Raw genomic sequence first — 72,089 nt, 5'->3', positions numbered from 1 at the left:
GAACCGGCCAAACCCGGATAAAAATCTCCGAATGGAAATGTCCGACTGATCAATACAGACGCTAGTTGGCAGCCAGTTGATCCGCCATTGTTAGGTTCTTGTCAACGTGACAGGAAATGACGCGGTGGGCGATACACAGACTAAAACTTATCCCCACCCACCCCCCCACCCCTCAGGATTCGCTAGCGTGCTGCTTAAATTAGAAGCCTTAATTGTTCCGAGTAAGCTCAGAGACAAATTGGATTTGCTAGACTCCCGTCTTATAATACCCTGCTCGCGATACATCCGCTTCTATCTCTGAATGTGTGTTTGGTGTTTTTGATTGGTGTTGTGTATTATCATAAGGGTTTTTTTTGTTTTAATTTAGTGGTGTTTTATACTATTGCTGGGTGTTTTGAATTCTTGATGGTTGTTTTGTATTATTGATTGGTGTTTAGTATTATTGATTAGTGTTTTGTATTATTGATGTATGTTTTGTAGTATTGATTAGTGTATTGTATTATTGATGAGTTATTTGGTATTATTGATGAGTTATTTCGTATTATTTGATGGGTAATTTTTTTTTGTATTTCTAAACGTCAGAGTGTGAATAGATATATGGTTGGTTCTTAGTTTCAAAGTTTAAAATTAAATCCTTCAAACAAGCTCACATTTGTTCAAATATATAGAGGAAAATTCTAATAATCTGATGATATTTAGACGTCGCTAACATAATCAAAAGCTTATTGATTTAGATGAAAATGCTTTAAACATAGTAATACATCTACATTTATTATGAGAAATTCAGTCATTATCACTATATTCTGTGATGGGTAAAATAAGATAGTCTAGGGATACTCAAACAAATCTACAAGACTATCTGGTACAGCTCAGTATAGCCCAGTATGGTCAGGTAAAGTTTAAAGTAACCAAATCGTGTACAACCCAGAAAAGTTATGCGTACACACGTCGGAAGTAACTGTGTACTGTACATATTAGTGAGATTACTTTCCCCGCAGTCTGAAATAACTCTTGTGGGTACACAATCTAATGTTACCTCCCAGCTTGAAGATCTCTCATTAACTATAACTACATTTGGGAATTTCCGTTCTTGGAGATTTTCGTAGAGATAGATAAACTAAAAATATTGATTTTTGTAGAGCTTGATTTTTTTTTTCGTTTTTCACAGACGTGCCACAAGCATTTGTTTCTTTAACTTTAGCAAAGTATTTAACTTTAGCCAAACGGAAATGGGTGGTGAATGTACACACAAGCATATGACGTAGATGTACACACACATATAGGATGTGAATTTCCACACAAATATAGGATGCAAACGTACACACGCAAATATAGGATGCAAACGTACACACGCAAAGATCTGGGATGTGAATGTACACACGCAAAGATCTGGAATGTGAATGTACACACGCAAATATCTGGGATGTGAATGTACACACAATAAATAGACGTGTGTGTGTGTGTGTACAAACAAAAGGACATGGACAACGAATATAGGCTACACTTCTGTGAATGAAATGTTTATAGTTTTGAATGTAAGAAACTTGTAGAAACGACAACACTCAATTTGTTATAATGTGTATTATGTACATACTAGATTTACACATTTGAAACAGAAGTATAAAGAACAAATCTATTTTTTTATTTCCTACAAATCTTTTCTCTATAGTATTAGTATGTGCATATACCGTTTTTGTACTATGTGCATATTTTAATGTACACATTCTGTGTAACATTACACACATGTACTTATGACAGTGTACACCCACTACTGTACACACATGCAGTGGCGTAGCCAGGATCGTCTCATGGGGGGGGTTCCAATTTTTTTCCAGCATTTTATATATATATATATATATATATATATATATATATATATATATATATATATATATATATATATATATATATATATATATATATATATATAGACGCAATAACAGTACTAGAACACAGCAAACAGATAAAAGTACTTATAACATTACTTACCTATAATCGTAGTTCAAGTCTTCTTGGACTCTTGGCTAATTCATCAAGAACCTCATCCGCTAAAATTTCAATTTGTCGGTGAATATTTAATAATGCCAATCCATTTAGTCTATCCTCGCAAGTAGTATTTCGCAAGTACGTTTTTAGCCGTCTGAGAGTGGAAAAAGAGCGTTCGCTAACGGCAGTTGTTACAGGCAATGTTACAAATATTTGCAGTAGTTTGTGTACTGTTGGAAATATTTTTACGTCACACATTAAAAAAGCTTGATGAGCGTTTTGCGGTACATTTCCACTTGTAATAATGTGGCGCCACCACAGTTTCAGTTCTCCAATGCTTTCATCGATGACACTGCTGTTAATCAAACGTTCATATTTTTGCATAAGTGTTATGGCATTCTTTTCCTGTTCTTTGGTAAAACCCGAGTCATTGGGTAAAAGACACATAAAACCTCTCAAAACAGATTTATGTTTTAGCAATCTGTCTCCTATTTGACATATAACCGAATCAAGGAAAGGAATAAATACAGCTATTCTGTAATACTCTTCAGGCGTATTTGCCATAACATTGCAGCGTTGAATTTGTTTTCCAGCTCGACGTGGAATAAGTATATCTATGTCGAAGTCCTCACAAATGTCTTTGACTTCATTAAATACGGTAGTAAATTCTGATTCAGCATCCTTCCGCATATTCACTAGTAGGCTACTTGAATCTTCTGTAAATTTTAGAGCCGCAGATAGATCAAAGTTTTCTGTTTGGAGTATTCTGCTGACAGGAAGTGTTATTGCAAAGATTTTTGAGATAACTCTAAGAGAAACTTGAAACTCAAGACTCCTAATTGCTCCTAAAAGTTGAACCGCTGTTGAAGAAGTTGTTGTATCGTGCCAGGATGACATAATTTCCAGTGCATCAACAGTTGCTTTTTGAAGCTGTATAAAAACGTTGACAGACTCATGACGCTCAATCCATCTGGTTGCGCACAATCGTTTAAGTCGAGATGCTGATGCTTTAGGTGTTAATTTCTCTATTGAATTTGCAAGCAAAGATTGTCGTTTTGGTGTGTTAAAAAAGTTGTATGTACTATTAAGAATTCCCATACAGTTTCTCACAGCTGGTAGTTCGCAGGCATCAGAAAGTGCTAGGTTTAGACTGTGAGATGCGCAATGCACGTAAATAGCCAAATCAAATTTCTCAGCAACATATTGTTGCGCCCCATGAAGTCGACCACTCATTGCAGCGGCTCCATCATATCCTTGACCTATCATAAAATTACCGTCTATGTGTAAATTTGCTAGAGTGTCCATTAAAACATTTGCAAGTCCTTTGCCTGTTAGATCAGTTACACCTACAAACTGTAGGAAATCCTCCCTTATTTTCTTTATGTCGTTATCATAGTAGCGAACACACAACGAAAATTGCTCCATACCAGCTATATCACTAGTTTCATCGGCTAAGACAGAAAACAATTTAACAGAAGTAATTTTCGCAACAATCTTTTGAACAATTAATTTATTGCACACATTTATCACTTCATTCTGAATGGTGGGACTTAAGTATCTTGCATTTTTTGAAGAATTTTCTAGATGATGTTTAAGTGTTTCGTCTCCACCCATGGCTTTGTATCTTAAAAGAGCTCGAAAATTTCCATCATTTTCGTCAGGATCCTCCAACTGAAAATTTCCGAAATCCCTGTGCCCCCTAAGTGCAAGACCTTGTCGGCCGCAAAAAATTATAGTTTCTATTATGGGCGCTAACTTTAAACGATTTTCTAGAATTTGTTGACTTACTGATGAGTTCAAGGCGATGTTAATAGGTTCTATTTTTTTCTCCATAACCGATTTACGATTTTGGGAAAGTAAAATTGCTCTTTTATGATATTCACATTGCTGGTGCTCATTAAACTTGTCTGTTGCCTTTTTCCAGTTTGAAAATGGAATTTTTGATAACTTACCTAAAGGCTGACTACCTACACCACCATAATTCAAACTAAACAAAACACAATATTTGCAAAATGCGCCATCAAGTAATTTGGAATAAGTCAACCAGTTCCACCTAAGTAGCCACGAATATTGAAACTTTAAATTTCTTTGTCCGCTTGCTGGAAATTTAAAAAGTTCTTCGGGACGCCAGATGTTTTCTAATAAATACAACCGTGTATCATCTGTAATAACTCCTTTGATAAAATTGCCGATATCATTTGCATAAGAAACAGTCAAAGGTGCTGAATTTATGGAAATTTCTTGATGTAATGTAGTTTGAGAGTCAATAGTACCATCTTCATTTTTATCATTTTCAGTTTTATTTTTCTTTGTAAAGAAATCAGTTAATAAAGTAGTTTTAAATTTCCTTTTTCCATCCGACATCATTAAAATGAATTTAAATTGCTTTAATTATCAAAAAGATACACATTAAAACACGACTATGCGAATAAGAAAATAAATAATTATTGGTCTTTCTTTTCTGACTGTCTAAAAATGAATACTGTAGGTTCCTGGCTCTACATCTATATTTAACCACCTACGCAGTTTTTATATCTACCAACACTAAGTTTTGTGTCAACAATTGTGGGTCCAGCCCACGCTTTCCTGCCAGATGTGCATCCGGTAGTAATTGAGACGTACCCATATTCAAACCCACCCTCACCCCCCCCTGTCACACCCTTTAACTGATAACCTTGTGTCCTCTGCCATCTTTATCATTTTCAGTTTACTTATCTTTTTAAAAATTAAATAGTTTTCAGTTTCCCTGTTTCATCCGCCATTAGTGAAATGAATTTCAAATGTTTTGAAGTAGTAAAAACATACACATTATAGAACCTCAATGCGAATAATAATCAATTCCTTCGTTGTTGTTTTTTTTTAAATTTCTAGGCGCTTTCCGGTTGCACTACAATCATATTAGACAACAAAGGCCTACCCACGTAGCCCACCCCTCCCCATTCGACACTCCTTAACTGATCTAACCTTGGCCAACTTTCCCTTGGCCTACTGCGTTCCAGATTATTATACTTAACTTTAGCACGATAATAAAATTCATAACTAAATTGTACAGGCAATTCTCATCACAATGATATACATTGTTGTTCTAGAGGCTGCCAGGTTAAGTGTTTAGTGTTTAAGCCCTAAATAATATCGACACAAGTCAATAGCTGTAGCTTAACGTAAAAAGGTAGTCATATTGGGGGTACATGGGGGGGGGGGTTATAACCCCCCCTAACCCCCCCCTGCCTACGCCACTGCACACATGCATAATAGGCGTAAAGAACAAGTACATATTACTATATGATAATAGTTATAAGTGTCCCCAAATACGTAATCAAGGTTTAACTCTCCTTTACTCCCCCAAACTTACAAAACCAAACAAACATTCACAAACACACACACATAGACATACACGTAATCAAACACGCAAACGAATATTCCCAAATACACACACAGAGATACACAAACAAACACACAGATTCACATTCCCAAACACACACAGACACACACAAACATAGACACCCAAATAAACCTTACCAAACACATACAGTCAGCCACAGGTACACACACCCAAGCACATACCCAAAACGAACACCCCCAAACACACCCCCACACACACATAAGCACACAGACAAGCACACTCAAACATATACTCAAAACAAACCCAAACACACACACAGACACACACATATACACACAAACAGACCCCCACCCCAAACCCCCACCCACAAAAGAACATCAAAGTTTAACACCGGCCTTGACCCTCCCCTCATCCTCAAACATTGTGAAAGCTTCCCTCTTTGTTTTACCCATCGATTCCGTTATTTGCTCGTGTGTCCTGTCGTGTAAACAAAGGCCTCACTAACTACCGAATTCCCACGCCAAACACGAAAACACAAGGAGACATTTTTCTTTAATGAGAGCGGCCAAATCTGGACATTGAGAAAAAAATCTGTATGTTTTCTAGAGATGGTTTCTATTAAAGTTTTGTACTTTTTAATCAGGGGGAGGGGTAGGGGAGTGGGTATTTTATCAACAACTCTTATAGTAGAGTCACAATTCCCGTAGTGGCGTCACAATTTCTGGAGTAGAGTCACAATTTCTGTTATGGAGTCTCAATTCCACAGTTGGTGTTTCTTTTAGGTCATATTCAGCATTGATGTCTCACCTTCGTATAGTGGCCACTGTTCCACCCCTAACTGATGACACCTGTCTCATCACTCACTTCGGTGACTCGTGTTTCGCCTATCACTATGGTGACCCTTGTCTCACCTCTCACTATGATGAACCTTGTCTCACCTCAAACAATGGTGACTCTTGTCTCACCTCTCACTATGGTGAACCTTGTCTCACCTCAAACAATGGTTAACCTTGTCTCACCTCAAACAATGGTTAACCTTGTCTCACCTCTCACTATGGTGAACCTTGTCTCACCTATCACTATGGTGAACCTTGTCTCACCTCTTACCATGGTGACCCTTGTCTCACCTCTTACCATGGTGACCCTTGTCTCACCTCTTACCATGGTGACCCTTGTCTCACCTCTTACCATGGTGACCCTTGTCTCACCTCTTACCAAAGTGACCCTTGTCTCACCTCTCACTATGGTGACCCGTGTCTCACCTCTCACTATGGTGACCCTTGTCTCACCTCTCACTATGGTGACCCGTGTCTCACCTCTTACCATGGTGAACCTTGTCTCACCTATCACTATGGTGAACCTTGTCTCACCTCTTACCATGGTGACCCTTGTCTCACCTCTTACCATGGTGACCCTTGTCTCACCTCTTACCAAAGTGACCCTTGTCTCACCTCTCACTATGGTGACCCGTGTCTCACCTCTCACTATGGTGACCCTTGTCTCACCTCTCACTATGGTGACCCGTGTCTCACCTCTTACCATGGTGAACCTTGTCTCACCTATCACTATGGTGAACCTTGTCTCACCTATCACCATGGTGACCCTTGTCTCACCTCTCACCATGGTGACCCTCTCACTGTAGTGCCTCTATTCTCTCTCACTTGGGTGCCCTTACCCTTAACTGTTCTGCACTTAGTTCTATCACGTCCCACTCTCTATTATGAATTTCAACCACTCTCAAAAATAAAGTAAAAATAGATTTTACAAATAAGAATTATTGATTTATTAAAAGGAAGATTTACATTCCTTGCTTTACCCTATTACTCCATTTGTGCGTTCTTTAACAAGTATGTACTGAGTATGACGTGTACAAAAGCACCACACCCACATATAAAGCTGTGACGTTACTATACACGTGGTACCCACTGCGGTAACTGAGGGCATCACTAGACCCACACACCCACTTAGGAACCTGTGATGTTACTATACACGTGGTACCCACTGCGGTAACTGAGGGTATCACTAGACCCACACACCCACATATAAAGCTGTGACGTTACTATACACATGGTACCCACTGCGGTAACTGAGGGTGTCACCGTGCCCACCCAGTCCACTTCAAACAGCTTTTAATTTTTAATTTTTCGGGTTGGTGTCTCCCTTTCTCCTGATACCTTCATGTTTTAACTGGATAAAAACCAACAATTTAACGTTAAATTAACGATTTTCGTGTGTAACTCCTCCCCCCCCCCCCCATGGTGTAACCCGGTACGGACCACACTCCCGCCCTCTAATTGTGACTAGTTGTTTCTTCCAGGCATCACCCCCCCCCCCCCCGCGTCTTTCACCCCCTCCCGGAAATTTTTGTTGGAAAAACACTGACTGTGACGCAACTGCATATAATTAAATCCACGCATATCGCCACACATACTCCCACACATCTCCACACACAGCCCCACCACCACCACTTACACCACCACCACTTACACATATCCCACACACTTTACGCTAGTGTACGCCCACCACAGCGCATTGTTTCTGTTACAAGGAGGGGTATTTGCATACACAAATAAATCAGATACAGAACATCAACAGCACGCTTTGATTGGATGCCAAAACAAATTGTACTTTAAAAAAATATTTAAAACACCAACTGTTCATCTGCTTCTAAGATAATATTATTCTTTTTTAATCTTTTACCTACGTTAGCGCAGGTAATGTGAAATAAAAAGGTCAAAGCCGATGTTTATTTTCTAAACATCGTATAACGGTGTTTTAAAATGTTGGCATAACAGAAGATTTTAAACTGGGAATTGTGTAACTCGTTGTTTAGGTTATCTCCCTTCTATGTCACGGTAACTCTCAACATGTCATTATCTGATCTGTATTCTTGTGTCATAGTCTGCAGTAGAGGTGTGTACATACCTTTTGATTGTACAAGTTGAGGTGTGTACAAATATTTTAATGATACAAGTAGAGAAATGTACATCTTTTGTGATGGTATTACAAGTGATGTGGGCACATATATGTGATGGTATCACAAGTGATGTGGGCATACGGTTGTGATGGTATCACAAGTGATGTGTACATATTGTGTGATGGTATCACAAGTGATGTGTACATATTGTGTGATGGTATCACAAGTGATGTGTACATATTTTGTGATGGTATCACAAGTTATGTTTGTGATAATACCTCATAAATATCTACACTTTTTGTTTGCTGGTACAATGTGTTTTGATTATGTTTGACTTGGGCTGATCATCGCTCTAGCACAACATATTCGATATGAAAAGCAGAAGCATAACTATCTTTAAAACAACATACAGACAAGTCAGTAAATCTAAAAACAATTTTGTTCAAAATTTCATGTGCCCCAGCTGTGACATTTAGAAAGTGGTGTGGGATAAGGTGCCCAACATCACCAAACTACATACGGCTACACTTCAACAAAACAAGATGGCTGAAATTCCACATGCCTGAGTTAATGGCCAATGTCCATCAGCTTAGGAGATTTCTAGCTTAGTGTTCCGTGCTACAAGTTTGAGGGATGTTTAACATTTCGACTCTGGCAAAACTGGAGGTTGCTAATTTATCGACTAATTAAGATTGTTTTAAGTTTTCAAGCGTAGCAGCATGCGCAAGACATTACTGAAGCGAAACCTTTTTGTAGAGGCATATATCCTTGTCATACATCCATTGACATACACCCTTGTCATACGTCCAGTGACAAACACCCTTGACATACATCCAGTGACAAACACCCCTGACATACATCCAGTGACATACACCCCTGACATTGAACCAGTTTGTAGCGGCATGCACCCTATCACGCACTGGAAAATCACTTTAGTCGAGCAAGCTATAGAATAGGTTTTGGGGCTAAAGAAATTGATTTTTATTTCGATAGCTTTACAGCATACATTACTTACAGTTACATCCAGCTTACCAGCCCACAGGGTGTGAGCAGCAAACAATATTTACATCTAATTTACATCATGATTGCGACAAAATCTGTTACAAAAAGTTGGTCAGATATGACTCTTAAGTTTTTTTTTCAATATTCTTATTCAGCAGACAAACGCACAACGATGAAATAATTTAAACTCAAGTGCTATATTTTAATTTGTATTGTGCTTGTTGTAATGTCATTTACACTTGGTATACTGTGTGAGTTCTTGTTATGATGATTTTTTTTTCGGTATTTGTCGTAAGTTATATACAGTAGTATTATTAATAACTATGTCTGAATTCTGTTCGTAAAACATGTTGTTGTTATTCTTGTAGTATTGTGTTGATGCCATTTAGTTTTGTATAACCATAAGCGCATTGTCTTTAGAATTATTTTGGTTTAATGAAAGAATATGTAACGTTTTTTGTTTTCGTGTTTAAAACTTCAAAATGAAACATCTGCATATAAGTTCCAAGCAATTAGAAAACTGTCAATCCCTCGATGAATTCCACCAATTTTAGATTTACGTTTATGTCGATACTGTATTCCACACTCCATCCCTCACCCCCCCCCCCCCCCCCGCCAGACGTGGTATGCCAGAGACACATTATGCCTAGACTGACCAGAGCCGACCCGGGCCGGAAATGTGATGTCCAGCACTTGTCATGCATGAGTTGTAGATTGGAGGCTTCCTCTGGCATTCAGCGGACGGACATTGGCAATTTTCAGCTGGGTTTTAGAGTGGTCTCCCGTGTTGGGGGGGGGGGGGGGGGGGCAGGTGCTACAGTCGGTGGATGGAGGTCTATTAAGGGAGGGGGAGGGGAACAGGGGTGTGTCTGAAGAAGTGCAAGCTTCAGATGTGTTTTCTGAATTTTGAAGGGTTGCAATGGGGTGACTATTATGTTAGGGAGCCGTCGGTTTTGTAGATTGGGAAATAGGAGAGAAAAGAGTGAGTCTGTTATGTGGTGGAGGTGAAGCAAGGGATGTGTCTGTGATTTAGTGTGTGGTGAGTCCGTTATGTGTGGGAGCCACATGTGTCTGTGATTTAGTGTGTGGTGAGTCCGTTATGTGAGGGAGCCACATGTGTCTGTAATTTAGTGTGTGGTGAGTCCGTTATGTGGGGGAGCCACATGTGTCTGTAATTTAGTGTGTGGTGAGTCCGTTATGTGGGGGAGCCACATGTGTCTGTGATTTAGTGTGTGGTGAGTCCGTTATGTGGGGGAGCCACATGTGTCTGTGATTTAGTGTGTGGTGAGTCCGTTATGTGGGGGAGCCACGTGTGTTAAAATGTGGGAAAAGCGAGATGTGTGTCTGAGAGGTGGGGGGAGGGTCAGGGGTGTGTCTGTTGAAATGCTTAGAAAGTGTTACATAACGATGTTTTTAAGTCTAGCACCTAGAAAAATACTCAAGGCTGCAAATATATCTAAGTCTAGTACATAGAACAAATATGCAAGACTGCACATATATCTAAGTCGAGCACCTATAACAAATATGCAAGACTGCACATATATCTGTTTAGCACATAGAATAAATATGCAAGACTACACATATATCTAAGTCGAGCACCTAAAACAAATATCCAAGACAGCACATATATCTAACACATAGAACAAATACGCAAGAATGCACATATATCTCTAGCACCTAAAAACAAATGTCCAAGATTGCACTTTTAACTCAATCAGTTTCCACTGGAAGAACCGCAATTAGAATCTCGTCAGATGAAAATCTTTGGCCTGTGGGGCCCGGGGTGGGGCTGGGGTGGGGTGCATAATTTCCTCGTTTAAATGTCTTTCCACTCAAGCACCCGCGGATCGATAACACTTATTGATTTCTTAATTAAAACGGTAGATGTGACGACGATGATGATGCTAAGCTGCAACGCATTTTTTACCCGCGCAGATCAGAGCTTGGGGTGGGGCGGGGGGGGGGGGGGGAATTTGCAGATTGCATAATTTAGAAAGGGGGGCGATTTTGTCTGAGAACTTTATTGTAAAGAGATTAGGGTAGATGTTGTGTTGATTAGATAGACAATGTGTGGGGGGTGGGGGGGGGCACGATGGAATGGGTGTAAAGTGGGGTTTAAGCAGAGTGGTGTGCGTGGGTTAGAGTGGAGTGGCAGTGGTGTGGAGTGGAGTGTAGGAGGGGTGTGTATGTAGTGGGGGTGGCAAATTGGCAAGTCAGTATTCAAGTGATACTGAAGTCGGCCTTGGGGGGGGGGGGGGGGGGGAAGGGGTGTAGAAGTTAGTAATGACTGGGTTTAGTGATGTTAGCGATGGTGATGGCGTGCTTGTGTTGGTCTTTGTGGCTGGGTGTTTGGGCGGAGTGTTGCTAGGAAAATGGTGGGGATAAATTTTAAGTTCATTGTTGATACTGAACACCTTGGTAACTAGAAATATCGTAAAGTTCGAGTTGTAGTTCATTTAGTAAAACAAGAGATTGTGAGAGAGAGAGAGAGAGAGATTGGGAGAGAGATTGGGAGAGAGATTGGGAGAGAGAGATTGGGAGAGAGAGAGAGTAGAGAAATTGGGAGAGAGATTGGGAGAGAGAGTAGAGAGATTGGGAGAGAGATTGGGAGAGAGAGTAGAGAGATTGGGAGAGAGATTGGGAGAGAGAGATTGGGAGAGAGAGATTGGGAGAGAGATTGGGAGAGAGATTGTGAGAGAGATTGGGAGAGAGATAGATTGTGAGAGAGATTGTGAAAGAGTACGATAGATTGGGAGAGAGATTGGGAGAGAGATATAGTGAGAGAGAGATTGTGAGAGAGAGATTGGGAGAGAGAGATAGGAAGAGAGAGATTGGGAGAGAGAGATAGTGAGAGAGAGATTGTGAGAGAGATAGTGAGAGAGATTGGGAGAGAGAGATTGGGAGAGAGATTGGGAGAGAGAGAGATTGGGAGAGGGATTGTGAGACAGATAGTGAGAGAGATTGGGAGAGAGAGATTGGGAGAGAGATTGGGAGAGAGAGATAGGGAGAGAGATTGGGAGAGAGAGATTGGGAGAGAGAGAGATTGGGAGAGAAAGATTGGGAGAGAGATTGGGAGAGAGAGGTTGGGGAGAGAGACTGGGAGAGTGAGAGAGATCATAATAAATGAATTACATCAAAACATTTTATAAAACGGAAACAGGCCTTTTTGACTAATGATTGATCGACGTGTCAGGCTGACCCTTTCAACTTGACCCTTGTTTACGTTTAATTACGTTTAATTATGGTGAATTGATTAGCAATTTTTTGAATACCAATGAGGTTTTAATTTTCACTAGTCATGCTAATTAAATTCATTTTAAACAATGAGATTAGGCATTAGGTAAGGGACGCAACCGGGGTTCCAGCGCCGTAGGTCGACATTGTAGGAGAGAAAGAGAGATAGGGTTAAGTAAAGATCAGTGTTTCTTCCAGACTTTTTTCTCCGGGAGGGCACTTAAAATTTCCGAGGGGGGGGGGGGGGGCGGTAAACTTTTTTTCGGGGGGGGGGGGGCGGACACTGTTAAAAGTATATATTTTCTATATAAATTATATAAATTTCATTTCGTTCGGGGGGGGGGGGGGGGGGTAGAATTTTTTCGCCCCCCCCCCCGGAGAGATGCCTGGAAGAAACTGGTAAAGATTGTTAGAGAGATAGGGCTAAATAAAGATTGTTAGAGAGATAGGGCTAAGAGAGTGCTAAATAAAGATTGTTAGAAAGATAGGGCTAAGTTAAGATTGTTAGAGAGATAGGGCTAAGTAAAGATTGCTAGAGAGATAGGGCTAAGTAAAGATTGTTAGAGAGATAGGGCTAAGTAAAGATTGTTAGAGATATAGGGCTAAGTTAAGATTGTTAGAGAGATAGGGCTAAGTAAAGATTGCTAGAGAGATAGGGCTAAGTAAAGATTGTTAGAGAGATAGGGCTAAGTAAAGATTGTTAGACAGATAGGGCTAAGTAAAGGTTGTCAGAGAGATAGGGCTAAGATAGGGCTAAGTGAAGATTGTTAGAGAGATAGGGCTAAGTAAAGATTGTTAGAGAGATAGGGCTAAGTAAAGATTGTCAGAGAGATAGGGCTAAGTAAAGATTGTTAGAGAGATAGGGCTAAGTAAAAGTTGTCAGAGAGATAGGGCTAAGTAAAGATTGTTAGAGATAGGGCTAAGTAAAACATTGTCAGAGATAGGGCTAAGTAAAGATTGTTAGAGAGATAGAGCTAAGTAAAGATTGTTAGAAGATAGGGCTAAGTAAAGGTTGTCAGAGAGATAGGGCTAAGATAGGGCTAAGTAAAAAATTGTCAGAGATAGGGCTAAGTAAAGATTGTTAGAGAGATAGAGCTAAGTAAAGGTTGTCAGAGAGATAGGGCTAAGATAGGGCTAAGTAAAGATTGTTAGAGAGATAGGGCTAAGTAAAGATTGTTAGAGAGATAGGGCTAAGTAAAGATTGCCAGAGAGATAGGGCTAAGTAAAGATTGTTAGAGAGATAGGGCTAAGTAAAGATTGTCAGGAATAGGGCTAAGTAAAGTCTGTCAGAGATAGGGCTAAGTAAAGATTGTTAGAGAGATAGGGCTAAATAAAGATTGTCAGAGAGATAGGGCTAAGTAAAGATTGTCAGAGATAGGGCTAAGTAAAGATTGTCAGAGATAGGGCTAAGTAAAGATTGTCAGAGATAGGGCTAAGTAAAGATTGCTAGAGAGATAGGGCTAAGTAAAGATTGTCAGAGAGATAGGGCTAAGTAAAGATTGTTAGAGAGATAGGGCTAAGTAAAGATTGTCAGAGAGATAGGGCTAAGTAAAGATTGTTAGAGAGATAGGGCTAAGTAAAGATTGTTAGAGAGATAGAGCTAAGTAAAGATTGTCAGAGAGATAAGGCTAAGATAGGGCTAAGTAAAGATTGTTAGAGATATAGGGCTAAGTAAAGATTGTCAGTGAGATAGGGCTAAGATAGGGCTAAGTAAAGATTATTAGAGAGATAGGGCTAAGATAGGGCTAAGTAAAGATTGTTAAAGAGACAGGGCTAAGATAGGGCTAAGTAAAGATTGTCAGGAATAGGGCTAAGTAAAGATTGTCAGAGAGATAGAGCTAAGAGAGGGCTAAGTAAAGATTGTTAGAGAGATAGGGCTAAGTAAAGGCTGTCAGAGAGATAGGGCTAAGTAAAGATTGTCAGAGAGATAGGGCTAAGTAAAGATTGTCAGAGAGAGGGCTAAGTAAAGATTGTCAGAGAGATAGGGCTAAGTAAAGATTGTCAGAGAGAGAGGGCTAAGTAAAGATTGTCAGAGAGATAGGGCTAAGTAAAGATTGTCAGAGAGAGGGCTAAGTAAAGATTGTTAGAGAGATAGGGCTTAGTAAAGATTGTTAGAGAGATAGGGCTAAGTAAAGATTGTCAGAGAGAGGGCTAAGTAAAGATTGTTAGAGAGATAGGGCTTAGTAAAGATTGTTAGAGAGATAGGGCTAAGTAAAGATTGTCAGAGATAGGGCTAAGTAAAGATTGTTAGAGAGATAGGGCTAAGTAAAGATTGTCAGAGAGATAGGGCTTAGTAAAGATTGTTAGAGAGATAGGGCAAAGTAAAGATTGTTAGAGAGATAGGGCTTAGTAAAGATTGTTAGAGAGATAGGGCAAAGTAAAGATTGTTAGAGAGATAGGGCTAAGTAAAGATTGTCAGAGAGATAGGGCTAAGATAGGGCTAAGTAAAGATTGTTAGAGAGATAAGGCTAAGTAAAGATTGTCAGAGATAGGGCTAAGTAAAGATTGTCAGAGATAGGGCTAAGTAAAGATTGTTAGAGAGATAGGGCTAAAGATTGCCAGAGACACATTGATACAACAGTTAGCAATCATTTGTCTCCTCTCCGGAAATCCAGTCTAACATGGATAGTGTGAGAACCCCTTCAACCAGTTCCGGCCAGTTTCAGAGACCCCGCCCAACAAGAGGGAGAAGAGTTTGTTATTCATTTGACAGGCCAGACATCCCCGACCCTCCCACTCCCCTCCCCCAACAACCGGGTTACCATGGCGACCTATCTTTATGGTAAACCTGCCGCATTAGAATAAATGCATTTGCCGCTGGTGTCGCAATACTAAGGGGCTAGCTTGGAGAGTGGACGGTCTACCAACAACGGGCAGAAAAAAAACAGTGGGGTTATTTTCTACTTCAACCTCAAGCTGCCATAATCTTACGATACCAACAAATTATTACAATCATCTCCCTTTACTAGCAGTTACTTCCCCTGATTTCCTGCGCAATTCTTATACTGACACTTGTTTCTACCCCCCCCCCCCCCCCCCGCCCACACACACACACACACAAACAGGCTAACACATCGACTAGCAATCAATCTGATTCATCGAAGATGAGATCAGCATAGATGTTTCTACCCCAGCTATTTGAGTGGGCTGACATGTTTTAAAGAGAAATGAAATATTGGTTATCCGCCCCAGTATAGCTTGGCTAATCCAACTATTGTAATCAAAGCGAATGTCTACATTAGCACCGGGTTAATGCCTCCAATGTGTACACACACGAATAAACGTATTAATATGTTAACAATCTGTCGCCTCTATGTTGGGAAGTTCCCTTTAAACGGCAGCTTCACACTTCTATTTTCATACATGGGATAGATTTCTAAAATAAATTTTCAAAATAAAAATAAAAAATTATATATATATATATATATATATATATATATATATATATATATATATATATATATATATATATATATATATATATATATATATATATATATATATATATATATATATATATATATATATAAATGAGGGAAGTGACCTAGATGTACTTGAGTAAATTATTTTAAATAGTTTCCCTTTATTTCAAACCCCGCTAGCATCTTCCCATAATTCCCATAATTCCACTTGTTTTTATTGAACGGACGACGCCCCGGCGCCCCGGCTTTATCCATTTGCCCCCCCCCCCCCCCCCCTCACCCCCATGCATACATCACATCCCTCTAGCCCCGTCTCAAAGAAAAACCAAGTTGGCGCGAGACTTGACGCTACGCCCCGACCAAATCAATACCCAGGGACCAGCCGGTGTACACTTGCTACTCACCACCCAGGCCTCACTCTCAGTCACCGCCGCCCTTCCAGCCAGTCGTGGATTGTAACTTCGCGCGTACGTGCGCGCGTGTGTGTGTGTTTTTTATTTCTCCATTTCCTCTGTCGTGAGTTTTGGGGAATGATACGGGTGAGTAACTCCTGTTTGAAGTCACGTGTGATATGGAATATCACGTGATGTCATGTCGACAGCTGTCGGTCGGACGGTCCGCTTTGTTTACTCCACACATTGTTTGACGCATGACTCCACACATTGTTTGACGCATGACTCCACATACTAACGCATGACTTCACTCACTACTTAGCAGTTTAAATATTCATCTGCTGCGCATGTTTTAAAATGTAACTGAAGTAGTTTTTTTTTAATACTATAAAAAGAAATAACGTATAATAGTTATAGTAACTGTTCCACAATTTTCTTTGACAACTAATATTCCATAAACATTTTTATTTGTATCGGTGAGTTTAAAAAATACATGCAAGAGAATGCGCTCTGGAGTTATCATAACGTGAAGCCCCCTCACTGTCGTCGCCATTATAACTAACAAGGGAAAGTACTCTGATAATTAGTGCAATGTAAACAAATTAGGTGTAGAAATATTTTTTTATTCGTAATTTTGTCTCCTTTCTAGCTCCGAACAGGCCTAACATCATTTTGCTGTCTAAATTACATCCTCCCCCCCCTTTCCCCTCCCCCACCCTATTTCTTTAACAATAACAAGTTCACTGTGAAACTATATATTTTGATAGTTGCTGATTAGTCAGTTATACACACCCTGTAATTGCTAGTTCTATCACAATTACATTTCATATCGAACTTTAAACTTAAATTAATGCTATAATAAAAATTAAAAAAAAAACTTAAATAAATGTAAAAAAAAAAATTAATAGATTACCCCAGGATAGAAACCATAACCCAAAGCTACAACCAAATATTGTTACGTTTGCATCAGCTACACTGATATAGGGTACGGCTAATCGAAAGACACTAGTGAGTTGCTTGTCTACTACTGGCCAGTGTATGGGCACTGGCCTTTAAAACAACTCCAGATATCGGTACTTCGATGTTCGCCCCGAAACATCAAATACGTTTTTACAAGTATCGCAACCCTAAGGCCAACCCAAATCAGTTCCTGAACCAACACCCACCGCCCATCATGACAACCTCTAGTATGAAACGGTATACTAATCATGAGGGCCCCATCCTACACCCCCCCCCCCCAACCCTAATGTCTCAAAGATCGATGTAGATAAGTGACTGTGAGAACAGTGAACACCCCATGTTGTTTTGTTCGGTGGTCAAACTAATGGCCGGAACAATAGCCTCCACTAATGACACAACTATTTGTTGCGTCTATTGACACGGCTATTTGTTCGACCCACACACGTAGATAGACAAAGCACGCTCTCGTGTACATTTATTTTAACAGAAAACGTGGCAATAGAGTCCTTTCATATGACGTCACGTCCGTTCGTGATACCTACGCCGCCGCCACAGTGGTGTACATCAGACGTAAACACAATCAGCTGTTCGCCAGCGCTGGACGTGTTTACCAGCGCTGGACGTGTTCGCCGTATGTAAAGAATCGCGCCCGCGGAAAAGGAAAAATATGTTAAAAAACTTGAACTCTTAGGAATTGAAGATCCTTATACTGTTATTGACAGTTTCGTAGATAATATAAATATGTGGCCAAAATTTCTAAATAAAAATACTATTAGTAATACTGTTTGCGTTTAGAGTTTAAGTAGACGAATCTGATCAAATGCAGTTCTCGATTATTTGTTTCAGGTAAGGACAGTAAAATAGTAAACTTCATTTTAATTATAAAAGATAGGCCTAACTATTAATAAAAGACAAAGTCAAAAGTAATAATAAGAAGAATAAGATCTAATAGTAGGCCTAATAATAGTGTTTTAATATCTAGATCTAGATCTAGAATCTAGCTCTAAACATGGCGTAAACAAAATTCGGACCACAGATCTAGATTCTGGATTTAGTGTGACTGACTCCGCTGGGTAGACATAGAATCTAGAATCTACTTCTTTACCTTAAATTTAATTACAAAATTTAGATCTACATTCGATTCAAAATACACCCATAATAAATCAAAAGTAGTCATAATAGGCCTAATAAAGCATTTAATTGTCTCTAAGATCTAAAATCTCGCTCTATAATCTAATCATTTTTTTAGCAAACGAAATTTTCTGAAATTGAAATAGATTGTATGACTAGACTTAGATCTAGAATCTGCTACTTAAATTAAATTGTAAAAACTTTATACAAGCATTTAGTTGATATTACTGTAGTAGAAGGCTTTAATAAATTACTAAGGCCTATCTACTTTGTTGTCTTTTTAAAGCAATATGTATCTGATACTGGACTGAGTTTAATTAAATTCAAATAGATCTATAGTAATTGTTCTACTAAGTTTTTGTAGCCTAGTAGTACAATCTAGATCATACCAGCCAACAACAAATAACCACATTATTATTATTTTGGTTAATGATTAGGCTATTTTTTTTTTAAGTCCACTGTTTATAAAAGAAACAAATCAAGCTACAAACATTATAAGTGAGATGGTTTAGAATAATAACAATGGACCCAGTCTACAATTGATATAATTGCAGGTCTACATAGGGCCTACAGTCTAGTAGTTTACAGTAGGCACCTAGTGTGTAGCTAGTATACTAGTGTGTAGCTTTCCCCTGATAAGCCATGTGTGCTATAAATGACATAACATGACATCGATGTGAGAAATGTTGAGGGGAGAGCGGTGGGACTTTCCCCTTTGTTCTCCCTGCTGGGCCCTGAGGCTCAAAATTATATAAGAAATACTATCTCTGTGGGGCTGGGTATCACGGAGGTGAGACATTTTCAGGGGAGGGCAGGGCAGACTCCTCTTTGGTTTTATTGTGGGCTAGATACAGGTGGGGGCAGCCATCGTGAGGGTTGAACATCAGTATTAATGTGTCTGATCACTTCCCTGCTGGATTATAAGAAGGTCTTAAATTGTATAACATGCTACCCAGATTGGTTATTACCCATGGATTATATTAGTCGTTGAAGTGTGGGTTTTGTAGAAGTTAAGTGGTCTCACGTTTGCTACAGTAGATAACCTATAATATATTACTGCATTTGATCAGATTCGTCTACTTAAACTCTAAACGCAAACGGTATTTCTAACTGTATTTTTATTTAGAAATTTCGGCCACATATTTATATTATCCACGAAACTGTCAATAACAGTATAAGGATCTTCAATTCCTAAGAGTTCAAGTTTTTTAACATATTTTTCCTTTTCCGCGGGCGCGATTCTTTACATACGGTGAACACGTCCAGCGCTGGCGAACAGCTGATTGTGTTTACGTCTGATGTACACCACTGTGGCGGCGGGCGTAGGTATCACGTGATTTAGGTCACGTGTTTGCAAGGACTCTATAGTATCGGATGTCTTTCATGCGATATTAAACACGCAGCAGTTTTTTTCTTGTGCGCTAGTTGATCGAATAGGGAAGATAACTTTCATTGTTTTTGTTTTTCATATTGCTATGTTTGTTTGCTCAAAGCTATGTCCCCGTTTTCTGACTCTCAACGTGACAAGTGAAGTAGAGTCCACTTGTTTCTTGTGACCAAGGCATATAAAAGGGATATTGTGATTAGCACTATGCCCAGCCGTCGTTACTTTCCGTAACTTAGGTACCCATTAGAGCAGAGGGGTAGCGACCCTTCCCGACGCCCGGGGACAAACTTTCAATTTGGCGCCCCCCTCGGGAGCAAACTTTCGATTTGCACCCCCCCCCCAATGAAACTTTCGATTTGCACCCCCCCCCCTAAAACTGTTTATAATGCTAAAATGCAGCTAAAATGACATTTTAATTTGTTTTTACAACCCATGTTGGCGCCCCCTAAGGTCGGCGCCCGGGGACATATGCACCCCCCTGCCCCCTTCTCCCCCCCCCCCCCTTCGCTACACCTCTGCATTAGAGCTAGGTGGACTCAGGGACTTGAACACGTATTTGAAATCGAGGCTTTCGGTTTGCAGCTGTCTGAAGTATTTGTTATTGTTATTTTATAAGTGTAGAATCCTTTTAAAAACTTCAATACACAAACATGACTATTGAAAAACAATAAGAATAACAACTATATGCCCTCCGCCTAGTAATTTAAAAAAAAATCAATGAGTGGACTAATTCAATCGTAGATTATCAGTTTGTTGGAAAGGTTAATATCTCCTGAAATGTTTTTTTTTAATCTTAATTATACATGTTATTTTAAAACATGTATTTTGGTTTAGTAAGCATTACTGCCGTGTATATTATTATGTCATCATTATTTATAGGTATACGTACTATAAAAATCCTTAGCCCGTGCTGTGTTGGGTATTTGCTACTAGTACTGTAAAAAGGTATTTTTGTGCAGCTTGCCATTGAATGAATAATCGTGTGTCGCCATTTTCACAGTGTGTCGCCATTTTCACAGTGTGTCGCCATTTTCACAGTGTGTCGCCATTTTCACAGTGTGTCGCCATAATGAATCGTCTCTTTATTCGTGTGTCGCCAATTATGTGTCCATCCCGTATTCACTTATAATAACATGGTGTGTCGTCATGTGTCCTCTGCTCTTGTGTCACCATTTACAGGTGTGTCACCTAAGTGTGTCACCATTTACCTAAGTGTGTCACCATTTACCTAAGTGTGTCAGCAGCCTCAGATATCCATTCTTCTGTTATCACTACATTGCTGTCGCCCCATTTACCGCTGTCAATAATCTGTCCGTCCCATCCTCCTCTCCTGCTCTCACACGCCTCTCTCTCTCCCTCCCTCTCTCTCTCTCTCTCTCTCTCTCACTGGCTCGTTCTTTCATATTCTTGATCCTAATTATTCCGTTGTATTCTTTTGTTACTATCAATTCCTCTAACATCTTCCTTACCACCCCACGAAATGATACTCCCCCACCCCACCCTACGCCCCCCCCCTCCCCTCCCACCCCCAGTAGTCCCTAGGTCAAACATCTTCTAGCAAGCAGTGTATCGACCGTGAGTGAGTAGCGCTAGCGGCAGATGTGATATTTTTTTTTCTCCCTGACGAAGCCAAGCTATCGAACCTTTCCCGTCTGCCGTTCCACGCGCCCCGCCAGCACGTGTGTGTACCGCGTGTGTACACGGTGTGTACTAGAAACAGTGTCCGTTCACCCTGAGTTGTGTTCATCCCACCCATTCTGTGCGGGATTTTCTATCGGATAAATAACTCGCGTGACGATGGACTTTGTTGACAAGTGACGTCATTGGTATAAAAATAGCATAAAATGGTAGGTTGTGGAGTTTCCTGTTGTTGTGTTTACGTTTGATGATAGATCTAGATACTCAGTCTTACTGTTTGAAAAATACACGCCTATCTGTCTGCCTTTCTTGAAAGAATTTTTACGTTAAATTATTTAATTCATTTTTTTTTTCGTTAATCGAATTTAATCTGGATTTCATCACGGCTTGGTGATGTCAGCGTCGATTGCCGTGCTAATTAATTAGCTTAATTAATCGTCAATTCACTGTCTAGATTTGATACCATTTTTAACTTTACATCTAATTTCTTTGTAAAAGATTTGTAACTAAAATAATCTGCCAGTTTGTTAACGATTTGTTACTAAAAAATGTGCTAATAACTGGACAAATGAACCCAGCGGTTAGTTGTGCTACATGAAACAGGTGTGAACATTAGACAATTACATGACACATTTGGGTAGGTGTGGGCAGGGCCGGCGCTACCTATACGGCGAGCTAGGCGGTCGCCTAGGGCACTGTCCGTAGGGGGGCGCCAAAATGGGTTTGAAAGACAAATTGAAAGTTTGAGGGGGGGGGGGGGTGCAAATCGAAAGTTTGAGGGGGGTGCAAATCGAAAGTTTGAGGGGTGGATGCAAATCGAAAGTTTGAAGGGGGGGGGGCGCTTTTAAGGAATTTTGCCTAGGGCGCTAAATAACCTGGCGCCGGCACTGGGTGTAGGGGTATCATTTTATTTTAGTATGTTACGTTTCTTTATTCCTTTTATCTACTACCATTAATACGTGCAACTAGAAAAGGAGGCTACTATGTCAGGTAGGAAGACCCATAAGTAGGCTTCAGGCAGCGTTCGATTAATACATTACATTGTAGAAAAGTGTTTTTCTCCTGTTCTTGTATGCTGTCTTTCTTTTTTTTTTCCTTTTTCTTCCTTTATTAGTGTTGCGAACACGTACGTATTTAAATAGTAAAAGTAACAAATAAATCGCTGTACTTATCTGAAAATAGACACATGCAACTCAAGTATGTGTAGGGTCGGGGTTAGGGGAAAGGGGGGGGGGGGTAGTGTTTTAAAGCAAATATTTTCAGTGGCAGCATTGGTACTGTCGAATTCACAAATTATGAATTACTGAAAAGTAGAAAATAAAACAACTAAATAGCGGCGTATGATACGCTGCGGGTCGGCTCGTTGATTAAAATACTCCATGTCGACAAAGTTCAGACAAGATTTTGGAAAAATATCGATGTTTTAAGAAAAATTCAACTGCAGTTTTGAGGGGGGTTGTTGGCGGAGATGTGATGTTATTTTAGGGGGGAGGGTCTGGCTTTTTGTGACGATGTGTGACGGAGGGCAGGAGGGGGAGGTAAAAATCGTCAAAAAAGCGTGACGTCATTTATGGATGACCCCTTAAGCTTAACTCCGTCCCTGCTAACAGCTTTGTGGTATCTATTTTTTTTTTTAAATTTTGTTGATATAGAACAAATAAATTTCAACAAAACATTTTTTTTTAAATGTTTAAACGAGTAGATGAGATAAGTAGAATCCATCGATTGGATCACACCACGCCTCGCCTCAGATGAGAACTTTGTCAGGGGCGCCATAAATATCTGGATGTTAGACGGGACTTTTTTTTCATGCGGAAGAAAATCGGTTCGCTCGGTAAACAAACACTAGACTGTCACGTGATTTACTCACGACTTGCTCCACGGCTGGAGAAGAGACGAGCTGGTAGATACAACAAATAAAATATCCTTGAAATACTCTCATGACGATGAGACATTTATGAGATGAAAATAAAAACCAGATACACGGTGAATTCTTTTAAGTTTAAAACGACGTAAATTTTACTCAACAATATACACACCCTAAGTCTACCCTCCCCCACCCCCAACTAGGTATTAGGTCGTTTCAAAAGATATACCCCCCCCCTTACCCCAATTATTGTGACGACCTGTTACATAAAGATTTAGAATATTGGATTCTGAGAAGGCCATTCTCTCTATCTCTCTCTCTTGTTCCCTGATATATATATATATATATATATATATATATATATATATATATATATATATATATATATATATATATATATATATACGTAGAAAAGTTGTATTCTGATTAGTTTTGCTCACTCACCCACCGCCTCCTCGCAACATATCCGACACATGTGTGTTCCATCCATTCTCCACATATTTGTTCTACTCACATTCTTTTTCTACTCACGTTTGTTCTACCACTTAATCTACACACGTTGTTTCCAATTCTACCTGATCTCACCTGGATTAATCGACTCTGGCGTGAGTACATCCTCACCTTAATTTGACATATGTCACCTAAACCCAGATCCGTGCGGGTTGAAAGCTAACCCACCCCAGCTCCCATACTCACCCAACCCTCACCCCAACCCCCACATCCACCCCAGTCCCTTCATTCGCCAAATCTAAAACAAAAATTACCGTTATGTGACTTTTACTTGGGAATTTTTTTCTATCACGCGTGCTTCTCGTGTTTGTAAAAGTGTGAGTCAGATGACAGGACGCCAGTGTGGGAGTCAGATGACATTACGCCAGTGTGTGAGTCAGATGACGCCAGTGTGGGAGTCAGATGACGCCAGTGTGTGAGTCAGATGACGCCAGTGTGGGAGTCAGATGACATTACGCCAGTGTGTGAGTCAGATGACGCCAGTGTGTGAGTCAGATGACAGGACGCCAGTGTGTGAGTCAGATGACAGGACGCCAGTGTGTGAGTCAGATGATAGGACGCCAGTGTGTGAGTCAGATGACGCCAGTGTGTGAGTTAGATGACATTACGCCAGTGTGTGAGTCAGATGACGCCAGTGTGTGAGTCAGATGACAGGACGCCAGTGTGTGAGTCAGATGATAGGACGCCAGTGTGTGAGTCAGATGACGCCAGTGTGTGAGTTAGATGACATTACGCCAGTGTGTGAGTCAGATGACGCCAGTGTGTGAGTCAGATGACAGGACGCCAGTGTGTGAGTCAGATGATAGGACGCCAGTGTGTGAGTCAGATGGCGCCAGTGTGGGAGTCAGATGACATTACGCCAGTGTGTGAGTCAGATGACGCCAGTGTGTGAGTCAGATGACAGGACGCCAGTGTGTGAGTCAGATGATAGGACGCCAGTGTGTGAGTCAGATGACATTACGCCAGTGTGTGAGTCAGATGACGCCAGTGTGGGAGTCAGATGACATTACGCCAGTGTGTGAGTCAGATGACGCCAGTGTGTGAGTCAGATGACATTACGCCAGTGTGTGAGTCAGATGACGCCAGTGTGTGAGTCAGATGACATTACGCCAGTGTGTGAGTCAGATGATAGGACGCCAGTGTGTGAGTCAGATGACAGGACGCCATTGTGTGAGTTTGATGACAGGCCAGTGTGTGAGTCAGATGACGCCAGTGTGGGAGTCAGATGACGCCAGTGTGGGAGTCAGATGACGCCAGTGTGGGAGTCAGATGACAGGACGCCAGTGTGTGAGTCAGATGACGCCAGTGTGGGAGTCAGATGACGCCAGTGTGTGTGTCAGATGACAGGCCAGTGTGTGAGTTAGATGACAGGACGCCAGTGTGTGAGTTAGATGACAGGACGCCAGTGTGTGAGTCAGATGACAGGACGCCAGTGTGTGAGTCAGATGACAGGAGTGTGTGAGTCAGATGACAGGACGCCAGTGTGTGAGTCAGATGACGCCAGTGTGTGAGTCAGATGACAGGACGCCAATGTGAGAGTCAGATGACAGGACACCAGTGTGTGAGTCAGATGACAGGACACCAGTGTGTGAGTCAGATGACAGGACGCCAATGTGAGAGTCAGATGACAGGACGCCAGTGTGTGAGTTAGATGACAGGAGTGTGTGAGTTAGATGACAGGACGCCAATGTGAGAGTCAGATGACAGGACGCCAGTGTGTGAGTTAGATGACAGGAGTGTGTGAGTCAGATGACAGGACGCCAATGTGAGTCAGATGACAGGACGCCAGTGTTTTAGTCAGATGACAGGACGCCAGTGTGTGAGTTAGATGACAGGACGCCAGTGTGTGAGTTAGATGACAGGACGCCAATATGTGAGTCAGATGACAGGACGCCAGTGTGTGAGTCAAATGATAGGACGCCAGTGTGTGAGTCAGATGACAGGACGCCAGTGTGTGAGTCAGATGACAGGACGCCAGTGTGTGAGTTAGATGACAGGACGCCAGTGTGTGAGTTAGATGACAGGACGCCAAAGTGTGAGTCAGATGACAGGACGCCAGTGTTTTAGTCAGATGACAGGACGCCAGTGTGTGAGTTAGATGACAGGACGCCAGTGTGTGAGTTAGATGACAGGACGCCAAAGTGTGAGTCAGATGACGCCAGTGTGTGAGTCAGATGACAGGACGCCAGTGTGTGAGTCAGATGACAGGACGCCAGTGTGTGAGTTAGATGACAGGACGCCAGTGTGTGAGTTAGATGACAGGACGCCAAAGTGTGAGTCAGATGACGCCAGTGTGTGAGTCAGATGACAGGACGCCAGTGTGTGAGTCAGATGACAGGACGCCAGTGTGTGAGTCAGATGACAGGACGCCAGTGTGTGAGTTAGATGACAGGACGCCAAAGTGTGAGTCAGATGACGCCAGTGTGTGAGTCAGATGACAGGACGCCAGTGTGTGAGTCAGATGACAGGACGCCAGTGTGTGAGTCAGATGACAGGACGCCATGACAGGTGAACATCAACACTTTTGTTGTTTTTATTCCGCGTGGTTTTTGTTTTTGTTAACATTGAGAGTTCTGAGCTAATGACGCGATGTTCACAGAATCAATGCGACTGGGGAATCCGGGCTAGGGATTAGAAATTGTTTAGACTGGATGCAGGTTAAATAAATCTTCGCTGTGGATTGTTCTGTGTGGGGGTTGTGCGGTGTAGGTTGTTCTGTGTGAGGTTGTTCTGTAGGGGGGGGGGGGGGTTGTGTGATGAGGGTTGTTCTATGTGGGTCGTTCTGCTGTACTTTGCTAGCTATGTTCTCTAGGCTTAGATGAGTAATTGTATATTGTGTAAACATTGTTATATGATTTACTTTAAGTCTTGGTGTGTTGTGAGTATAAAGTTTATAAATTGATGTGCAATATGTATATTGATGCACAGTGTGTACATTGACGTGGTGTGTGTGTGTGTATTAATCTGTTGTCATTTATTTTGTACGCTTTACTAAATAATGTCAAGAAAATCAAAGCTTGAAATCGATAACTTGATACATTCAGTCTCCTACTCATAAACACACACTATCGCAAACACGCACACTCGCACACACATATACACACACTGACGATCACTCTCTCACACACATTTACTCACAAACAATATGTATATTTGAGTTCATCGATATCAATTGTACGGATGGCCCTGCTATCAATTTTACGGATGGCCCTGCTATCAATTGTACGGATGGTCCTGCTATCAATTTTACGGATGGCCCTACTATCAATTGTACGGATGGTCCTTCTAATGTATAGTGTCCGGTCTATTAGACATGGCCAGTCTACTGTACTGTAGTAAGACATGGCTAGCCTACTGTACTAGTACATTTTCAGCTAGTCCAGTAATTGGCCTAGAACGAGTTCGCATTACCATTCAAACCAAAATCCTAATAAGCTTTAATAAATTACTTCACTACCTTAATTATTTTTTGACATTTGCCGAGCTTAACGTAAAAATAACGTAACTTAATCGATGAATCGATTAGTTAAGGCAACGAAACATCTATTATGTCGAAGGTGCTGAAAATAATCTCTAGCCTAGTATGTCGTGTTAAACTCTCACATATATCTATCACTTTGTTGGGCTACGTTTTTCTGCGCAGTTTCGGTTATTTGCGCAATCTCTTAGATCTAATGTCAATTTGCCAATCAGTTTGCGAAAATCTGACGTGTCGCCAAGTCTAAGTAAGAATGTAAAGGCAGACTTAGAGTAGCGAGTTACACGTTGTCATATTAACTTTCAACATGCGGGTATGCTTTAATAAAGAATGTCAACAAAACCACTATAACCACTATATATACTAGATATCGGTTATCCGTTGGAAAACGGTGTGTCTCTGATAAATATTAATATTAAATATAGACTTTTATTTTAGAAACTTCGAAATAATAACACTCAAAATAATTAAAATGAAAAATTAAATTAGCTATTATAAAAAATTGTATTCACTGGTGTATTAAAGGTGTTATACTTTTGATTTAGCACTGCAATTAACTACCGTCATTAATTAATATTTTATGCATCTATTCATTTGATTTTATAAATGTTCAGTACATAGCAAAGAGTACAAACAAGTGATAAATATTGCAAATGTAATGATCGCCTATACATATATATATATATATATATATATATATATATATATATATATATATATATATATATATATATATATATATATATACATATATATATATATATATATATATATATATATATATATATAATAGGGGTAACATAACATCAAGAGTATGTGTGTTTGGTGTCACCTAATCCCGTAGCTTAGCGGATGTTCAGCGTATTGTATGTGTTATGTGTAACGAGTGTGATGTGTGTTATGTGTGTAGCTCGTAGTCTGTGTTTCTCCTAGATCAGCAACTCGCCATAATGGCAGGCTGAGATGAGCCTGACATAATGCTCCAAGATTCTTCCATTAGTCATGTTCGTATTTGATGACTATATCACGGAGATGTGCTGGCTCCCAATTTCATGTGGAACGTGCCAGATTCTTCCAGTGGTAAACAGAATAATACCATCAGATCGTGGTATGTGCCACTTTGGCTGTGGATAGATCCTTTCTTTTGATTTCTGGCCTAAATCTTCTTCTAATTTAAAGCCCTTGTATAATTACACATACACACGTATATTATATACATATACATATACAATGCATATATATATATATATATATATATATATTATATTATATTATATATATATATATATATATATATATATATATATATATATATATATATATATATATATATATGTATGTATATATATATATATATATATATATATATATATATATATATATATTGTCTTTAAAAACCTAACCCATTCAACAAAGTTCTTATCACAAATACTTCACCGTATAACAGAGTATCAGTGACAGCCACATATCCTATTCCCATCCATCATCGCTGTTCCACTACCGGTACGATCAAATGGCTATCCGGTTTCATCATTCTCTCTGTCGAAACCCTAATTGGCCGAGTTATTCCCTCTTAGGCTAGCTGTCTCCTACCCTGTAGCGATTCACGATTCTAGCCGGCTATGTGTAGAGATGCCACTCTCTTATTACCTGAGATCGAGGAAGTGGAGTCTTTCATTGATGGCATGAAGCTCCTCTAGCCGTGTAGAGAGAACATCCAGCCCTAGGCTTGTTGTGTCATTGATCTGAATAACTTTATTCAGTCGTTAAAAAATGTATTTGTTCCAATCCTTGCTTCATTGGTTCAGATTTGAGGGTTGGATTCGACCCTGTTGTGACGACCCTGTATTCTCCGTTTGGTAAAAACCCCATACCATCCGTCTGATGAAGACCCCACACAATCCGTCTGATGAAGACCCCATATGATCCGTCTTATGAAGACCCCATACAAATTGTTTCATGATGACCCCATATAATCCGTCATATAAAGACCCCACACAATCCGTCTTATGAAGACCCCATACAATCCAGCATATGAAGACCCCATACCCTCCGTCTTATGAAGACCCCATACCATCCATCTGGTGCAGACCCCATACCATCCGTCATATGAAGACCCCATACCATCCGTCTTATGAAGACCCCGTACCATCCATCTGGTGCAGACCCCATACCATCCGTCTTATGAAGACCCCATACCATCCGTCTTATGAAGACCCCATACCATCCGTCTTATGAAGACCCCATACCATCCGTCTTATGAAGACCCCACACCATTCATCTGGTGCAGACCCCATATAATCCGTCTTATATAAGACCCCCATACCATCCGCCTTATGAAGACCCCTTATCATCCTTCTGATCGACCCCCTAAGATCTTTCGTGTAAAGACCCCATATTTTTGGTCACGTGGAAGCAGTGAGCGAGGATAGCCTCTCTAGCGGCCTCTCCCCTAGTACCGTGAGCTGGGAGAGTCTCCCTATCATACCAGACGCCATCAGCTGTAAGACAGAGGGAAACATTTCAGAGTTACCTGGTTTATTACCTGCCACGAACCGGCTCTCAACCAGGTAAACGCCGGCAGTTATGTAAGCGGTATGTTAGGATAACGTTCACATTAATTAGTGCGACTATGGGATTCGTTGTGTGGTATTTACACAGTTGTCGTCCCCTTGGGATAAAGGATGTTTATATCACGTGGGGGTAGGGGAAGTTAGGGGGCGATGCCAGATCGTTGGGTAATTGGAGTGGGTGTTTGGGTATCGGTGGCTTAGGTACAATACTCTCTTGTAGAGTGAGGGTTTAGATACAATATTCAGATTTTTTGTGAGTGTTAAGGTACGCTACTTACCTGTGGTGTGGGGGTTTAGGTACACTACTTACCTGAGCAGTGGGGGGTTTAGGTAAACTACTTACCTGTGGTGTTTGGGTTTAGGTACGCTACTTACCTGTGATGTGGGGGTTTAGCTACAGTGTTCACCTGTGGTGTGTGTTTCGGGGGTGGGGGGGGGGGTAGGTATAATATTTACATGTGGTGTGAGGGTTTAGGTATAATATTCACCTGTGGAGTGACGGTTTAGATACAATATTCACACGTGTTTAAAATGGGGGGGGGGGGGTGTTAGGAGGGAAACTCTACTGTGTGCTTTAAATGCGACATTTACTGCGGTGCTTTCAGTGACTACCACAATAACAATTTATCTACGTCGTTTGGCAACTGTTAAAAAAAATTGCAGCACGCAATATTAGGCAGTTTCCTGTAAATTTGAGAATAAACATTTGCATTAAAAAAAAATTAGCCCAGCCAATTATACCGCAGCTATACAGGCCCATTATAGTGCCAGGTACTGTTTAGAGCTGAGTTTGCTCTAGCTACACCCTAGTCAATAGAACCCCGTATTTATACCTCGTGTACCGGTATTTCTGCACACGCCGTGTGCTAAGAATCGATCACGTCCATCGATATTTGATTAGCCCAATCAGTCTCACCACGGCCTTTAGCTAGAGTTGTCTGGCATGGTTTAGCGGGAGTTGATTGGCTACTAATTAGTACACGGTTGGTCATCTGACAGGCCACTCAATGACATCTGGTTGGCCACTCAATAACATCTGGCAGGCCACTCAATGACATCTGGTTGGCCACTCAATGACATCTGGTTGGCCACTCAATGACATCTGGTTGGCCACTCAATGACATCTGGTTGGCCACTCAATGACATCTGGTTGGCCACTCAATGACATCTGGTTGGCCACTCAATGACATCTGGTTGGCCACTCAATGACATCTGGTTGGCCACTCAATGACATCTGGTTGGCCACTCAATGACATCTGGTTGGCCACTCAATGACATCTGGTTGGCCACTCAATGACATCTGGTTGGCCACTCAATGACATCTGGTTGGCCACTTAATGACATCTGGTTGGCCACTTAATGACATCTGGTTGGCCACTTAATGACATCTGGTTGGCCACTTAATGACATCTGGTTGGCCACTTAATGAGATCTGGTTGGCCACTTAATGACATCTGGTTGGCCACTTAATGACATCTGGTTGGCCACTTAATGACATCTGGTTGGCCACTTAATGACATCTGGTTGGCCACTTAATGACATCTGGTTGGCCACTTAATGACATCTGGTTGGCCACTTAATGACATCTGGCAGGCCACTTAATGACATCTGGTTGGCCACTTAATGACATCTGGTTGGCCACTTAATGACATCTGGTTGGCCATTTAATGACATCTGGTTGGCCACTCAATGACATCTGGTTGGCCACTTAATGACATCTGGTTGGCCACTTAATGTCATGTGATTGGTCACTGTCATCTGGTTGGCCACTTAATGACATCTGGTTGGCCACTCAATGACATCTGGTTGGCCACTCAATGACATCTGGCTGGCCACTCGATGACATGTGATTGGTCAGTGTCATATAGTTGACCAGTCAATATCATATAGAAGACCACATACTCTCATCCGATTGGTCACTCACTATCACGTGACCGGTCACTCGGCACCATACTTCACCAAATCCTGTCCACTAGTGTTGACCCTATCACGTGATATACCGAAAATAAACACAACACACCAACAACACAGTATAATCAGTAACACATTTAAAAACTCTCTACACCACTGTTAACTTACTGATTGATACGCTGGATATGTTGAAATAATTGTCTGCATAATGCTGGATCAATAGATTCTAATCGTGAGCTTACTCTACGGGTTCAATTCTTTCATGTTAGGCTAATTTTTGTGCAGTTCGTCTAAATTCTAAGGGTTGATCTATACTGTCACTGATTCTTTTAGATATGAGTTATGTGTAATGTGACAATGATTCACGACATGTCAATACATCAGGTTCATATCACGTTCGCATTAGGTTATGTGAATACATCAGGTTCACATCATGTTATATGAGTGCATTACGTTATATAAAATCTGTCACTTTAAGTGAATGCATCACTGTATGTCAATACATCATGTTATGTGAATACATTTCGTTTACGAAAAAATCATGTTATGTGAATACATCACGTTATGTGAATACATATCGTTATGTGAATACATCACATTATGTGAATACATCACACTTATATGAATACATCTCGTTCACATCACGTGATGTGAATACCCACCTAAGGTTTAAGAATTCCACTGGGACTATTGAGGTAATCAACTTCATCACTCAAATTAGCGTCACCGAGTGGCCAGGGAAAATTGGCCAGTCATTTATGGCCATGGGTGCAGTCAGTGAACGATCAGGGGCGTGGCATAACAATGGGGGTTTTAAAATCAAGCACAGGTCACACGGGGCGCTACCGCGGTGGTGTCATGGATAGGGGCGCCACTACACCACGACCTTATTGGCTAGAAGATGGGGCAGAATTCTAGCATCTTCTATTGATCTGATCCCAACTCTTTAAACTGCCCATCTTTTCCTTTCTTCTGTTACTTGTCGGTCTTTCTTAGGTCAGGTCCAGTGATATCAAAGGTACTGCACTTTTTTTACCCGCCATTTTTGCAGCTGGTCATAGAGCTGACAATACGACCCCTTCAGACGAACTCTACTTCATCTGCCCATGGACACTATTGCCTGAAAGGGTACTTTATTTTTTCTATAAATTTGAGAATAAAACATTTTCAATCAAAAAATTTCTTTTGCTAAGTAGTCACATATTTGATTAGCCCAGCCAATTATACCACAGCAATAGAGTTCCATTTTGGTGCCAGGTACTGTTTAGAACTGAGTTTGCTCCATTTACATCTTAGTCAATAGAACCCCGTATTAATACGTATGGTACCGGTATTTCTGTTGACGCCGTGGGTATTTTATTAGCTTAGCTCTTTCTCCATGATGGGCCTACAAAATTCCTAGTTCTCTCAGAAAATTTGTAAATACATTATACGGACACGACTTTAGACAACTTCTTTTTACTACAGTTTAAAGTGAGAGGCTAAGTAAGTGTATGGGTACTGGGTTTGCAAAAATTGAGTACCGTCTTTACCAAAGACCAGTTATGTAAACATAATGTAACTAAGCCGCGTGTTTGAAGAGGAATGCTAAGATTTCTGTCTGCTGCTACTTTTTAAGACGAATCCTTTTTTTTTTATTTGGGTAGAGTATTGTCTGGAATAAAGAAAGTCAATCTTTATCATCTGAAGAATAGGAAATTTGCACGCCGACAAGATGCAGTGTGGCGCCATAGTTGAGTCCGAGGTTCACCAACATGACAGATGACACAATGTTGTAGCCCAGTCCAAGGTTCACCAACATGACACAATGTTGTAGTCCAGTCCAAGGTTCACCAACATGACAGATGACACAATGTTGTAGTTCAGTCCGAGGTTCACCAACATGACAGATGACACAATAAGTTCACCAACATGACAGATGACACAATGGGATAGTCCGGGCCTTGACGGTTCCTTCTGTTGACTAGACAACCCTGTGAACAGCGCGCGCTAGTCATGGCCGGGGGCGCTAGAAACCTCTCAACAAGACCTCGGCGTCTCAGATGGCTGGGAGATTAATGTGTCACACACCCACACACACTCACACATTCTCACACACACTCACATACTCTCACACATTGACACACACTGCATTCAACAGTTTGGCCGGATCAACGCCGGACGCTGACGACAGACTGACAATATGAGAACGGCTTTGTCAGACCAAGAACAACAGACCAGTGTCAATCGTGTGAGATGGTGACAAAAAAAACCTTCTGGGCTGTTTTAAACCAGTTGTTGTTAGGGAGGATTGATGCACGTGGAGGGGGGGGGGGTAAGAGGCTTACCCTACGTCGTGGTTATTCTGACGTTTTTAAGCTGGTCACGTGACTAATATAGCTCGTGTGGGAAAAGCTAGTGATTAACCTCTGCCCTCCGTGATAACAGACTTTGATTGCGGCTGCTCGTCAGTAATTTAAACGTGTTATTCAAGGTCAGTGTCCTTAGAACACAGGTTGATGCTCACCGCGGTTCTTATTGTCTATACAAACATTTTCTGTTTATCTCCATGTAGCATGGATATTCTACCTGCCTACCTGTCTGTGCTATTAGCCATCTACATGCCAATATATCAACCCTTATATATATATATATATATATATATATATCACCCAGGCACGATCACATGTTGACTTTTACATTTCTAAAAAGGAACGTTTAAAAAATCCGAGATAGTTATTTCTGTTTTTGAAATGAATATATTGATTTTACATTACGTAGCTGTGGGGAGGGGAGGGTAGTGAGCTTCGAATGAGAGGTTTTTTTAAAGATGGTTGTCGTGTGTGGGAGAGAATGGTGGGTGTGTGAGGTAAGGTGAGGGGGTGGGTTGTTGGTAATGGGTGGTTGTTGGTAATGGTGGGAATGGGTTGTTGGTAATGGGGGTTGTTGGTAATGGTGGGAGTGGGTTGTTGGTAATGGGGGGTTGTTGGTAATGGTGGGAGTGGGTTGTTGGTAATGGGGGGTTGTTGGTAATGGGGAGTGGGTTGTTGGTAATGGGGGTGGGTTGTTGGTAATGGGGAGTGGGTTGTTGGTAATGGGGGTGAGTGTTGTTGGTAATGGTGGGTTAGTTATTCTAACTATTGTAAGGGTGAGCTGTTGTTTATGAGAGTATGCTAGGTTGTTTGAGAGAGGAGTACTATTTTTTTTAACACAAAGATGATGTTTGGGTTGTTACAAAGATGATATATTCGGGTTGTCACAAAGATTATATTTGTGTTGCCTCAAAGATTATATTTGGGTTGTCACAAAGATGATATTCGGTTTGTCTAGTGAAATCTTTTTAATGTAGGCTCTACGTTAGAATTATTTGTAGGGATTGGTGGTTTAGTGGATGTGTGGTTGTGTGTTTGCTTGAACGGATGGTTGTGTGTTTGCGTGGATGGGTGGTTGAGTGACCGCTCATTCGTCAAAATCAGCGAACCGTGCAAACAAACCCTATGACGAACTACACAACTTATCATCACTACTTGGTTCACTGACGCCAGGGTCCAATGGTGTCGTTTGTCGTTTGGTTTTATTTGTTTAATCCTCTCCCAACTGTAGAACTAATCTCGTCTTTGCTAAAGTGTAGCCTTGGAATACGAAAACCAAATTTAAAAAGCTTTCAGGAATCTTTGATGCTAACGCAGGTAAAAGAAAAATATTTTTATCGATTTTTTTTGTGAGGATTTTTATTAATGTTGTTGATAACTTTGGTTTTTTTTTGTTTTCTTTTGCTAAATCTGGTTTGTGTGATTCTACGCGGTTAGCTTGTCTGTTGTCATGTTTATTCTGAGACAAGGTCAGTCTGACAGTTGACATGGTCAGTCTGACAGTTGACAAGGTCATTCTGACTGTTGACACGGTCAGTCTGACAGTTGACACGGTCAACACGGTCAGTCTGACAGGTGACACGGTCAGTCTGACAGTTGACACGGTCAGTCTGACAGTTGTCACGGTCAGTCTGACAGTTGACATGGTCAATCAGACAGCTGACATGGTCAGTCTGACACGGTCAATCGAGAAGATTTGAACCCACGTTTTTAGCACACAGTTTCACCTTACTACACTAAACATTTTTGCCACCATACATCATCGTTGTATTGATTTCCTCTTCAACCTCCCCCCCCCCCCCCCCCCCATCCTCCGACACAAGTAACCGCCGATTGTCACTTTACACGCGCGCAATTAATAGCGCGATATCGTCTGCTAGACCGAGTGGTTTGGATCAAAACAACTCGTGGACATAAGTGACTTACTCCTACAACTAAAACAACACAGTTTTACTGCAGTCCCCACACACTTTTAGCACAGCCACACACTTTAACCGCAGCCACACACTTTTACCACAGCCACACACTTTTAGCACAGCCACACACTTTTACCACAGTCACACGTTACCACAGCCACACACTTTTACCACAACCACACACTTTTATCACAGCCACACACTTTAACCACAGCCGCACACTTTAACCACAACCACACACATTTATCACAGCCACACACTTTAACCACAGCCACACACTTTAACTACAACCACACACTTTTATCACAGCCACACACTTTTATCACAGCCACACACTTTAACCACAACCACACACTTTTATCACAGCCACACACTTTTACCACAGCCACACACGTTTACCACAGCCACATACTGCCACATCCACACGTTATCACAGCCACACGTTACCACAACCACACTTTACCACAACCACATATGAACATCTGAGATTATTCTCTGAACGTGATCGTTATCAATCCTTCCAGCCATTGCCAAAGATCACACTAAAGGTCACTCAAAATCTCACATCCAAGATCACTAATACCAATCCTTGCATACTTTTGATACTATCTCTTCGCTAATTTATCAAATCCACTTTTGTATCATCTAGACTCATGAAGTTTCTGTGTGCACCTAATTAATTAAACCCACATTTGTCCCTAAATTCACCTAATGAATTAAACCCACATGTGTCCCTGTGTGTTCTTAATGAATTAAACCCACATTTGTCCCTGTATTCACCTAATGAATTAAACCCACATGTGTCCCTGTGTGTTCTTAATGAATTAAACCCACATTTGTCCCTGTGTGTACCCAATTAATTAAACCCACATTTGTCCCTGTGTGTACCTAATTAATTAAACCCAAATTTGTCCCTGTATTCACCTAATGAATTAAACCCACATTTGTCCCTGTGTGTACCCAATTAATTAAACCCACATTTGTCCCTGTGTGTACCTAATTAATTAAACCCAAATTTGTCCCTGTATTCACCTAATGAATTAAACCCACATTTGTCCCTGTGTGCACCTCATGAATTAAATCCACATTTGTCCCTGTGTGCACCTAATAATTAAATCCACATTTGTCCCTGTGTGTACCCAATAAATTAAACCCACATTTGTCCCTGTGTGCACCTCATGAATTAAACCCACATTTGTCCCTGTATTCACCTAATGAATTAAACCCACCTGTATTATCTACACAGGTAGCTGCTCACGAGAGCACAGATTCACCAGGTAATCACGTTCTAAAACACCTGAGGTGCTTGTGGCGCAACCCGTACCTTAAGGACAAACATAATTGTTTTCGGTGTCCAGCCTACCCACCCCTCCTCTTATACAAAAATCAACTAAGCAGAAATTGTAGGAAAAGTAGCAAGAATTATACTAATCTCAGGGGCATTTGTTTTATACGTAGGCTATATCTATATTGTTACATCCTTTTCTTTTATGCAGAGTTTCTTGCAGGCTTTTTTTCTCCAGGGGTACACTTGAAATTATTTTTATTTTTTTTGGGTGGGGAGGGGGGGGCGGGAAAGAGGCGGACTAAAATTTCCGGGGAGGCGGACACTGTTAAAAGTATATATGTTCTATACAAATTCAATTTCGTTCGGGGGGGGGGGGGAGGGGCGGTAGACTTTCTACGGGGGCTCCATAGCCCCCCCCCCCTTCCAAAGTGATGCCTGGAAGAAGCTCTGCTTTTATTGTAACCCATAGTCACCAAGTAAATTCATACCCCCCCTCCCGCGCACACACACACACACACACACACACATCAAGAGAGACGAAAACATGCATACAGACACATACACACACAGAAACACAGAAAGAAAGAGATAAAAACATGCACACAACACACACACATACACATAGACGCAGAAAGCGAAAGACAAGAGCGTATGCAAACAAACACACACACAAACACGCACATAACGGCTTCACAAAATTCCAATTGCCCAATAATGATACACAACCGAAATAAAATTGCAGTAATTTTATCTTTCCATAATTATCACCATGTAAGCTAGTTCGTTTGAACCCACACCACCTCTACGTACTCACAAATAGTCAGAACCCCCACTCCCCTTGAGGTCTGATGCTAGTCTGAGAACTACCAACGCATTTTAACGTCATCGGATGTAATGAACTAAATCAACCAAATGTAAACAGTCGACTGTGAAAACCTCAAAAGCAATAACATCCCACATTAAAGCAATAACATCACACCTTAAACTGATTTCTGAACTGAAGAGTTAGCCTTATGCTATGGTGTGTACCTTCTGTTCCCCTAATCCCTATATCTTCCTGATGTTTACGTTTAGGATGGTGAGAGGAGGTCATAGGTCATTTAAACAATTGTGGCTGGTTTACAAATGATTTGACATTATCTCCCTTGGGAATGTATACATACGGTGTGTGGTGTTATTGTGGGGTCAAAACAACACGCCCGTCTGTGTGGTGGTGTGTGGGGGGAGGTGTGTCGTGATAGATGGTAGCGGTGTGTTGGTATGTGACGGTGTGTGGTGTTTGGTGGTGTTTTGTGATTGGTGGTGATGTGTGTGGAGTTCAGATGTAGTGTTAAACAAAGTTCATCTGCAGATCTAAATAAAAGATTTTTACAAATAAAAATAGATCGAAATAAAATATTTTTACAAATAAAAATAGATCTCATCCTCATAGCTGTTTTAAAAAACCAAACGACACAGCTGAAAACTAGCATCAAATCAAAACATAGTTTAAATATGACTACTGCGCGGGTTAATTAAAACAAAAAAGTTTAATCAACCCCAGAGACTGCGTGTGGCTGAGTGGCCTGTTACGTCACACAGCGTGACATCAGCTTTGTTTGGTCACGTGATTTCCCTTGATTACCAAATGCTCTCACGGAATCAATTCAGGACGCGCCTGAGTGCTCACGTCTTGCACAACAAGAAAGAGATCGATGTCAGCCCAGACCCGCCACGGCCGTTAGACACCCTCCCAATAAACATGGGCGGGTCGATGAAAAGTTCCACTTGACTGTTCACGTTAATTAGAGCCGTACCGCGGACACCTGAGAAGCAAAAAACTCAACCCCTGAGTCTCGTTTGGTTTTTGTTGTTGTCTGGATGAATTTCAATACAACGTTGGGGACATACTAGAGGTTTATTAATTTTTGACGGGCCGACTTTATTTACAATGGTTGTTTGGTTTTGTTTCTCAATTAACCACTAAAAACGAATTGAAGGCCGCTTTTGTGTGTTCTTTACACTACTAGTCTTTTAACTAAAGCACTAGTCCAAATCCAAGTCCAAAATTTAACCAAAATCTATCTAAACGCGTGTATAAACTCAAAAGTATGTTACGCGAGATAGCATACATCGTAACATATATATATATATATATATATATATATATATATATATATATATATATATATATATATATATATATATATATATATATATATATATATATATATATATATATATATATACGTATATATATATATATATATATATATATACGTATATATATATATATATATATATATATATATATATATATATATATATATATATATATATATATATATATATATATATATATATATATATATATATATATATATATATATATATATATATATATATATATATATATATATATATATATATATATATATATATATATATATATATATATATATATGCTGTCGAGCTACATAACCTTTCACGTAGAGTTTAATGTGAGCACTTCAACCAAATGTCTCCGTCTGGCCATTGACTCAAAAATCTGTCGCAACAATTTGGTGATGGCGCCAAACATGTTAGATCCTACTTGGCATATTTCTTTTATCTCATGCGGTGGGGGGGGAGGTCTCCAACAGACGCCAATTTTCTTTTATCTCGTGCGGGGGGGGGGGGTGTCTCTGACATATGCCATGTTTTCTGGCTGTCCTGTTAGCACTTGTCAGGTCTAATGGATCGACCAGCAGCTTTCACATATCTGTGTTTCAGCACGACAGTATTCACATTTCACAATGCCATAGAACGTAACTTATTACAAAGTCTCAGGCCAGTATTACGGACGGAGTGGCCTAGCGGTAGAGAGCTGGACTGCTAACCCGTAAGTCAGTAGACCGTCCCTGAGTCCACCCAGCTCTGATGTGTACCTAACTCACGTTAGGTGAGAATTTTTTAAAGTCAAGCTACTTGCGTAGACTTTTCCAGCTAGTGAAAAATAACTTTGCTGATATAAGTCAATGACCCAACCCGGGGGAAATCGTCCAGAACCCGGAGTCGGCGTGGTCGAGTCGGTTGCAAAACCCAAAAGTCTCGAGGTCGAACCCCGATGGCTAGATACAGCAACCCCCCCCCTAAAATAAAATAACTGCTGCCTGTGGTTTGTTCTTTCCGAAAAGAAAAGCAGGCTGAAATCGGAGTCGATGGCCTGCCTATATGTGTTGGAGGGAATCCCAAAGAAGAGGTGTTATTGTTCCACAAAAGATCCACAGAAATGACGGTATAAATGTTTGGATCGTTGACTTCATCCATTGTATATATTGTATGTATGCTCTCCCACTCTCTGCACATGAGCCATGGAATACGTTTTACTTACTGTGAACTCGTGCCTTTGGTGGCTGGCCAATAGGCCGACATGCCAGGTTCTGTTCCATCCCGGACGAGCGTCGCGAGATTATCGAGTGCAGGCACACATTTGGTCATGTGATTACTTTGAGAGTAAACCGAACTGAATTTTTATAAACTGTAATTTAAATTTAAAATGTGTGAACCTTATCATACTTTATTCTTTATTCTACCCCAACCCAAACCTCTTTCTTTTCTCCATACCCCGACCCCAAACCCATCTGAACTGAAGAAACAAACCAAATACGGCAATTCCTATTTATCTTCCTTGGAAAATTTCTAAGACATTTCCTAAGACAAATCAAATACTTGTGTTTCGCTAGAGAAAAAAATTCCACCTACGATTTCTAACAGTCTCAAACACGAACCAGATCAATAAAGATCACGTGACCGAACCTGACCTATGAAATAACGACTGCTCTGAAAATATGGTCGTTGCGAAAGTTCATTACGTCGGGGTTAAAGGTCGCTGTATTGAGTAACGTTAAGGTTACGTCTAAGGTTAGAATAAAAACTCTTTCTTGTAATTTTTTGACAGAATCGAAGGCTAGGCTTGGCATTGGCTTGGTATCATAGCTATGTCTCCGTCTTACTCTAATTTTTACCCATAACAAGTTCTCTCCGGAATAGGCTGGGTAATGGGTAGTTGTGGTATCATAGCTATGTCTCAGTCATACTCTCATTACTATCCTTAGCAAGATCGTGCCACTAGGCTTGGTACTTTGATCGTCGGCTAGGCTTGGTAGTTGTGGATGTGGTATCATAGCTATGTCTCCATAATACTCTCACTACTACCCTTAACAAGATCGTCCGACAAGGCTTGGTACTTGTATCGTCGGCTAGGCTTGGTAGTTGTGAATGTGGTATCATAGCACTGGGCGAACTAGAAAAAAAGGGCCACCCCGCAAAAACAAAATTTAGACCACCCCATATATATATATATATATATATATATATATATATATATATATATATATATATATATACAATCACAAAATACGAACATAGGATACTCATTGCTGGCCTGTTCGGGATTTGATATACATCAATTAAAACTAATTAAAACACCTTGTCATGTGTGTAAGTACATTAGTGTGTTTAGTATAAATCAATTTTAATTAATTTTTGATAGAAGCCTCAACAATATCCAGTCGGCCAAAATAATATAAAGCATGAAAGCTTTGTATAAGTAATGGTGTCTCGTGTAATGTTTATTTTTAGTTTTTTTAATTTTTATTATTAATTTTTAAAATATTATTGATTTAATACAATACCTTTTTATAAAATGTTATTCTTTAGTAATTACTTTATAAAAAAAATAATTAAGAGAAGAAATTGCTTTTTAATTTGTTTAGTACAAATCTATTCAAAGGAGCTTATGACCACCCCTATTGGACTATTTTTTTAAAAAAGGGAAATAAGTCATAGAAGTGGTTTGAACATTTGCTAATCTTTGATAAGTTTAATTGTATGAGAAAGACTCGGCTTTCACAGTGGTTTAAAAACAAAGGGAAAAAGAAGATACAAGAGCGTGGGGTGGTGTCTATAGAATAAAGATAATCCAACCGCAGCTAAGGTATTTTTTACAAAACAACCATCAAGTCAAAAATGAAAGAAAATTTACTTTTTTTTTAAACTATAAAAAAATTTATAATGGTCGGCTCTGGTCCCCTAAATGGCGTGCCCCCCCCCCCCCGCATTGCGGTGTCTGGCGGCACTGTAGTTCCGCCCCTGTATCATAGCTATGTCTCCATAATACTCTCACTACTACCCTTAACAAGATCGTCCGACTAGGCTTGGTACTTGTATCGTCGGCTAGGCTTGGTAGTTGTGAATGTGGTATCATAGTGATGACTCTACCTTATGTTCATCTTGAGCAGCAAATGTTACTTGCTAGACCTAACCTTTACACTAGCCATCGGTACAGACAGGATCTGCTGCACTGGACAATCAGATTCGATGTTAACAAGAGGGTCTTCTTAATTAAATCTTGTATTATCCAATTAATGAGGTTCGGCTACTCTTCTGATGATTTATTTTTTTCCTTCTTTACAAATTATAAATTATGAAGTAATTTCAATGAATAGAGACCAGATGACCCCTTGACCTCTGTGTCTGCTCGATAAATGGAGGTTAGATGACCCCTTAACCTCTGGTGTCTGGATTATGAATGGAGGTCAGGTGACCCCTTGACCTCTAGTGTCTTGACAATGAATAGAGGTCAGGTGACCCCTTGACCTCTAGTGTCTGAACAATGAATGGTGGTCAGATGACCCCTTGACCTCTAAAATGTCTGGACAATGAGTGGAGTTCAGATGACCCCTTGACCTCTAAAATGTCTGGACATTGAATGGAAGGCAGATGACCCCTTGACATCGGGTGCTTGCTCCTTTCAGCCTAATTAAACCAGTAAAACAAGTGTCATTAAATAATTTGATTTCAAAGACTGCTTCATCGATTCTATATCATTGGTATCTTCTGTTGTTGGTCTGTTTTGTTACAAATTAATTTATTCCTTTTTTTTAATATCATTGCAGCCGGATGCCAACGGCTAAATGCCGGCAACGATATCTTCCAAGCTGAAGGGGATGATATTTGCCGACCGGCCCTCAATCAGAACCGGCCGGACGACCACCAAGGATGAATCTCAAGTGGAACTTATTGACGACGGAGCAGGGATACACATCGACGGAGCAGGGATCCACATCGACGGAGCAGGGGTCCACAGCGATGGAGCAGGGGTCCACAGCGAGGGAGCAGGACTTCAAACAGACGGCGAGCATGTCGTGGTTGAGAACGCCGGTCCCAGCAAGGACGCCGTCAAGGCCAAGGGGCGTCGGCGTCGTCCCGCCCCCAAGGGACACGCCCAGCAGAAGCCCCGCCTCCACTGGCAGAAAAACCTGGTGGATTACGTCCAGGAGGAGGCCCGGGAGGACAACGACACGCCCACCCATGTCCGCGTGTGGGACGACCTGATGGGCGGGGCCGAGGCGTCTAGCACCGCCTCCCCGGTGCGACACTACGTCAACTCCAGCAACGTCACGCCCACACGCCGGCACAAGATCCTGGGCGACACCAGCGACGACGAACGAATTTTGCTCAATGTGGGCGGGGTCCGGCACGAGACCCACGTGACCACCCTCAAAAACGTCCCCAATTCCCGCCTTTCCCGTCTGGCGGCGCTGCACACGTCCAGCGGGAAGGGCAAGCAGGAATATTTTTTTGACCGGCATCCGGCTGTTTTTAATTCCATCATAGATTTCTACAGGACAGGTGAGTTCTCCTTCTTTCACAGTCGAAGAATTTGGTTCCCTTTGTCCAGAGTTTCTTCCAGACATCTCTTCGGGGGGGGGGGGGGGGCGAAATTAGTCTACCACACCCCCCCCCCCGAAATTTTCAAGTGCCCCCCCCCCCTCCTTCGGAGAAAAAAGTCTGGAAGATACACTGCCTTTGACCCACCAAAATATCATTCCCGTTTGTTTCACAACTCCAAAATCTTTCCCGTTTGTATCGTAACCTTAAAATCTGATTCTCTTTGCATCACAACCTTAAAATCTGATTCTGTTTGTATCGTAACCTTAAAATCTGATTTTGTTTGTATCGTAACCTTAAAATCTGATTTTGTTTGTATCGTAACCTTAAAATCTGATTTTGTTTGTATCGTAACCTTAAAATCTGATTCTGTTTGTATCGTAATCTTAAAATCTGATTCTCTTTGCATCGCAACCTTAAAATCTGATTCTGTTTGTATCGTAACCTTAAAATCTGATGCTGTTTGTTAAGTAACCTTAAAATATGATTGTTTGTATCATAACCTTAAAAAATCTGATTCCGTTGGTATCGTATAAATCTTCCAATAGGATTCTGTTTGTATCTTAACCTTACAATCTGATCACAATCTTACAATCTTGATCCAGTGTAGAATTACGCCACCTTTTAATGTATAACCTACATTTTTTATGTACAGTTTATTTATTTTTATTTTATTTTAAAGTGTTTTTTTAAGTTAAACTCAACATATGGACGCCCACATTGACTCGACCCCCCCCCCACACACACACACACACAGACTCACACAGGGGTCCCTTAGTTTATTTTTTTTTAATCCAGGACAATATTTTTTTGTGTGCCCCAGTGATTCTAATGTCATTGTAGTCCACCCAGCCATCCTTCCAATACACCACCGATCGAGTACACCATTAGCCACTACCACATTTAACCACAGACTTGCCACATGTGAACCACAATGTTTTCGCCATTTAAAAAAACAAAACGTTTCTATCATAGATGAAAATCAGAAAGCAACTTTTTGAAAAATCATCACAACACACACCGATCTGCAGATTGTCGAGTTTTTTATCAGCCCCAGCGTTTTTTTATAACTTTTGACGACGTAGCCAGCCAGGAAAAGTGGGTTTTATATTTTTTTAATTCGCTCCTGTCAGTTTGTATCAACCTGCAGAAAATCATCGTAACTAGTGGGGAGCCAAACAAAATAAAAGTTGGGTGGATTCAATACAATTCTAGCGCTTGGGGCTGGGTGAGCTCTTGCATTTTTATTGATGTGTGTGTCTGTAGCTGTGTGTGTATGTTTGTGTGGGTGTGTGTGTAGCAGTGCGCATGTGTGTATGTGTGTATGCTGGGGTTTTGATGTCCGGTATGTATAACTATTTTTATAAGCTTTTGTTTAGTTCACAATGTCTGTCTGTGGGTTTGTGGCAAGTCTAGTAACAGTTTCTAATGCAGCGAACTGGAATCCTGGATCGTGCAGAAACTTCTAGACCTTATGAAAAGTCCTGGATCTTAACGAAAGTTCTGGGTCTTAATGGAAGTCCTGGCTCCTGTGGAATGTCCTGGGTCCTAGGACTTCTAGGACTACTAGGACTTCTAGTCCAAAGGGAACTGACTAAATCCTGACATAAAAGAACAGTACTAAACAAATCAAAATCGACAAGACGTTTATAAAGTTATTTCCTAACGTGATTGGAAATCTGGGACCTAACGACCAAACAACTTAACGTCATCTCAGTTTACGGCTAAAAGTCTAGTCAGCGTGGGGCTGAAATAAAAATAAAACATTAACTACAAAGAAACAACTAAATTAACAACGAAGGTTAACCGCTGAGTCATTACAAGGCGAAAAAAAACAAATACAAAAAAATAAAATAAAATAAAACAACTAAGGTTGAGAGATAAAGAAAAACAAGAACCCAAGTACAACGAAACAAAACGATAAAAGACGAGATCAGAGACACATCAAGACCGCCCAATTTTTCTTTCATCCATCTTGTGGCAGACGACATCTGCACGTCACTTCCGCATTCGTAATTTAATTAACTTCCGTCTAACTTAATTACTCTCGAATAATCATTGTGCTCCGAGCTACAGTTTTTTAACTTGAAATGCATTATAACTTCTGTATATGAACACTACAGTATCATGTAGCACGTGTTAAGGAGAGAATAAATGTAAAAGTTGATTTCATAAATCCCATTAGGCTTTCGATGACATTTGTTTAATTATGTAATAGATTTAGCTATCAATAATTTTAATTCAACTTTGCAATATTATTAATGTACCTCAAACCGCTTTAATATTTTAATAAAATGTAGCAGTAAAAATTATTAGTCACTGTAACCCAACATTTTACGCCATAACGAACTATATGTTTTGTATATATATATATATATATATATATATATATATATATATATATATATATATATACGCGACATCAGCGTGATAGTATATGTAGTGCTGTAGGTCCATAGCTCAGTGAAAAATTAAAAGTTGTGTTTTTTTCCGTATTAAAAAAGTCCATTTCTTCACGTTGATAAAGCTGTCGATCAGCGAAATGTTCTTTTTTTTATTTGCTTGGTCTACCATGAACACACTGGTTTTTAAATAAGACAATTCATTAAAGTTAATTAGTTGAACTTAGAATATGTTTAGGAAGGGGCTCACTGGATGAGGTGGGTGGTAGGGGCGTAGATGTGGGGGGGGGGGGGGGGATAAACCAGGGTGAGGCAGGGGTAGCTACAAGCATTGACGGAATGACCACTTGTAACATGGAGTGATACTTTACTCGAGGTTTTCGGGCAGAATTTACCTCGAACACCGAACTATTTACAGAACGTACTTCGTAGACAGAACTACATACATACAAAACTTACCTCGATCACCGAGCTATATACAAAAAGGTACCATAAACACCAAACCACGTACTCAAACATCGAACTTTAATAAAAAATACCCCGTACGCCGAATAAAATTTATTTTCTATTATTAAGACCATTGGTCGATAATCTTCAAATACAGAACCCTATTGGCATAGTCAGATGTCACTGATCTTCCCAACACGATGGCTAAGACTCTATGGCCGTCGAACAAAGTATTACGTCAATATGTAAACATTTACCAGTAACCAGCGTTAAGTAAACCATTCTAAAGTCACCGTGTAATCGCATGTAATCGAACAACGATGTAATCGTGTAATCAGACATACACAGCAGTATCCATGCATGTATCGATAGACTGTTGCCATGGTGATTTTGTCTATTTGTTTATCTATTTTTTTCTCTGTTACTTTGTAAATGTGTTTGGATGGAAACTAGAAGATGCGTTATCGATCATAACATTCGATTTCCCACATGTAGATAAATATATAGATCGCTGATTTGTCTCATTATAGAGGTAAACTGAAATATGAATATAAGTAAAAATTGATGTACAAGTAATCAAGTACGTTCAAATATATATATATATATATATATATATATATATATATATATATATATTTGTGTATATTATATATATATATATGTATATATATATATATATGTATATGTATATATATCTATATATATATATATATATCTATATATATATATATATATATATATATATACATATATATATATATACATATATATATATATATATATATATATATATATATATATATATATATATATATATATATATATATATACATATACATAAAGTGTATGTGTGTAATGTATACTTTTTTCAACAATGAGATGCAGAAAGGAATCAATATGTAATCACTGAGTGAGGCTATATTTCCAGAAAAAAATATCGTTCATTGCTTCACAGGGAATAGATTAGTCCCTGATCACGTGATAGGTTTCATCTCCCACCAGAGGCCAGAACAGGTCGCGGGTGCCGGCCAGTACACGGATGGCACTGACGCACTTAGGTGACCGCGAGACTTTTGTGACGCGCCTTGCGGAAGGAATTTCAGTTGTTTTTTGTATCATTATTTTAACTTTCTGATACTGTAACAGTTAGACTCTATATGTTCATGTTTGTATTTTTGCAATATAGCCTACACAGCACTTAACGCCAGTTATTCCCACACACTCAAGCTATACTGCTAATGTTGTAGTTAACTATTCACTACGCGAGCTTCTGTGTGGCTGCCTGTGATGAATCTCGTGAACCACACATTAAAATGATTGGAGAAGTATTTCCCCCATGACTTAACACAAGTTAAGATAGATGGTCATTTCTAGTTATGTCATGGACGCGCGATTGTAACACAACTAGGTAAAACCAAGGTCATCAATGTCCAACCACATATCAACCATATTGACATGACAACCCGCTCCAACCCTCTCACAGCAACCAGATCCCTTGGCGCTTGTCCAAACCTGTAACATCAAAACACTACCCACTCTCAACCCCACTGCCGATTAAGTTTAATTATTGTATCACTGAAATATTCACACGCGTCCCCCTCCCTCCCCCCCTCTCAATACCATCTCAAATTACCCAAGCCTGCATGTTGCCAGTCTTCCCTGAGTCACTCTTCACACTACCAAGTTTCCAGACAGTGCGCAGAGAAGCAGTTTCACCGGTGCCATTAAAAATGCCATTAATTATAGACCGGCTGATTGAGCAAGAGGACTAGGTATAAAGTACGCTGTTGTTCAATCAGATGCAGAAAATCTTTACTTTGAGGGGTCCACAACGGAGACCAGGCTAAAAATCACGTTGCCCCCCCCCCCCTCCCCATTAGACCAGACTAAAACTGGCGTTGCCCCCCCCCCCCATGAGACCAGGCTAAAAATCACGTTGCCTCCCCCCCCCTCCCCATTAGTCCTGGCTAAAACTGACCTGGCCCCCACCCCTCACATAAGACCAGACTAAAACTTACGCTGCCCCCCCCCATGAGACCCGGCTAAAACTGACCTGGCCCCCACCCCCCCCCCCATCAGACCAGACTAAAACTGACGTAGCCCCCCCCCCCCCATGAGATCAGGCTAAAACTTACGCTGCCCCCCCCCCCCCCCTTGAGACCCGGCTAAAACTGACCAGAGAAAGACGTGTTTGGTGCTACCGATCAATACTGTGGAAGGTGAGCTGGAATACCTGGCCTGTAAACTAATAACTAGGTCGATAACTCCACCCGCGCCCCCACCTACATGTATAGTAGGCTCAGTGGTGACGTGTGGACGTAGGTATGAGAAACCAAAAACACAAACCTGACGTCCAAATTAGGATGACATTGCTTATCTCAAACTAAATAAAATTACCTTTTTCTTTACTGAATAAAGTATCTTAAGCAGTTCTAAACAATATTTTTTTTAGAATTTAAAACACCCCCATGGTACCTTATCATTCATTATGTTTAAACAATACTTTTTTATATATGTAAAAAGAAAAAATATATATAAATTTAAATTTTCTATTTCTTATTATCTATCAACATTCTCTGTTAGGTGAGTGTTGCAAAAAAAAAAACAAAAAAAAATCATTAAGCTTGTTTAGTTCACAGTAGACTGTGAATGTGCCTGCTTTAATTTCCTCACCCACTTAGCATGCGTCCATCGCCTCTATAGCACTACTGAGGCATTACACTTATGTCTACTCCCTCTCTTTATAACACTACTAAGTCACCATACCTAGGTCCACCCCTCTTTATATCACTACAAAGTCACTACACCTACGCCGTCATACGCCCCCCCCCCTCTCTTTATAACACTACAAAGTTACTACGCCTACTCCTTCCCCCCCCCTCTTTATGCCCCTCTTATTTTTCTGTTGCCATGGTTACAGCTTAACCCATCCAATTTGTCATTCAAGCATTCTATCATCAAAAACAAAAGAACCCATGTTCAATTAATAACGACAAGAAACCCCTATTCTAAAGAAGCACACGAGCGACATTGTGAAATGTTATTTAATGCTTAATCAGACTGTGCCCTTTATGAAAGTTTTACCAGAACGTGCTGAAATAAGAGCTCAGCTAACCACAGAGATAATATCATAACCAAGGGAAGTGTAGCTATTTGAATGAAAGACTTTTCATAATGCACAAAAAAAAACGAACAGAATATACTAAATTCACACAATCCATACATTCCGCACGTTAACTCAATAATCAAAAAAATAATCTTATCAATGCTCGAAAATTACATCATTATTATTTTCAACGCGCATGTCTTCTGCGCATCTTCCGTTTAGCACGAAGTAGCCATTTATTTTTTCATATTCTATCTACACTTTTTTCCCTCCCAAATATTTGCAGCCAATATTCCCGTGCTTCTGGCTGCGATGGGGTAGTTATGTTAATCAATAAGCACAAGCCGCTGGTTTCATTAGGTGCTTGTAGCGTACATGGGAGCAAATCTCCAGCTGTCGACAGCAGAGTGTGGGCACGTACAGAGCAATTACAGCATACGGGTCTTCTCCTGGGCATATTGGTCGTCTCATGGGGCATATTGGTCTTCTCATGGGGCATACGGGTCTTCTCGTGGGCATATTGGTCGTCTCATAGGGCATATTGGTCGTCTCATGAGGCATTGTCGTGCGGCATATTGGTTGTCTCATGTCGCATAATGGGCGTCTCATACGGCATTGTCGTGGTGCATATTGGTCTCCTCCTGGGGCATATTGGTCTTTTTGAGGGGCATTATCATGAGGCATTGTCGTGGGGCATATTAGACGTCGCATGGACACAATGGTTGTCTCATGGGGCATTCTCGTTGGGCATATTGGTCTTCTCTAGGGGCATATTGGTCGTCTCGTGGGGCATAAAGGTCGTCTCATGGGACATAATGGTCGTCTCGTGGGGTATTGTCGTGGGGCATATAGGTCTCCTAGTGGGGCATATTGGTGGCCCTGTTCAAGCATATTGTTTCACGCATGCGCACTGAACCCACTTTCTGTCTAAAGTCGGTTTTCCTTAAAAAAAAAACGTTTTAACCATCAATCAGAATTTTTAAAACGGACCACAAACGAAAACTATTTTTTAAAGATGTAGTAAGGGTCCCCCGTCCGTCCCTCAACTCTCCCAAAAAAACATTAGACAAAGTTTATTAAAAGACCAACTGTAAACCCGGGGGGGGGGGAATGTTTAATTCACCCAAAAAACTTTAATGGACTGCCAAAAAATTGAAAGCAACCAAAGAGCTATACAAAAAGTTACAGTTTTAAAGGCAGCACCCAAATGGACGGCCATAGAATTTGAAGGACCGACTATAGTTATAATGGTAGCTGATGTAAGAAAAAAAAAGAAAAACATCTGCTTTAGATGTAAGAACAAAGGAACTCTAACTCTTTTTCCCTATAATTCCTTTTTGTTGCGTTTGGGGTTTAGAAGCCAGACTAGACTTTTCGACCAGCTCCATTTCCCGGTAGCTCATGTAACTGACCTGACCCTAATCAAATCGAAACTGCTGTGTTGGGGGGGGGGGGGGGTGTCTGGCCGGGTGGCTGAAAGGTCACCGTGACAGTTCATTGACCTATGGTCGCTATGGTAAGACTCAACAGAGTCTATTTGACTAGGAAGGTACAGAACGTGGTCTTAAACATCAATACGCTGACGCTGACTCTGCAAATATTAATATTCTGACGCTGACTCTGAAAATATTAATATTCTGACGCTGACTCTGAAAATATTAATATTCTGACGCTGACTCTGCAAATATTAATATTCTGACGCTGACTCTGCAAATATTAATATTCTGACGCTGACTGCTCGTACAGACCATGTTCTCAAACATCAATTTTCTGACTCTGCAAACATCAACAGTCTGATGCTGCAGTAAACATCAATATGCTGACGCTGACTCCGCAAATATCAATATTCTGACGCTGACTCTGCAAATATCAATATTCTGATGCTGACTCTGCAAATATCAATATTCTGACGCGGCACTGCAGGCTGAAACAGTACTTGAGTGCTGATTGCCATGCCACGATTACATATCGACAGGTGTTCAATAACTGTAGTGTTCGATTGTCCGAATGATTGATTATGTTGGCACCCTGCTGTGGGGATGATGATGGTCTAACACACCATTACATGTGTAGTTGATGTGTTGTTTTTACTGTGTGTATCTAGTCTACGGCTAGTAGACAAGCACGAACATATTAAAAACAATAAAATCCTAAAGATACTTAGCAGACATGTTCAACTCTCCATTTCCCTAAGTCATGAACAAATGCTGTTGTCCCTAAGTTACGAACAAATGCTGTTGTCCCTAAGTCACGAACAAATGCTGTTGTCCCTAAGTTACGAACAAATGCTGTTGTCCCTAAGTCACGAACAAATGCTGTTGTTCTTGCTCGTTTCCTCAAGATATTCATAACACCCGTTTAGACAAAAAAACCTAGGCTTAGACTTTCACCGACAAATTAATCAAACTTCACTAAATTGCCGCTGTGGGGAAAAAATTTCCTTCCTATGTGATTGGCCGAGAGAATATCAGCATCGATCTCTTGTCTGATCCTATAAAACTAATCCCCGTGTTAACGTAATTGCTCGTTCATTACATCGCTGCCTTCGTTTAGTGTCGGCTAGATGGAGGGTGTAAAGGACATAACTCGCTATCTTCTTGAATATCAGTCTTTATATTTGTAAAGGTACGTAACCTACTGTCTTCTTGAATATCAGAGGCTAGATATTCGTAAAGGTACGTAACCTACTGTCTTCTTGAATATCAGAGGCTTTATATTTGTAAAGGTATGTAGCCCACTGTCTTCTTGAATATCAGAGGCTAAATTGAAGGTGTAAAGGTTGGTAACCCCCTGTGTTCTTGAATAATCAGTTTACAGAATAGTGGGATGTGTCGGAAGTCCTTGATTCACGGTTAGACAACTGGTTCTAGACTAGACTAATGTAGATTCTATTTAGACTAGACAGTTTGACGTCTGGTTCTAGACTTGATAAACGTCTGGTTCTAGACCAGGGGTCTCCAAACTACGGCCCGCGGGCCGGATGTGGCCCGCGAGGTCCTCTCGTCCGGCCCGCGGAGATCTTTTTGTCCAAGGAAAAAACGTTTGTTGGTGATGGCGGAGGACATGCCTGGAAGAAACTGGCCCCGAACTGAAATTTGATAGTTAATGCGGCCCTCGGACTGAAAAGTTTGGAGACCCCTGTTCTAGACAATGAAACGTCTGGTTCTATACTTGATAGACGCCTGGTTCTAGATTATACCGTTTGACGTCTGGTTCTAGACAATTAAACGTCTGATTCTAGACTAGACAGTTTGACGTTCGGTACTAGACAATGAAATGTCTGGTTCTAGATTACACAGTTCTGGACTAGCGACTGTCAGGTGTAATTTTTGCCTGGACAAAGCAACGTACCAGCCACACCCCTGACAAAGAACTAGAACAACCTATAAAACTGGCACGCGCGCTATATGCTACTCACAAGTACTTTCATTAGTCGTCAAGACTAGTCTTGCCGCTATTTCAGGGCTTTGTTGTAGGTCAAATTTCGCTCTTGTAATTAATTTTTGCATAATTAGCAGTTAAACGGGGGTTAATGGTAGTTTATCATAAATTAGGTTCGTGCCGCGTAGTGAAATTATTTCCATTAGTACAAAATTTGGTACACATCAGTGACGCGGTACTTTATGTAAATAAAACAGTGTAGCCTACACGTTAGTCGGAAGGTGGTACTCAATGTTGATGTATGACCAATCACATTGGGAGCGGTTGAGTATTGATCACCATCAACATACAAACACCAGCTTTTATGCTAACTCGTTACTTCCCAATCAGAGTGTCCAGCCTTGGTAGATTCTTATAGAAATAAACCGGGAGTGATCTCCCCTAAACTTTCTCGAATATTCTTATATATCACTACGGGGGGTGGCAACTCGGGATATAGACAATATTTTTATTCCATTTTTAATTACTTAAACTTTTTAAAACAGAATAGAATCTCGTAGTAAAAAGAATTGCACACCAAGTGAACGCCAAATAAAATGTGCATAATAGTGCGGGGTATTATTAGTACACACACACACACACACACAGACATACGGACAAGATTGCAAAACTATGTTTTTCCGACTCAAGGAGATGTAAAACGTAGAGATTTGCAAAAATCTCGATTTTTTAAATTTGATTTTTTTTTGCCGGATTACAATATTTTCTCTATACTTTGTATACGAGAAAGTAAAAACGCGCCTTAGAGAAAGTTGACAAAACATGGTTTTTTTTTATTCATGTTAACAATAACGATCCAAGGAATCTCGTGCAGATCATATGATGAAATATTTTCAAACACATTCAACTATTCAAATACATGGGTGGGTGGGTGGAAGCCCGGGAGCGTATAGCCTACATTGATAATAATTTATGTATATGTATTAATAAAGGGAAACAACCAATAATTAGTTACCTAAAATCGATTAACATGGAAAAAAATTCAGCAGTGATAAAAATTAAAATGGATATTATTTTTTATTTAATTATATTTTTCTACAGATTTCTATATGACCGTAGTATTTTTTTTTAACAATTTCGAATTATTATATATATCTTTTATTGAAAAACATTAGCTTTTTAAAATACTTAATCTATTAAGAGGTGTTACCGTCATTAGGGTGGTTCAATAGAGAGCACCTGTAGTTATCGTCTGTCCACACAGAAAGCTTCTGTTTCTAACGAAGTGAGCTGGATGAATCAATATTAAAACAAAAAATTAAAGATCTCTTTTAATGGTTACGAGCCGGCCCGCGGCATAACATACGCCGCTATTTAGTTGTTGTTTTTTCTACTTTTCAGTAATTCATAATTTGTGAATTCGACAGTACCAACGCTGCCACTGTAAATATTTCTTTAAAACACTATAAGTAGCTCGTTAAGGACCATAACCCCCCCCCCCTTCCTCCTCCCCCCCCCCTACGTTTAAAATCGTTGGCTCTGCTTGTCAACATTTAGAGTGAACACAGCTCACTAAAACCATGTAGGGGTGGGGAGGTAGGGAGCGCGTTTGCAGCTTGTTTTCTAGCGGCTCCCAGAAGAGAACTATATATATATAGATGTGGGGAGGAGCTAAGTGAAAGCAAGCCCCCCCCCCCCCCCCCACCTTTCATCTACTTCAACCTAGAGTTGTCCAGCGTGAACAGTCCCGCTCTAAATAAGTCACTATCGACCGCAAAGTACCCCCTTGCTTTAGAGTCCCATAATCATTTGCGACTCAGATGCATTCGGCGTCACCGTACCACACTACATCACATTGATGGACGAACGCATCGACATACACATATCCATCCCAGGCAGAAAATAAGCGTGTTGATACTGCGCATCCATACAACACATGACAAACCACTGCTAGTAATCATATGTAAACCTATCTTTCCGACAACACCCGCGCTACAACCAGCTGAAGACGCCACAACAACGCCAATAGCAACAGGGATCACAATACAGCCAGCCATCTCCCATCCTCAATACCCGGTCATGACGACGCCAACAACTGACCATGACGCACCAGCACTACAGCGAGTAACAAACACGGTTACAGAAACTGCCGAGATACCCAACATCACAGAAAGAAACCCCCGGCCCTCAAATCACACAACAACAAACATGGATAAAACAACAATATCAACAACAACAACCTAGAGGTAGAATGACAGCACAGACCCATTGAAAACATGAAAGACAGCTCAAGTTAATGCAGGAGACAGCAGCCACCACCCCGTCTAAAACACTGAGTGAGGACCCTAATCGACTCAACTATTGTCTACTCTGCTCCATTTTATTCTTCGGACCATGGGCAAACCACTTGGTTAAAAAACACTTAGCTTTAAACTGCCGCATCTGCAAAATTACTATCGAGACAAACATGCTTCAAAATTTCGCACCAAAACACCCAAACGCAAACAACCTATAAAATAAGTGTTCATATTGTGAGGCCGATGCGGGGTTGCTTCCATAGACTATTACCTCCAGGGAAAACTCATCTACTTCATCTGCCCAATGGATCACTCTGTCTAAAGACGAACTTTATTTACAGGCCTAACCCATCTATTTTTTTCTATTTAAAAAAAAAAGAAAACTGTGTGTGTGTATGTGTGAACATGTTGGTGTATGTGTAAATCGTGAGTTTGAAATATGTCCTCTCTACACCATCATTCACGCCGTCAAATGAACTCATTTGGAATTCAACCAGCACACATTCTGTATTGCTTAGTCTTATAAAACTGACAGCAAGATAATACGGCATATGTAACCTGTCGGGAGGGGGATATTATAGCGAGCGCCACATTTAATGATATTTTGTTAGAATGCTGTAACAGTTTCAAGACAATTTTCAGTTGCCAAAATTTGGCGCGCACAAATTTTTTTAATCGTTTTTGGCAATCTGTATTTTGTGCCGCACTGTCCCCCTATATACGATATTCTGTAATCGATAGCCCTATTCATTATATAAATCTGATGCGACACAGAAATCGATTACACGTAATTGATTGGCTCGATATTCAGCTTGACCCAAAGCTTAGATACAGACATTCTATGTATGTAAGTTTACAGCTAGCTGACAGCAGACTTAGATACAGACATTCTATGTAAGTTTACAGCTAGCTGACATCAGACTTAGATACAGGCATTCTATGTAAGTTTACAACTATCTGACAGAACCCAGACTTAGATACAGACATTCTATGTAAGTTTACAACTATCTGACAGAACCCAGACTTAGATACAGACATTCTATGTAAGTTTACAACTAGCTGACAGCAGAATTAGATACAGACATTCTATGTAAGTTTACATCTAGCTGACAGCAGACTTAGATACAGACATTCTATGAAAGTTTACATCTAGCTGACAGTAGACTTAGATACAGACATTCTATGTAAGTTTACATCTAGCTAACAGCATCCAGACTTAGATACAGACATTCTATGTAAGTTTACATCTAGCTTACAGCAGACTTAGATACAGACATTCTATGTAAGTTTACAGCTAGCTGACAGCAGACTTAGATACAGACATTTTTCACACGTTTCCTATTGACTGACATCACCCTGACTTAATTTTGGCAATTCTCCAAACGACTTCACGTTGCTAACAAGCTGACAAATCCCTGGCTCAGCAAAATTCAAATTTGGCGCCATTCCGGCTTGTGGACGATCAATCGCTGCTGATGAAGGCTGTCGATCTGAAAGTTGTGTTGTCTGTGTGTTCGTTTGTTCTTGTCTCTACGTGGGTGTCAGCAGGGCTGCATGTGACTTGTTTTGTCCGAGCCTTTGTTTTTTTTTCTGTGGTTTTGTCTTTGGTTTTGGCCGTGAATGTGGTTGTGTCTTTGGTTTTGTCTGTGGTTTTTTCTGTGGTTTTGTCTGTGGTTTTGTCTTTGATTTCGTCTTTGGTTTTGTCTTTGGTTTTTTTGTGGTTTTTCTGTGGTTTTGTATAAGCTTGCGGTTTTGATTTTGGTTTTGTCTGCGATTTTGTCTGTGGTTTTGTCTGTAGTTTTGTTTGTGGTTTTGTCTGTGGTTTTTGTCTGTGTTTCTGTCTGTGCCAGTAAATGCAACTGCCCATCACCGAAATCATAACAACAAACAAAAATGTCAACAAAATACATTCTCCCTCCATCAACCACAGCCGCAAAATTTGTAAATCTACATCAAACTAAAACTTGTCACCAAGCTGCATTTCTCCATCCATCGCCCACGCAAATATCCATCAACTTTATTAAAGATTGCATCAAACCTCGTTTGTCTATCAAAAATGTACATTAAACCGTATTTGTCCATCACCTACCCAATTGTCCATTAACTAAAAAAAAAACCTGCATCAAACTGCAATCATCCATCAACTGATTTAAAGTGCACAATCTAACCAGTCGGCTGCTCCTTACACGGCGTCTGCAGTTCCGTTGACGTCTGCTGGACGATTGCAGACGATCGATTTCCTCCATTCACCCCTCGTTTGTCTCTGAACATTCTAGAACCGCCCTACCACACATTCCCGCACAGTTCCCTCACAACCTTCCAGACGTCCCCCCCCCCCCCACAATCCCCTCACAATTTTCTCACGATTATCCTTAAGTTGCAAAGAACCTCCGTATTACATAAGTTATTATCTCTACGTATCCTTCCCCCCCCCCCTCCTCCCATCCCACAGACCAGACATACAGGCACTGTCAATATTGTCTATGATGGCAGTTATTATTTCCTTCACCGTCTTTATACGTGCACGTACATTAGGTCAAGCGTGTTTGTGTACTCACGATAAAGCGGGATATATAATGATCATCTGTAACTGAATAGATAACGCTATTCGCGGTATCGAATGACACGATTATTTTCATTTAATTAAACTTCGTGGCTCTTCATTGAATCAACACACAATGATAGGCTATTTTATTTCAAAGCTTCGGCTTAAACATACCCCAATATTTAAATTGGTGCATTCTCTCATTTATCATCTTTTTTTCCCGTTTTTTGCCCAGGACACACGGGGTAGAGTAGGCCTACAGCTGTTTCAGTGACCTCGGGATATGAAGGGATAGTGTGGTCAGCACTATACCCAGCCGCCTTTATTCTAATGTGAGTTAGGTACCCATCTGGTGGGACTCATGGACGTTCTACTGACTTGAATCCAGATTCGAACTCGAGACTTTCTAGCCAGTATAGTGCTCTACAATTTGGCCACTCCGTCCCTACTCTCTCAGTAATGGTATAAAAAAAAATATTCATCACGCGATTGTTCAAATTAGTTCCATATAAAAATATATCCAAGATTCGTTGTTTTTTTTTTTTGTTGTTTTTTTTCAAAGCTTACCTGTCATTCAAATGACATCCGCGTATCATCTACTGACATGAACATGACATGTCACTCATGTATGAATACCTGCATCCTGCCTTTAAAGAAAACAATGCATCGATGAAAAGTTGGTTGTTTTTGCACAACACCTATTGTTTGAACTAGAGAGAACTGGGTCTTTTATTATCGCCTCTCTATATCTAATATATTCTTATACATGAATGTGTGTTTTTGCAGGTATATATATATATATATATATATATATATTATATATATATATATATATATATATATATATATATATATATATATATATATATATATATATATATATATATATATATATATATAATATATATATATATAATATATGTAATTCTCTTCTGGGAGACGTTAGAAAACAAGCTGCAAGCGCGCCTTGCAGTCCCCTCTCTTCCTCTCTATCACTACCACCCCCACCCCACCCCCACATGGTCTGGTGAGCTGTGGTTCACGCTAAATGTTTACAAATCGTAGAGCCGGGTTTAGTGACGGCTATTAGGGGCAGATAATTTAGTTTGAAACGAGTTTAAACTTACTAGAGGTAACTAACAGGAGGCTGCTTTCACGGGGGGGGGGGGTAGGGTAGGGGTTATGGGAAAGGGAGGGGGTTAGTGTTTTAAAGCAAATATTTTCAGTGGCAGCATTGGTACTGTCGAATTCACAAATTATAAATTACTGAAAAGTAGAAAATAAAACAACTAAATAGCGGCGTATGCTACGGCATGGGTCAGCTCGTATATATATAATTTTATATATAACCTATTATACAGAAATTATACTTTGCTATACGAAAAAGTTATGCGACTGTTTATAAATGCCAGTAAAGGACGTGGACATGGACTTGATTGTAGGCGTAGATGTAGACACGGACACAGACATAGACACATACACGGACACATCTCGTGTCACAAATCCTAACCCCTGTTGTTTACCTCTCCCCAGGTGAGCTGCACGTACCGCTGGAGGTGTGCGGGGCTGTGGTCAAGCGTGAGTTAGATTTCTGGCAAATCGAGGAGCTGCAGATCAAAGTAGGTCTCGTCTAGTGGGGGGGGGGGTCTCTGGTGGGGTCTTTTGTCTAGGAGGGTCTTTTGTCTAGTGGGGTTTTTTGTCTAGTGGGGTCTTTTGTCTACTGGAGTCTTTTGTCTAGTGGAGTATTTTGTCTAGTGGGGTCTTTTGTCTAGTGGGGTCTTTTGTCTAGTGGGGTCTTTTGTCTAGTAGGGTCTTTTGGCTTATAGGGACGTTTATCTAGTGAGGTCAGGGTGGGTCGTCTAGTGGGGTAATTAGTCTATTCGGGTCTTCTTGTCTAGTGAGGTCAAAGTGGGTTGTCTGTGGCAGTCTGAGACTGTAGTCTTGACCAGCTGGGTCCAGTTATCTAAGGAGATAGTCTTGGTGTATAACGTCATTTATGGACGACACCCCCCCCCCCACCCCCCCCCCCCCCCCACCCCCATTTTCATTAAGAAAATCCTGTTTACCAAAGTTTCATCGTAAAAAAAAATAACAGTCACTAAAAAAAACTAATTTAAATTTCCATTCTTTCGTCTGCGGGTCTGGTGAACCTTGTAACATAAGATTACAGGTTAAAACCAGCTCTGAAAAAAATGTAATGTAGTGATGTAATTTTAGCAACCAATTCTCGTAAAGGGAAACAACCACGCTCCCCTGAAACACCAAATACAAACTCTATTTGTTACTGTCAGGACTGGTTTAGTCCTGTTTGCCCCAAGATGAGTTTCTTCACGGAGTTCCATCAATATTTTCATACGGGGGCTTTAATGCTTCATCAACGGTTCCCTGCTAGGCCTTTTATATCACATCAATAGTTTCCTCTATGAGTTTTCATATTAAACAAAAGGACCATAATAGGGCTTTTATATTTCATCAACAATGTATACTAGGGCTTTGGGCTTTTTTAAACAAAAGATTTATGTGATGTCTTTCATACATCAATAGTTCCATAACAGGGCTTTCATATTTCATCAATAATTCATACAAGGGCATTGAGCTGTTTTTATTTTAACTATAAATTAACTATAATATTAACTATATAATTAACTATATACGTGCTTTTATACATCAATAGTTCCGTACTTTGGGCTTTTCTATTTTAACTATAGATTTATGTGAGGGCTTTTATACATTAATAGTTAAATACTAGGGCTTTTATATTTCATCCATAGTTTTTGCTCTGACGTTAATATTTTATCAGTAGTTCAGGTTGAGCTTTAGAACAAAAATGAGACAGTTTGCTGTTTTAGGCAGATAATCATTAAATTGTTTCCCTGCTCGTGATAAGTAACCAGTTTTATTTTTTTTAAATTAATTTTTGTTACGACCAGCCAACTTAATATACAAGAAGTAGATTCAAAAATGGATGTCGATGGCCACTAAATGCATGGCTTATGTCAATATTTGCATAAAAATAATATTAGTCCTCACAATGATTAGAAAAAAGAAATATTTGCCTTTACAATTCGTAAATAAAATATTTCCCCTCAAAGTAAAGAAAAGAAATATTTGCCCTCGCTAGAAGAAGAACAAATTGACTTTTGCCCTCACTAGGGCTATAGAAAAAAAATAGTTTGCACTCATAGGGACCACACTAAACAAATAGTTGCCCTTAAACTAAAGAAAGAAAACAAATAGTTGCCCTTAAAGTAAAGAAAGAAAACAAATATTTGCCCTTAAACTAAAGAAAGAAAACAAATATTTGCCCTTAAACTAAAGAAAGAAAACAAATATTTGCCCTTAAACTAAAGAAAGAAAACAAATATTTTCCATAAAAGTAAAGAAAGAAAACAAATATTTGCCATAAAAGTAAAGAAAGAAAACAAATATTTGCCATAAAAGTAAAGAAAGAAAACACATATTTTCCATAAAAGTAAAGAAAGAAAACAAATATTTTCCATAAAAGTAAAGAAAGAAAACAAATATTTGCCCTTACAGTAAAGTAGGAAAACAAATATTTGCCCTAACTGTGACTTTAAAAAAATGCATAAAAACGTTTTAATAACAAGCTTTTATATATAAAAGCACTAGAAAGGAGGAAATAAATTATTTTCTTTAAAATATATAATAAAGAACTATGTAAATAACTAAAAAGAAAAGTGCGGGTCACTATATTATACAGCCAGCTTCGATCCATGATGGATGAAGCACGACACAAGATAAAGTAAGCAAGCTCAATACAAGCTTGTAAAAACAATTATTGTGCGTTCACGTTAAAGTAATTTTTTTCTACACTAGGTCTCAGAGGCGTAGCGACCCTTCCCGGCGCCCGGGGACAAACTTTTCGATTTGCACCCCCCACCCCCCTCAAGATTTTGATTTGCACCCCCCCCTCAAACTTTCTATTTGCACCCCCCCCCCTCAAGATTTCGATTTGCACCCCCCCTCAAACTTTCTATTTGCACACCCCCCTCAAGATTTCGATTTGCACCCCCCCCCCTCAAACTTTCGATTTGCACCCCCCTCAACCTTTTAATTTATTTTTCCAACCCATTTTGGCGCCCCCCAAAGGTCGGCGCCCGGGGACATATGTCCCCCCCCCCTCGCTACGCTACTGCTAGGTCTACACAAAAGTATTTTGCCGCCACTAAAAGATAAAAAAATATCTTCTTAACTTCCTTGTAGGCCCTCCTATAGTACACAATGTGTCTGTTTAAACTTCAACTGTACTTATATTCTTCCAGAAAAACAGAAATGTGTCCAGTACACAGACCTTTATTTCGCTGTTAAATTTGAAATACGAACGTGCCTATCGAATATCTGTTTCAGAATACTAAAGTACAAAACAAAAAAAAACAAAAAATAAATTACTCAATATTTTAAATATATGAATTTGATATTTTGTATTGATTTTATGAGGTTCTGATTTATTTTTTATTTTTCCTGGGCATAACTGTTAATAAACATTGTGTGGGGAAAATTGTTATTTACGAAAGCTTATTTTCAAAATGAAATTTAAAGACACTGATTTGAAAATAATTTTATTTTTTCCCCCAGACATTTCCAGCAATTTTAGAATCAAATAAAAAGAATTAAATTTATAATAGGGGTCGGGGTGGGGGTGGGGGTGAAGGTTTTCATGAGCCTGGGGCCGTGTTATTGATTTCACATCAAGAAAAGACGGCCTAGCTGCCGGAATTCGAAAGCCGTTGGGGGAAAATATCTGCCAGTAGAGGGCGGTCTGCGCCATGTGCTGGTCACATGACCGCTCACGTGACCACGTGGGCTCGTGTCATGTCAGACATAATTAGCGAGCTGGGCGTTTTTTTCTTGAGTAGCGCAATGTCCAGGAGGTGATCAAGTTACGGGAGTCATGTGACTGGACCACGAGGTAGAGAAAATTAAAAAAAAAACTATCCTCATCACTGATTGGGTTTCTCTGGCTTGATGGCGCCATGCAGTGAAACATCTGAAAGCGACACGGTATAAAAAAAGAAGATAATCAAAACTCGACGGGGGGGGGGGGGGGGGGAGAAAAGTTTTGTTTTAAGTCTATCCTAATTTAGATCTGACGTATCCCATTACAAGGTAATCTTTAAAAAATATTTCTAGATAAATTGATTTTCAAGCCGACGATCTGTTCATGTCAAAATGACGTCATTTGAGTACTGCATTTTGCAAGCCCTTCCCACTAAGGTTTAGAGTTATCTTTTCACATACCTCTTTATTTATTTATATCAAATGACGTCATTTGGGTACTGTATGTTGCAAGCCCCTCCCACTAAAGTTTAGATTATTCATATCAAATGACGTCATTTGGGTACTGTATGTTGCAAGCCCCTCCCACTAAAGTTTAGATTATTCATATCAAATGACGTCATTTGGGTACTGTATGTTGCAAGCCCCTCCCACTAAAGTTTAGATTATTCATATCAAATGACGTCATTTGGGTACTGTATGTTGCAAGCCCCTCCCACTAAAGTTTAGATTATTCATATCAAATGACGTCATTTGGGTACTGTATGTTGCAAGCCCCTCCCACTAAAGTTTAGATTATTCATATCAAATGACGTCATTTGGGTACTGTATGTTGCAAGCCCCTCCCACTAAAGTTTAGATTATTCATATCAAATGACGTCATTTGGGTACTGTATGTTGCAATCCCCTCCCACTAAAGTTTAGATTATTCATACCAAATGACGTCATTTGGGTACTGTATGTTGCAAGCCCCTCCCACTAAAGTTTATAGTATCCATATCAAATGACGTCATTATAGTACTGTATGTTGCAATCCCTTCCCACTAAAGTTTAGAGTTATCCATTCACATACATCTTTATCTATCACTAGCCCAATACACAATCGATTTGACCATCTGTCTACTGGGATGGTCTGAAAATGTGATTGCTGGGTTGTGTCCCTTGTTTCCTGGGGTGGGGTTGGTCGGGTGAGAGTGGGGTTCAAAAAGGGGTTGGGTTGCTAAGGTTTTTGATTGAAATGGAGAGAACTCGGTTGATTGCAAAGTTGAAAGAAAATATGTCAATGGAGGGGAAGAAATGGTGGATATAAAATTTCAAAGAAAAATAGGGGAGGTAATTGCTAAGACAAAGCGGAAGGAAAGGGGTGGAAACACTTTGTGAGGAATGGGGATGGCGTGGGGTATATGAGGAGATTTGGTATCAAGGGAGATCATCAATAGAAAGTGGGGAACAAGGGAGACGATCAGTAGCGTACGCAGGGGGGGAGCAGGGGGAGCGGCCGCTCCCCCTCTGGCCATTTTCATCAAAGTGGCGCCTTTTTGGAAACTTTTTAAACTCAAAGTTTTAAACAATTATATTTGTTAAAAAAAATATTTTTGGTCGGCACATCTATGTAAATCACAAGATTTCTTTTCATGCAGCAATTAAGCATTATTGTACTAGTCTAGCAGTGTCTACGTTTACAACACGTATTAACAGCTGCATCAGTTTGCCATTCTAAAAATAACCATTACGATGCTTTGCAATGTTTAAAAAACCTCTACGGGTAGTACTACTTGGCAAGAGGGGTGTTAAGTTTAAGGCAACTGAATAATGTATTTGCTTACGAATAATTGAATTAGAAAATGTTATGCATAAAACTTCACACATAATTACTTTATATATACAGTTTGAATCGTGTGATTAATTTAAAAAAAATTACAATACAGAAACAAATACAACTGATGTGGCACCTCTATTTACATTTACTTATGAGCAAACTGCGTAGTGGTGGGGAAATTTTGACAAGCTCAAAAGCGTCATCACAATGAAATAGTAGTATTCTTACAGTTTGGGCGATAGTGATTACGATTACAAATTATATGAAACAGTTACAACCCCCCTCCCTCATGGACCCTCTGTAAAAAAAATATTGTCATAATACCACTGCTACTTATTTAAATCTATTTCTGTAATATATATTTGTGTAATATATATTTGTACTTATTTAAATCTATTTCTGTAATATATATTTGTGTAATATATATTTGTGTAGTATATATGTATGTTAAGAACAGTCATCTAAAAACTGACGCTATGTTCACTCTGAGTTGGTTATCTCCCCCCCCCCCCCCCCCACACACCTCACCACTACAATTGTGTAGAGCGGCATTAATGTCACACCTGGGTATACACTGGGTTTGATAATTTACCTAAAGTGACCGGACAGTGGTGAATGAAGTTGAACCCCCCCCCCCCCCCCCCCCGCCCAACCCACCCCGAACTGATCTGTTAAGTACATGTAGAAAAACGCGTATTGATGTACCAAAGTACCATGCCGCCAGAACATTAGCTTGTTAAACGTAAAACTCTGTGAATATTGTTTTTGTAATTACCAGTAAAAAGATGTGTGATCTAACCCATACCTATCACTATGTTAAAAATGATCTTTATAAAACACAAAGAAGCAGTATTTAATTAAAAATATATGATCTGAACTAAAAAGACGTATATTCAGTTAAATGTAGGCTGTTAATCCGAGTGTTTTTCTATTATATCGAAGAGCGTGGTTTTATACAAACTCTGATTTTAAAAACTTTCATTATGCTGTAATACTTTAGCATTTATGATAACGATATATTAAATTATGATTATAGACAAAAGAAATTTGTAAATACGAATAGTGTTAAACAGTTTCATTATATTCTAAAGTAAATATTTATTTGTTTTGACATTTTTAATTAAATGTGTAGTTATATACATATTTATATTAAGAGAGTGATTATTTCCCCTATTTCACTTGTCTTAAATAATTTCCCAGGAATCATTATGTAAGAATTTTTTTTTTACAAGAATTACAAAACAGATTGTGTCGCGTTCATTGTTTTTGGTTGTAGTGTGTGTGTATATATTTATATAAATATATATATATATATATATATATATATATATATATATATATATATATATATATATATATATATATATATATATATATATATATATAGATAGATATATATATATATATAGATATATATATATATATATATATATATATATATATATATATATATATATTTTTTTTTTAATTTATTTTTTTTTTTTTTTTTACATTGATACAATTTTTGTTTTGTCGGCCTACATTGTGTGTTTTTTCTTATTTCTTTAGAGTGCTACTTTCAATTTATTTTACATCATATATATATATATATATATATATATATATATATATATATATATATATATATATATATATATATATATATATATATATATATATATATATATATATATATATATATATATATAATACACGTATATAGAACGTGTTAAAAATTCGGCGCCTTTTTTGCTCTTTTCGCTCCCCCTACAACGAAAACCTGGATACGCCTCTGGAGACGATCTAAAGAGTAGGGAACAAGGTAGATTATTTAAAGAGAATGGGGAACAAGGGAGACGATCTGAAGAGACATGGGAACAAGGGAGATTATTTGAAGAGAATGGGGAACAAGGGAGACGATCTAAAGAGTAGGGAACAAGGTAGATTATTTAAAGAGAATGGAGAACAAGGGAGACGATCTGAAGAGACATGGGAACAAGGGAGATTATTTGAAGAGAATGGGGAACAAGGGAGACGATCTGAAGAGACAGGGGAACAAGGGAGATTATTTGAAGAGGATGGGGAACAAGGGAGATGATCTGAAGAGAATATGGAACAAGGTAGATTATTTGAAGAGAATAGGGAACAAGGTAGATTATTTGAAGATAATAGGGAACAAGGTAGATTATTTGAAGATAATAGGGAACAAGGGAGATTATTTGAAGAGAGGGGGGAACAAGGGAGATTATTTGAAGATAATAGGGAACAAGGTAGATTATTTGAAGATAATAGGGAACAAGGGAGATTATTTGAAGAGAGAGGGGAACAAGGGAGATTATTTGAAGTTAATAGGGAACAAGGTAGATTATTTGAAGATAATAGGGAACAAGGGAGATTATTTGAAGAGAGGGGGGAACAAGGGAGATTATTTGAAGATAATAGGGAACAAGGTAGATTATTTGAAGATAATAGGGAACAAGGGAGATTATTTAAAGAGAGAGGGGAACAAGGGAGATTATTTGAAGTTAATAGGGAACAAGGGAGATTATTTGAAGAGAATAGGGAACAAGGGAGATTATTTGAAGAGAGAGGGGAACAAGGGAGATTATTTGAAGAGAGAGGGGAACAAGGGAGATTATTTGAAGAGAGAGGGGAACAAGGGAGATTATTTGAAGAGAGAGGGGAACAAGGGAGATTATTTGAAGAGAGTGGGGAACAAGGGAGATTATTTGAAGAGAGTGGACAACAGTGTAAGCAGCAAAATAAAGTTAGGAATAAGGGAGACGATCTAAAGAGAGTGGGGAACAAGGGAGACGATTCGAATGCCAGTGGGGAATGAGGGGTTGTTGTCTGAAGCAAGTAGACTTTCAGTAATTAATGTATTCGGCTACTTAACTAGCCGTGAAATATATTCATGTGAAAAGAAAATGACGGCCTGGCCTGGGGCGGTGGAAAACCACATGACGTCACTTTTGCGCTTAGTTATGTTCTAACTCAGTCCCATCACTGTCTCGTACGTGGGTCATTTCTAGAAGCCCCCGGTGTCAAAGCTTGGGTATTTTCTACAAGCCTACGTAGGGACGTGGGTCATTCCTAAAAACCCCGGCGTCAACAAAAAGGTCTTTACTGCATGTCGGCATTTCGGGTTTTTTCTGCAACCCTCGTCGGGAAGTGGGTCAATTCTGCAAGCCCCCATGTTAGCACGTGAATCATTTTCCCATTTCCAATTTGGATAGACTAGGGGTGGGTTATTTCCTAAATACTACTGGCATTACTCCCATGTTCCTTTCCAACGAGCACGGATCATGGGGAAATGACCCATGTACACGGGTCATTTCCCCATGACCCATGTACACGGGTCATTTCCCCATGACCCATGTACACGGGTCATTTCCCCATGACCCATGTACACGGGTCATTTCCCCATGACCCATGTACACGGGTCATTTCCCCATGACCCATGTACACGGGTCATTTCCCCATGACCCATGTACACGGGTCATTTCCCCATGACCCATGTACACGGGTCATTTCCCCATGACCCATGTACGCGGGTCATTTCCCCATGACCCGTGTACGCGGGTCATTTCCCCATGACCCATGTACACGGGTCATTTCCCCATGACCCATGTACACGGGTCATTTCCCCATGACCCATGTACCCGGGTCATTTCCCCTGTGACCCAGGTCAACACCCACGGGTCACAACCTCCAACAATCTCTCACGTATCTCTCCCCCAGGCCTGCTGCTGGCGCCACTACAGATCGTACATCGAGAACCAAAGAATCCTCAACTCCTTCAACAAAAGTCTGGAGCACGAGCAGATGAAGGTGGACCTCAGCAACCTCAAGGGCTGGAGACACGTGCAGATGAAGCTCTGGCTCATCATGGACCACCCCAGGACATCTAGGCTAGCCATGGTGGGTTCGTTTAGAACGTGTTTTATGGGGCGCTGTTGGGTTGGTTTAGAACATGTTTTATGGTGCGCTGTTGGGTTGGTTTAGAACATGTTTTATGGGGTGCTGTTGGGTTAGTTTAGAACGTGTTTTATGGGGTGCAATTGGGTTCATTTTTAACTTGTTTTACGGGGTGCAGTTCGGTTCGTTTAGAACGTGTTTTATGGGGTGCAGTTCGGTTCGTTTAGAACGTGTTTTATGGGGTGCAGTTCGGTTCGTTTAGAACATGTTTTATGGGGTGCAGTTCGGTTCGTTTAGAACGTGTTTTATGGGGTGCAGTTGGGTTCATTTTTAACTTGTTTTGTGTGGTGCTATTGGGTTCGTTTTTAACATGTTTAATGGAGTGCAGTTGGGTTCATTTATAGAATGTTTTATGAAGGTTACATTTTGTATGGTTTTATTCGCTTCTTATATAACATTTTATAACGTTTTTCAATATACAAAATTTAGTTAATACTTTTTAATAATAATAATTGGTATTTTGAAACTTGATTGTTCTTTTATTCGGAAGCAAAATGGCATTGCTATTAAATTTACATGTTTTCTTTTTCAAAAACAAATGTGAAATTCTTAATAAAACCATTTATTTAAATTTAACACATATTATAATTTTCCATTCATATTTTTATAAAGTTGCAATTGAATCATGGGTAATTATTTATTCATCATTCTCTTCAGTTTTTTTTAATTTTCCAAAACACCCCTAGCTAGACGGGGACTATAGGACTTTTTTCAGAAAATCCTTGACAAATTTAAATTTCCTACTAGAATCGATGCTGGCGTTTTCTAAAGATTACGATCCTGTCTAATAGACAAGAAATATCCTCGAAGATAGTCGAATACGGAATAAAGCTTGTCGGTCCGAAGATAATCGAATAGAGTCCTGTCGCTCCAAGATAGTCGAATACTGAATAAAATCTTGCCGGTGGCGGAATGCCGGAGATTTTTTTCTCTAGCCGGTATTCCGGCGCCTATAGTCTTTGATGGGCATTCACATGTTTCAGAATTGGTGTTGGGCTGCCGCAATTCTTCTCAAGGGAAACGATCAGCAATCAAACGACATTCTGAGTGCCAAAAACTGGTTACAATACTATGTGGACAGAGAAAAATTCTTTTTTCAAATTGTGCTTTTACATTTAAAAAATTCAACAAGAATTTAAAATTTATTCAGTTAATTATTTCCTTTTAGAGTTACTTGCGCATATTTTCATTTAAATTGGGTGAAACGAATTTTAATTAAGCCATGGCATTTGTGGTAGTGTTATAAAAATTGCATTTCCTCATTTTGTGTGTGTGTGCTAATTTTCCTTTGACCACGGCGAAGATTTAGCGATAAGCAAAATACTCGGTAATTAAACGTTGGGTGTAATTATGATGTGGTATAATTTAAATGGTTTTGTTTTACTGGTATTGGGAGCAGGTTTAGTATTAGGGTTAAGGATAAATCTAGAGACATTGTTAAACTCAGAGCTACAGTTCTAGACAGGGTTAAGGTTAGGTTAGCCACTCTAGCAGTCAACTTAGCTCCAATTCCACCAACCGGTGTGGTACGCATATCAAATATTTAAGTCACAAACTTTACTGTTAAAATTTGATCATCAGAAAGGATTTTGATTTCCTCCCTGTATGATGCTAATACTTGATTAATGAAAATGTTGTTTTTTTTTTAATTTTTCTTTGATGGTAAAACTGATTTCACCAGAAAGGGTTTTTTTTTTTTCATTTTTCTTTGATGGTAAAACTGATTTCACCAGAAAGGGTTTTTGGTTTTTCTTTGATGGTAAAACTGATTTCACCAGAAAGGGTTTTTGGTTTTTCTTTGATGGTAAAACTGATTTCACCAGAAAGGGTTTTTGATTTTTGTTTGATGGTAAAACTGAATTGACCAGAAAGTGTTTTTGATTTCCTCCACAGCTGTACGGCATCACATCCTTCCTGTTTGTCGCGACCTCCATCGCCGGCTTTTGTCTAGAGACGCTCCCCGACCTCAGGCCCACCCAGACCAACATCACCAACGCCACCTGCAGCTACGGCAACGACAACAAAACGGTCCACGTGGCGCTCAAATCCAACGACGCCCTCAACGTCCTGGACTTCATCTGCACCATCTTCTTCTCCCTCGAGCTCGTACTCCGCTTCGTCGTCTCGCCCGGCAAGTTCAAGTTCATCCGGAACATCATGAACATCATCGACCTGCTCGCGCTGGTGCCGCTCTACGTGCAGGTCATCTTCGAGCACTCGGAGCTTCACGAGTCTTGCTACCTCAACGAGCGCTTTGTCTTCGAGATTATGTTCACGCTGAGGATCTTCCGAATGTTCCGCATCTTCCACCTCGTCAAGCACTACCAGGCGCTCAAAGTGCTGGTGTACGCGCTGCGGGCGAGTCTTCAGGAACTCATGATGCTGTTTATATTTCTTCTGCTGGCAACGCTCATCTTCGCCACGATGATCTACTACGCCGAGCGCGATGCCATCAACGGCGGGGGGACTAAATTCACGACCATTCCTATCGGGTTCTGGTGGGCCATCATCACCATGACAACGGTGGGCTACGGCGACATCACGCCGTCGTCGCCGATCGGGTACATCGTGGGCACCGCCTGCGCCGTGTGCGGTGTGCTGCTGGTGGCGCTGACCTTCCCCGTCATCTCCAACAACTTCACGCTCTTCTACGAGCACGTCAGGTCAAGGTCGCTGTCGCCGAGGGTCAAGACATTCCAGGAGGACGCCGAGAGCGAGGACGAGGAGGAGACGGACACGTTCTCCCCGCCCCAGCACCCCGACTACGGGGCGGTGCTGCTCAAGATGCAGACCCTGACCTCGGCCAACACCAACGGGGCCACCAACGGATCCACCAACGGGGCCGCCGCCGCCATCGCATCCAGCGCGGGCGAGGACAGCAAACAGGGTAACGGCATGGTCAAGACGCGGTACGTGCCCCTGGCCAAGTTCTGCGACACGTCATCCATGATGGACATCATCCTGCAGGAGCCCACGGAGGAACTCTACGGGCCCAACTTCACACCCCCCACACGTAAACATTGAGGTCATCGTACTCTACGGGCCCAACTTCACACCCCCCACACGTAAACATTGAGGTCATCGTACTCTACGGGCCCAACTTCACACCCCCCCCACACACGTAAACATTAAGGTCATCGTACTCTACGGGCCCAATTTCACACCCCCCCCCCCCCCACACGCAAACATTAAGGTCATCGTACTCTACGGGCCCAACTTTACACCCCCCACACGTAAACATTGAGGTCGTCATGCCCAGAGGTTCCCCACTTCACACTACCACACCCCCCACTTCACACACACCCACACCCCCCACACGTAAACATTAAGGGCGTCATG

General features: G+C 40.2%; 1 protein-coding gene across 1 annotated transcript; it reads left to right on the top strand.

Annotated features, from left to right (window-relative positions):
• Window positions 1-43,469: 43,469 nt before the first annotated feature.
• LOC131946184 (potassium voltage-gated channel protein Shaw) lies at window positions 43,470-71,857 on the top strand. Its single transcript, XM_059306837.1, has 4 exons — window positions 43,470-43,960; window positions 59,711-59,796; window positions 68,514-68,693; window positions 70,644-71,857. The coding sequence occupies exons 1-4, from the start codon at window positions 43,663-43,665 to the stop codon at window positions 71,772-71,774; spliced, it is 1,695 nt and encodes a 564-aa protein (XP_059162820.1). The 5' UTR covers window positions 43,470-43,662; the 3' UTR covers window positions 71,775-71,857.
• Window positions 71,858-72,089: the final 232 nt, after the last annotated feature.

This window comes from Physella acuta, unplaced genomic scaffold (assembly GCF_028476545.2).
Source record: "Physella acuta isolate Inbredline_101_S28 unplaced genomic scaffold, ASM2847654v3 ptg000548l, whole genome shotgun sequence".
Taxonomy (NCBI): Eukaryota; Metazoa; Mollusca; class Gastropoda; family Physidae; genus Physella; species Physella acuta.
The sequence above is the reverse complement of the archived record's forward strand: the minus strand, read 5'-3'. Positions and strand labels throughout refer to the sequence as shown.

Coding starts and splice junctions, on each gene's coding strand:
- LOC131946184 (XM_059306837.1), top strand. CDS start 43,663: ATGGGCGGGGCCGAGGCGTCTAGCACCGCCTCCCCGGTGCGACACTAC. Junction 43,961..59,710: donor CATAGATTTCTACAGGACAG/GTGAGTTCTCCT, acceptor ACCTCTCCCCAG/GTGAGCTGCACGTACCGCTG. Junction 68,694..70,643: donor GGACATCTAGGCTAGCCATG/GTGGGTTCGTTT, acceptor TTTCCTCCACAG/CTGTACGGCATCACATCCTT.